Below are 72,089 nucleotides of genomic sequence, written 5' to 3'. Positions count from 1 at the left end.
CTGAGAGAAAAGCAGAGTATAATATACTTCTATATACACAGCGGCCACATCGTTGGCAAAACTAAAACGTACAGATATGTGTAGCAAATAAAATTACGCACAGCACGAAGGGGAAGATACAGTCAACGCGGTCGTGTTCTTATCACCCCAAGCAAAAAACGTTGGTGAATATTCTTCTTTATTTAGACGTCACAAGCAGCAATTGGAATTTCACAAAAAACGTCAATAAAAGATTAAAAATCTAGAGAACGGCACCGTAAGGGCGCCGTCCACACACCGCAGAACTTGCGTCCAGGTTTTCCGTGTGGAAATTTTGCAGCGTTTTCGCGAGAGAAATGGACGTGCTGCAGATAAAAATTGCTGCACGTGTTTTATTCGCACACTGCGGAGAGAACGCACATAAGATTTGTTCAGATCTCGTCCACTTTGCTGCTACCGTAATACGCTGCGGAATACGGATGAAAATTGTTTACGCGGCGTGTGAACGCACCCTTAATAAATTTCACTAAGTACCTAAACTAGTCTGTCATTAAGGACAAAAAAAATGGGGGACATTTACCAATAGTATCAAAAGACGCATCAATCTACGAGTGTAAATGGCGCAAGTTTATCCGAATTTTAAAATGGTGGATGCGGAATATTACATTGGACGCACATTAGCCACACTTCTCTTCCTTACGCCACCATACACGTATGCCAATATTTCACGACCGACTTTAATACATTTGGCGCAGTTTGAAACTTTTTTCGGCACGCCCCTTCTTGTAGACTTCTAAAATTGTGCAGGTTGGTGTAAAATGCGTCAAAAATCAATAATAGTTTGGTGAAAGTCATAATGTGGCAGAATTATGGCGCATTTTGCTCCCTCTTGGGCCTCATTTATCAAAACCAACAGAAAAACTGGTCTTGTTGCCAACAGCAACCAATCAGAGCTCAGCTTTCATTTCTTGAACGGTGAAAGCAGGACTGATTGGTTGCTATAGGCAACAAGGCCAGTTTTTCTATTAGACAATTTTGATTAATGAGGCTCTCTTTAGGCCCTGTAGAGTTTTTTTTGACGCAGAAACCACGCCAAAAAAAGGCTTCCATTGATTTCAATGGGAGGCGGAGGCATTTTTTTTCCCGCGAGCAACATGACCTATCTTGAGGCGTTTTCCACCTCAAAAACCCCATTGTAATCAATGGGAGACTGGAAAAAGCGCCACAGCATTTTGACGAGTTTTTTGGTTTGTTTTTTCTTAAAAATAAATCGCTCACGGTTTTTTCCTTTGACTGTTGATAGGTAAAACTCGCCTCCCAAGAAAACGCGGTGTGCAAAAAAACAAAACTGGACATGATTTTAGAATTTTCTGCCTGCAAAAGAACTCCGTGTGAACTAGGCCTTAGATTTGGCAGCGTTTGGAAAATTTTGGCAAATTGTACAAATTTGTTCTAAGAATTTTTTTCTTTCCTTTTTTTTTTTTTTTTTTAAATGTGCTTTGTTTGGCAGAAAAATTTAATTTTTGAAAAAAAACAAGATTTTCTTGGCGAATAGTGAAATACAGCACAATTGTCTAGCAAAGAACCTTAAAACAGGTCTAGTAAGATACTTATTGAATAAGACGTGTGTACGTGGAGACCGGGACTGGCTACTATTGTATTAACACTTTCATAGCCCCATAGCTGCCAGAAACCAATCCACAGATATACCCTCATCATCATCGTTATTATCCGATATCTGCCGCAAGCGGAGACACCACCGTGCCCATGGGCTTCAAAACACACATTGCTGGAAGGAATAAAGAAGGTATTGAGGGTTCGTCCAGCAAATAAAGTGTTAAGGACAGGCACACAATGTCGTTGAGAAAGATGGTGGTCGTCTCCAGTTTACGTCTTCCAGAAAAACGGGTTCTGTGCAAGACGCCGCTGAAAGTTCTCGTACCTAAGAGGGGGGAAAAAAAAAAAAAAAGGGTAAATAACGGGGAAGCCAAACAAACACCTAAAAAATCTGCAAAATAAAAAACGAATATAGGATTTTGGGGCCACTACAGGGGGACTGCATGGCGCTTTCTACAGGGGGTCTGCGTGTGGCGCTTTCTACAGGGGGTCTGCGTGTGGCGCTTTCTACAGGGACAGTGGTGTAATGAAGGATTCTTTCATTGATTCCTATAATTGGTGTTTATAACTTGTCTATTTTACTGCTGGACTTGTAATATTATAGTATTTCTTCTCGTATTTAGTCGCTATATTAGCGTTTACTAGCGGGGGTATTTCTTTCGGTCATCAAATTGCCCACCATTGATGGAGACTTGTCCTGCTCCCTGCTCCGCTCAGGTGCTGCCAAAGCTTAGAGGGAACATTGGGGAGAGGTCCTCTTTAAAGGAGATGCTCCAGACTGCCATGATAGGGGGAGCTCCAAACTACAAGCTTAGGCCTCATGCACACGACCGTATTTTTTCACACCCGTAAATACTGGCGTAAATACGGGTCCGGTGTCACACGTATTCCACCCGTTTTGCACCAGTATTTACGAACCCGTGCTCGTAAATATGGGTCCGGTGTCACACGTATTCCACCCGTATTTACGAGCACGTTTTTGGCAGCAAAATTGCACTGCACTAATCGGCAGCCCCTTCTCTCTATCAGTGCAGGATAGAGAGAAGGGACAGCCTTTTCTGTAATAAAAGTTAAAGAAATTCATACTTACCCGGCCGTTGTCTTGGTGACGCGTCCCTCTCTTCACATCCAGCCCGACATCCCTGGATGACGCGGCAGTCCATGTGACCGCTGCAGCCTGTGATTGACCTGTGATTGGCTGCAGCGGTCACATGGCCTGAAACGTCATCCAGGACGTCGGCCCGGATGTCGAGAGGGACGCGTCACCAAGGCAACGGGCGGGAGACCGGACTGGAGAAGAAGGAAGTTGTCGGTAAGTATGAACGTCTTTTATTTTTATTTTTTACAGGATAGGGGATACATGTCTTTTGTTTATGGCAGAGCGGGGAGATACCTCCCCGCTCTGCCATAGTTTTCATTGTAGTCCCGGCGGTAGTTACGCCACTGGGCTGTGGCCTGCAGACCGGGTAGTCCCCTGACCTCGCCTCACCTCGCAACGCTCCCGTAATCACGGGTGAACACACGGAGCCACCCATGATTACGGGAGCCCCATAGACTTCTATGGGATGCCCGTGCCGTTATTACGGCATGAAATAGGGCATGTTCTATCTTTTTTAACGGCACGGGTACCTTCCCGTGAGCAAACGGGAAGGTACCCGTGGCTAACAGAAGCCTATGAGCCCGTTATTGCGGGTCGTAATAACGACCCGCAATAACGGGTGTTTTTACGGTCGTGTGCATGAGGCCTTAGGGGTAGACAAGTAGCTATCTGTCTATAGGCCAAAAAATTATATGGGATTATAAAGCTAAAACCCGCCATGTAACCTGCTGACAATATTCCCAGACCCCTCTCCTCACCATTTGAGGACAACATTGGATGGTATGAAGACTTCTGTTGGGTTGGGGGTCATCTGTGTCTGAGTCACACCAAACGATGACGCAAAATTATAGAAGTTGTCCAGCATTTTCTGGGTGAACTGTAGAGAAAAAAATAATATTTCTATTAGAAAGGAGGAAATCAAGAACTGGATATAAGAGGCAACGTCCCGCCATGTACGGAGCTCCATCAGGCCCGCGCTGGCTATTAGATACACGAGGCTTAACCCCTTCAGGACGGAGCCATTTTTGGATTTTTTTGTTTTTCACTCCCCGCCTTCCAACAGCTATAACTTTTTTATTTTTCCGTCAATAAAGCGGTGTGAGGGCTTATTTGTTCATATTGGTAACATTTAAAGTACCATATAATGTACAGGGAAACGGAAAAAAAATTGTGGGCTGAAATTGGAAAGAACTGCGATTCCTCTTGTTTTTTGGGTTTCGTTTTTACGGCTTTCATCGTGCGGTAAAAACGACAACTTAACTTTATACTGCAGCTCAATACGATTACGGTGACACCAAACTTATATAGCTTTTTTTTTTTATATTTTACTACTTTTAAAGAAATAAAAAAACGTAGTTAAAAAAAAATTAATTGTTTAGTGTCGCCACATTCTGGAAGACATCACTTTTTTTTTTTTTCATAGATTGAGAGGTGACGGCTTATTTTTTGCCGAACGAGCAGTAGTTTAGCGGTTCACCGGGTGTGTTTAATAACGCTATATTGTAATAGTTCAGTCTTTTACTGAAAAAGACTGAACTTCGTTTACTTCTTACATTACCTTAGGGGAAAAGGGAGTTTTTGAACTTTTAAGCCTAGTTTTGGCCTTAAGGCTCAGAGCCCATTTTTCAAATCTGACAGATTTCAATTTATGTGGTAATAACTTCGGAATGCTTATACCTATCCAAGCGATTCTGAGAATGTTTTCTCGTGACACATTGGGCTTTATGTTAGTGGTAAAATTTGGTCGATGTATTCAGTGTTTATTTGTACAAAATAGCAAAATTTTGAGAAAATGTTAAAAAAAATAATAATTTTTTTCTGAATTTAAATGCATCTGCTGGTAAGACAAAGGGTTATAAACACCCAAAATAGTTACTAGTCCACATTTCCCATAGGTCTACTTTATGTTGGCAGCATTCTTTGAACAAGTTGCTTTGAGGGGCCTATGTATTATAGACCCCTATCAAACACCCCATTTTAGAAACGAGACCATTCAAAGTCTTCAAAACACCATTTAGAAAGTTTATTAACCCTTTGGGTGTTTCACAGGAATTTAAAGCAAAATAGAAGTGAAATTTACAAATTTCATTTTTTGTCAGAAAATCCTTTTTGTTCAATTTTTTTTTTGTAAAACAGACGAGTTTACCAGAGAAACAACTCAATATTTATTGCCCAGGTTCTGCAGTTTTAGGAAATATCCCACATGTGGCCCTAGTGCGGTAATGGACTGAAGCACCGGCCTCACAAGCAAAGGAGCACCTAGTGGATTTTGAGGCCTCCTTTTTAATTAGGCACCATGTCCGGTTTGAAGAGGTCTTGTGGTGCCAAAACAGTGGAAACCCCCCAAAAGTGACCCTATTTGGCAAACTACACCCCTCAAGGAACTTATCGAGGGGTATAGTGGGAATTTAGATCCCACAGGTTTTTTGTTTTGTTTTCAAACTATTTTTATTAGTCATCAGGTACAATACAAAAATACAATAAGATATGAAATCATGTAGAATCACACAGATTTTTGTTCTGCATTTTGTGGAATTAGGCTGTGCAATTGAAAATCACATTATTCCCAAAAAATGTACGAGTATTTAATATGGACAAGGAATAAAAGGAGAAAAAGCCCCCCCAAAATTTGTAAAGCAATTTCTCTCGATTACGGCAATATCCCATATGTGGTCATAAACTGCTGGTTGGACACACGGCAGGGCTCAGACAGGCAGGAGCAACATTTGGCATGTAGATTTTGCTGGATTGGTTTCTGGGCACCATGTCGCATTTTCAGAGCTTCTGAGGTACCAGAACAGGGGGAAACCCCTTAAAAGTGACCTTATTTTGGAAACTAGACCCCTTGAGGAATTCATTGTAGTTTTCAAGGGGGGATTTGCAACTTTTTGATCAGTTTTTATTTTATTTTTAAGAGGCGTGGTGACTAAAAAACAGCAATTCTACTATTGTTTTTTATTAAAAAAATTTACAGCGTTCACCGTGCGCTATAAATGACATTCACTTTATTATGCGGGGCGATACCAGATGTTTATCGTTTTTTTATGTCTTATGGTGTTTGCACAATAACATACTTTTGATAAAAAAAATCATTCACTTTTTGTGTTACCTTATTCTAAGAGTCATAACTTTTTATTTTTCCATCAATAAAGCCGTGCGAGGACTTATTTTTTGCGTAATGAACTGTAGTTTCCATCAGGACCATTTTTAGGTACATGCGACTTTTTAATCTCTTTTTATTCCATTTTTTGGGAGGTGAAGTGACCAAACAATTGTGATTCTGGTACGGTTTATTATTATTTTCTTTTATGGCGTTCACCGCGCGGGATAGGTAAAAAAAAATACTTTTGTAGTTCAGGCCGTTACCAATTATGTATCGTTTGTTTATTTATTTTTTATTCATAATAAAGGACTGATCAGGGAAAAAAAGTGAATTTTTACTTTTAAAACTTTTATTTTGACACTTTTTTTTTTACTTTGTCCCACTAGGGGACTTGAGGGCAGGAGGCCCTGATCACTATTCTAATACAATGCACTACATGCGTAGTGCAGTGTATTAGAGTTGTCAGCTACTCACTGACAGCAAGCATAGTGGGTCCTGACTTAGTCAGGACCCACTAGGCTTCCGTAGATGGCATAGCTGGACGCCACTATTAGGCGTCCGGTTGCCATAGCAACCATCACTGCCCGCTATCATGTAGCGGGGCATCGATTGTAGTTTAATCCCTAAGAAGCCGCGATCGCTATTCAACGTGGCTTCTAAGGGGTTAATCAGCAGGGACACAGCGATCGGTCCCGGCTGAAGGAGCTGCGGCAACTGCTGTATGAGACAGCAGCTGTCACAGCTCCTGAATGTGTCGGGAGGACCGCCGAAATGGCCGTTCCTCCTGCGATGTACTATTCCGTCACTGAGCGCGAACGGGTTAATATATATTATTTTTTTCACTACTAAAAACGTAATGTCTTTTTAATTTTTTTTACACAGTTTATTAGCCTCCCTAGGGGACTTGAACTAGCGATCTTCAGATCGCTGGTACAATACACTGCAATACTACCGTCATCACCGCCCCCCTACATGACCGCAACATTTGAGGGGTAAACAGCCAGAAACAGCGCGATAGCTGTCCCAGGTGTCAGCCGTAAAACACAGCGGACCACCGCAGCATATGGAGCGCGCTACAAACATCACCCCCCGCACCGTAATAGCACATCCGGGTGCGCGAAGGGGTTAAAGAGGATCTGTCACTAGTTAATTTCCCTGTCTCCTAACTAATCTAATAGGCGCTACGATGAGAACTGCAAATAATAAAACGTTTTTGAAAAACAACTCACACTGGAAAGTTCTGAGCATTTTTCTAAATATGCTAATTTGGCTCTAATAGCCAAATGGGAGGTGACTTTTCACTCTGGGCGGTGTAATGTTTTCTGTCCAATCAGCATACAGCTTCTCCTCCTTCCCTGACCAGCAACACCACGTGATCATATAGTATACAGCTTCCATTCCCAACTCAACTGGTGATATCTCCGGTTGTGTCACAGCTAGAACTGCGATCCTGCTGCCATATGAAAGATTAGAATCTCCTCTTCCATATGCCAGCAGAACTGCTCTTAGGGCCTTTGTTAGGCCCAGAGCAAGTCCCTTAAAAACATCAGTCTTAGTGATCATCTAATAACCCCCCCACACACACACCCTCGTGATCTATTTATCGCTATTAATTGCAGCAACAGTAAAGTGAGATAGCCGGGATCACAGATGTCGCCAATCCCGTCCGTTGCCACTAGGTGGCAGCTGTCAAGACAAGCCACGCCCTATAGACTATCGCATGGGCACAACTGCAGCGCCCCCAAGTGTCAGATGTACAGCGCATAAATAGTATCAGCACTTTGAATATTAAACAATTGAGAAGGGTCCCAGCACATATAGGCAAAAAGTTGCAGTTGGCGGCATATTGGCAATTTGGACCTCTACAGGGAACAAGCAACAGAGGAGTCAATGTGCGAGTGCTTCATTAACATATAACAAGACGACAGCAAGAATCTGGTCAGGAATTCCTTTTTTCAAACAAGTTTTTCTAAATATCCCCGATATGCCCAACATAGTGAGTCAATCGTCCTCTACTGACCTGGGTGAAGGAGTCCACAGTTGACACAGCCGCATTGGCTACCGGGGTCTGCTGTGCCAACTGCTCCAATAGCTCCACAGAGATTCCTATCTGTGCTACCGAAGGCGTCTGCGGTAAACTCATCGCTCCAAATGGATGCTGCGTCGCTTCTCCTGCAAGCGGAACCAAAGTTATAAATGATAATTATTTCTTGGATATTGTCCAGAATTTAAGCGGAGTAAAAAAAATATGTAAAATCCTTTATTCATTAATACTGCGGCCCACCTGGATATGGCTTATTATATAGTATTTATTTCAAAACACACAGGGAGAAGTATTATAGTAGTTCTATTCTTATATATAGGGGGCAGTATTATAGTAGTTATATTCTTGTACATAGGGGGCAGTATTATAGTAGTTATATTCTTGTATATAGGGAGCAGTATTATAGTAGTTATACTCATATATAGGGGGCAGTATTATAGTAGTTATATTCTTGTATATAGGGGCAGTATTATAGTAGTTATATTCTTGTATATAGGGGATGTATTATAGTAATTATATTCTTGTATATAGGGAGCAGTATTATAGTAGTTATATTTTTGTATATAGGAGCAGTATTATAGTAGCTATATTCTTGTATATAGGAGCAGTATTATAGTAGTTATATTCTTGTACATAGGGGGCAGTATTATAGTAGTTATATTCTTGTATATAGGAGCAGTATTATAGTAGTTACATTCTTGTATATAGGGGGCAGTATTATAGTAGTTATATTCTTGTATATAGGGGCAGTATTATAGTAGTTATATTCTTGTATATAGGGGGCAGTATTATAGTAGTTATATTCTTGTATATAGGAGTAGTATTATAGTAGTTATATTCTTGTACATGGGGGCAGTATTATAGTAGTTATATTCTTGTATATAAGGGGCAGTATTATAGTAGTTATATTCTTGTATATAGGGGGGCAGTATTATAGTAGTTATATTCTTGTATATAGGGGGCAGTATTATAGTAGTTATATTATTGTACATAGGGGCAGTATTATAGTAGTTATATTATTGTACATAGGGCAGTATTATAGTTATATTCTTGTATATAGGGACAGATTTATAGTAATTATATTCTTGTACATAGGGGGCAGTATTATAGTAGTTATATTCTTGTATATAGGGGGCAGTATTATAGTAGTTATATTCTTGTATATAGGAGCAGTATTATAGTAGTTATATTATTGTATATAGGAGCAGTATTATAGTAGTTATATTCTTGTATATAGGGGGCAGTATTATAGTAGTTATATTCTTGTATATAGGAGCAGTATTATAGTAGTTATATTATTGTATATAGGAGCAGTATTATAGTAGTTATATTCTTGTATATAGGAGCAGTATTATAGTAGTTATATTATTGTACATAGGGAGCAGTATTATAGTCATTTTTATCAGTTAAAATCTGGTCAGAGCAATTGTCACTACTCTGTTGGCAGAACATAGTAAATAGTAAATAGTAAACAGTAAACATCAGTATATGGCAGCTTTGAGCACAGGATAAAGCTCCTCTCAGAGTAAAAAGAATATAAAATCTGCGATCCATTTCTGAGGCATGGTCACAGGTATATTTAGAATTAAAGTTAAAACATATTTAAACGCGCTTACTATATGCACAATTGATGTTTATAACGTGAATTGGAAATTTCCGTTTGAGAAGTGCTTTTGTGAGTGTGGTACCAGTGATTAATCGATGACACGGAGCGCTGCCACGTAAAGTCCATTCCACAGAACCACATCATTAAAAGTACTGGAACAACAAGTCTACCCGTCATGTACCTTACTTACCAGACTTCAAGCCGGAGATTTTAAATATGGCACTGGGTTTTTCGTTTGTGATGAATCCGAGTAGCTGCCAGACGGGCATGCCGCTGTGATCAGGGTAAGAGATGTACACAGAACCCCCCATTCTCTCTGGGAAGGGAATCGTTCCGAGCATGAACACAACCACGTGGTTAATGCTGTCGTAGTCAGGCAGGTTAAACACAAACTTATCCTCTGCTATTTGCTGGGCATCTGTCTGCACCTACGGAGACAAGAAAATACACTGAAGGCAACACACCCTATACTGACCTATGGATGGATAGGTGATAGATGTTAGATTGGTGGTCCTAGCCATGGTCATGGGGGTGGGGCGGTAGACCAGGGTCCCCCGTCAGACCCCCACTGATCTAACGCTTATCATAATTTATGAGTAGATAAATGTGTTTGGCTGGGATTCCCCTATAACTCCCCGTACTTGGGGCAGGTCTGCCGAGTGTTACTGTCCACTAGATCAACCACGCATTTTATTGAAAATCTGATTATTAACGCAAGATGAGGAGGGAGCAACGTGGTGTAAATGCAGCCAAGAGGTTTCCCCTTCAATACTCACAGCACAGGGACAATACAGCTTTGAGCTGAACAGTTGAGTCAGACTGGTTGCTAGGATACACTGACCACAGCTACAGACTTTTCATTGGGGTTGTCCAGCAGCATGTCCCTAGCAACCAGTCTCAAGTTACTCAGCTCTTCCGCTTAAGACAGAATTGATACCAAGCAAAGAGGAAACATATAGCAGCGAGAATCCTTAACCCCACACTGGTCTCTTACGCTAAAGCTGGATTCACACGAGCGTGTGCTTTTTGCGCACGCAAAAAACACGCCGTTTTGCCTGCGCAAAAGGCACTTAACAGATCTGTGTGTCAGCCCCGTATGATGCGCGGCTGTGTGCTTTTCGCACAGCCGCCATCATTATGACACTCCATTTTGATGTTCGTAAACAGAAAAACACGTGGTGCTTTTCTGTTGTCATTAATCCTTTTCACAGCTGTTTTGCGCAAATCATGATGGTCGGACGGAAGTGCTTCCGTGTGGCATGCGTGGTTTTCACGGACCCATTGACTTCAATGGGTGCGTGAAAAACGCAGAAAGAACGCACATGTCGTGACTTTTTCTCCGCGGACTTACACGGCGTAAAAATCACGCACATGTCTGCACGGCCCCATAGACTAATATAGGTCCCGTTCGTCTGAATAAGCCCTTAAGGTCTTAGCGCTGTATTAATCAGATTTCCATGCACACATTTAGTCAGAGAACCCGTCTAACTTATATTAAAGGGGTTTTATGATCTTATATAAATAAACCTTAAAGGGGTTTTCCATTCCCAGAAAACTGATGACTTATCCTCAGGATGGGCCATCAATATGTGATCGTTCGGGGTCCGACTCCCGGGACCCCCGCCGATCAGCTGTTTTAAATGGGGTGCATCACTCATACGAGCGCTGCTTCCCCTTCATTTCTTCCTGCTCACTGTGAATTGTCGACATGTAGCGGCGATTCATTGGTATTTCAGCCTTTTCCAATTGGAGTGAATGGGAAAAAAGGCTGTAATACTTTGAATCGCCACTAAATATGTGTCACGATTCACTGCGAGCAAGAAGGCCCCTTCAAAACAGCTGATCGGCAGGGGTTCCGGGAGTTGGACCCCGACCGATCAGCTATTGACGGCCTATAGTGAGGAAAGACCATCATTTTTTAGGAACTGGAAAACCGCTTTAAATCGCTGTATAATGAAACTTCTCCAACTTGGGGATATACATTAAGTGGACCTCACTTTTCACAACTATCCGTGAAACTTGCAACCAATCAGTGAAGCTTTTCATTTTTAAGCTGCTCTGAGAAAATTAAAGCTGCACTGTGATTGGTTGCAAGGGCAAGGAGGTTTTGGAACAATCCTTTAAATTTATAACAGAATAAATATAAGACTATGTTCACATGACGGAATCAGAGGCAGAAAAATCAGACATATTAGTTGCAGATTTCCAGTATGGCACACGCAGGCGGATTAGCCTCATTCAATGGGAGGCGGTTTGTGAGCGGATTACTGTGCGGAATTCGCATGAACAAGATCTCATGTGAATAAACCCCAACAGGCTACTTATATATGATATAAGATAAAGTGTAAATAAATGAGGCATGATTAACCCCTTAACCTATTTAGACCTTCAGGATGTCGACATTTTTTGGGGTATTTGCCTAACCGCACTTCCAGAGCTATCATTTTTATTTATTTTTCTATTGACGTTGCTTTATCATGTAAATTTTTTACTTTTGCGGGACAATTTTTGAATGGCACCATTCTGGAGTAGATATCATTTACAGCTTTTTCTCCAATTTTTTTTTTTTTAAGGGCAATTGTTAATATTTTACGATTATGAAGATCGTTTTTTCAATTTTCAGACAGTAAATGGATATTTATTTTTTTGATACTTCGAGGCTCGGTCACCACATTAGAAGTGCCCTACCTCCTAAATAAGGAGATGGGCGCTATAATGTAGGTGACAGCAGTGCTTTTTATTTCGAAAAACGATCAATTTGTACCACTTTATGAGCGATTTTTTGCTTTATGCTAATTAGTTTCTTAATACCCAAGTGGGCGTGTTTTACTTTTTGGCCAAGTGGGCGTTGTACAGAGGAGTGCATGACGCTGACCAATCAGCATCATACACTTCTATTCATTTACACTGCACTAGAGTTATAGCTATATCGCTATGTGCAGCCACATAAACACACTATAACATTACTGCAGTGTCCTGACAATGAATATACATTACCTCCAGCCTGGACGTGATGTGTATTCAGAATCCTGACCACTTCTCTGCCATTTACAGCGAGATCTCGCTGTGCTGTGCTGTGCTGTAGTCTTACACAGACGCTACAGAAGTGGTAAGGATTCTGAATACAAATCCCGTCCTGGCTGGAGGTAATGTATATTCCCTGTCAGGACACTGCATCCTTATGTAGGAGATAGGGCACTTATAATGTGGTGACAGAGCTTCTAAACCAAGTTTTTTGCAGCACCAACCCTGTGCTGTGAATGTACGGGACAGTGTTATTGCACTAGGGCCTGTTTCGGACATCTACAGCGCGATGCAGGACGAGGTTAAAGAGCGTGTCTGATGTCAATATTTAGTAGTAAGTAGCCGCGCCTGAAGCTGGGGGCTAGTGCCGTACGCCGCTAGCATTTTGCCAGAAAAGAATAGCACGCTCCAGCCACATAATATTCCCAAGTGTATTACTATTATTTATCTAGATTGTACTTGGCCAAGTCTGTCTGGTCTTGAACTCCTTTCCCGCTGTAAGTGTAAGGCGCTGGCAGCCAAGTATTAACACATCTAAACATTTTATCGTGCGGGCACAGCAGTTGTGCTCATGCCATCCCCTGTATATGGAGGAGCGCGGTTGTGATTGACAGCCGTCACCCCAAAACTACAGCCAGGATCTGAGAAAACGGAAATCCCAGCCATTTGACCCTTGTGGTGCTGCGATCAATCATAATCACAGCATCAAAAAGTGAGGGAAGCTCCTTTTGTCCCCCAATAGCGATCTTCCAGCTGGCTGTTTTTAGGGACAGCCCTGTGCCTAACACAAGTATAGCCTAAGGCCCCATGCACACAACCGTGCCTGTAATCACGGGCATGGCTGACCGTTGACAGCCACCCGTATTTGCGGCCCGTGCTACTATTTTACATGCATAGGCAATGAAAGATTGGAATTTACTCCAATAAATTCAGGGGAAAAAAAAAAGTCCCTATGAGGGACAATAAAATGTAAACGAAATTCAATAAAACAAAACGGTAAAAATATGAAGTCAAAACATAAAAACACATTAAATAAATCGCCTTATTTTTTCACAACCCATACAATGAAGCTCTGACCCCCTAGAAACCTTGCCGATCATGGGAATGAAAGGGTCGCAGATCTGATTTAGCGCTGTGGTCCCTTCTTGATTTCTCCCAGCACAGCAGCGCCCCCTGGCCACCGACTGCGCAGGATACTGCAGCAAAGCCCCATGCAAGCAAATAGAGCCAGATGCAGTTCCCTGCACAGTGGGGGTGGACAAGGGTGCTGCGCTAAATCAGTGCTGCAGCCCCTTCATTGTCAGTATTAGTGGGAGTCCCAAAGTTCAGACCACCACCGATCATAAAGTGATGCCAAATCCTAGCGATATTCCATCACTTTATAAGAAAGGAAATACACTTTAAGGCTTTGTTCACATCTGCGTTGGGGTCCCGTTCTGACGTTCCGTCAGAGCTTTCTGACAAAACGGGACCCTGAACAGACACAAACTGACACGAACGGAAACCAGAGGTTTCCGTTTCCATCACCATTGATTTCAATGGTGACTGATCCGATGCCCATGGTTTCCGTTTGTGTCTGTTGTGCACTGGACCCGTCATCTTGCCGGAAGCAATAGCATAGTCGACTAAGCTATTGCTTCCGGCAAAACGACGGGTCCGGTACACAATAGCATAGTCGACTACGCTGCTTCCGGCAAAACGACGAGCCCGGTGCACAACAGACACAAACGGAAACCATGGGCACCAGATCCGTCAGTCAAAAACAGAAAAATATGCTGCGTCCTGAAGGTAAAATATAGCCTCTAATAATGGGTTAAAACTAGCTCTCCAGACCAATCTGATCTATTGTGTTCTGTCTAGTGCAGGGCTTGAGGGGGCGGAGCATGACACCAGGATTATCTCTGGTGTTTTTAAAAACCTGTGTCATGCTCCGCCCCCTCAGGCTCTGCACTAGGCAGAACACAGTGGATCAGTTTTGCCCTTTAATACTCTTACCGGCTAAGAATAAGGCAATATATTTATCAATGAAAACCGCCTGTGTCCTTTGTAACGCTTCATCTATGTGATGTCATGTCGCCGCGTCCTCACGGGCGCCACGTGATGTCAAATAGATAAAGCGTCAGGGTGACTGACAACCTTTACAAAAGGTGAATATATTGTGATCTTCATCCCATGTCCTCGTCACTGCCCCGTAAAATAAGATCCGGCTGACATTCTAATGTGTATGGGGGGGGGTCCGAAAACATCTGGCATCGGGGAAAGCAGGACCAGGCATCTTGGATTTACACGTGACGGATCCTTCTTTACTCCCTCCCTGAGATAAGTGATGCTCAGGGAGTCTGGCAGCCGCTTATCTACCTCTCCTATTGGCAAACATGGGGGCACGGCCGATCACAGATACATATTTATGGGGGAATTCGGAAAGACAGAAGTCCAACAGCTCCAGTTTCTTATGTACATTATAGCTACATTCTATCGTGTGCCTTCAGTGTAACCAAATACGTCCCCCTTACCAAAAACGCGGTCTAAAGGCGATGGAATAGAGACCAACAGGGAAGGCAAAAGAGGCAAATGCCCATCAGGTGCCGCCGTATACAAGATGATTCTATAGCGTCTACAGGCTTGGAAACCCAGGGCGTGGCTACTACATATTATTTGGGCAATATAGTGCCAACCTGTGGCAGTATTATCTAGGCATCATAGATCAGTGTTTTTGGGCACTGTAAGGCCCCATGCACACGAACGTGTTTTTGCGTCCGCAATTCCCCCGAAAATCCACGGGAGAATTGCGGACCCATTCATTTCTATGGGCCCATAAACACTATCCGTGTTTTCACGGGTTACCGCATGTCCGCAAATCCGTGCCGCACAAACTCAGGACATGTCTTATTACGGCCCGCAAATTCGATGTGGACATGCCCATAGAAGTCAATGGGCCTGTGGAAAATGCGGGTACACCTCCGTGTGTCAACCGCAGTTTGCGGATTTGCAGAAGTGTTGCTAGGCGACAACCGGGAATGAGTTCTGTCGTCATCCTGTTTTACCAAGGCTTTTTTTTTTATCCGCATTTTGCGGATTAAATACGGATGAACTGCGGAGGACATTTCACGGAACACGGTCCTGGAATTTGCGGACCGGAAAAACACTACGGTCGTGTGCATGAGGCCTTACAGAAGCGGTTGCATCGAGAAATATTTAGGAGGCAGTTTTTTCTATTTTTCCTTGAGCAGGGGCATAACTATAGGGCGTGCGGAGGTTGCCCTGGTACCTGAGGCCCAAAATGTCTCCTTCCCCATATAGAGAGACCAGCACTATAAATGATGTGTAATATTGGGGGGCTTGGTAAAGATTCTGCATTGGGGCTTCGGGTCGCATGGAAGAAAAAAAATCATGTGTCGCTTTTCGTCGCACTCCATGGGCCTTTTTTACTACGTTTCTCCAGCACCTTTCACTTTATAATGGGGGAAAATAACTCCAGGCAATGTTTTCGAACGTGCGCCATGTCAAGGAATATGGCACGTGCCACGCTACTTTGACAGACAGCCACGGTATAAAAACCAGTGCCACGGTATTAAAAAAATGTCCGCCGGTGTTATTTCTAGGGCCTCTCCCCCGAAGGGACCAATAAGAATCAATGTAATTTGCATAATACATGTAACTACTATAACCCAGCGCTGTAGTAGAAGGATAAGTATGTGCCCCCCCATGCCTTGTGGTAACTTTTTTTGCTTTTCTACGAGAGATGGGATTTCAGCCCCTGTATTGCTAGGACTACAACTCTCACGACGTCTTGGTAGTGCCAGTGCATTCTGGGGCTTGTAGTTCCCAACCCGCACAGTCAGGGTTACAATGTATCTCCACAGTGACAGCAGCTTGTTACAATGTATCGCTGTGGGACACGTGACTCACCAGCCTCCCCGCCACCAGGCAGCCGAACATGTCTGCAGGCCGGCGCTGTCCGTAGCCTCCCGGGGCTCAGTGCGTACCAGCTCCGGGCCTCTACACCCGCACACTCCCCGCTCCTGGCCAGAAACTTCCAGAAAGCCTGGGATAAGGTGGCGTGAGAGCTCCAAAAACAATACGCGCCCATTCCCCCGCCCTTCCGAGGCGCAAGACGCCATATTGGAGACTGGAAAACTACTGAATGTGTGTCTTGTCTTCCATAAGATCAGCAGTGCGAAATGCGTGATCACATGACCCAGATAGAGTCAGCCATGTTGGAAAAGGGCAGAATTGGCTGTCAAATGTGAAAACGTAAGACCAAACAAAAGAAAATGCAGCGTCTGCTTTTATTACTGCAGGGTCAGGCCGAAGTGTCCAGAAAGTGATTGTAAGCTCTTGGGGACACAACACTTTTCATTTTTTTGTTTCTTTTCTTTTTTTAGAAGTGACCCCAGAACCTGGAGAAAATTGGAAAAATAATTATCTGTCTCCCCTAAACCCAACTCCGCGACCTCCACCTTTTGGCATAACAGTAGTCCTATGACCCCTATACTGCAAGCTGGGACCGCAAGCTGGGATTCACCCTTTCGTGTTCCATATAGATGGCGTCAGATCCTCTCGATTTCGGATGTGAGTCACAGTGTGTTTCATCAGTTCGCGCATGCGCCAAACTCACTGACAATACTTGGCGCCATTTTGGGAAAGGGCAATACCACCTCATACGTTATAAGTCCATGTTGTCCTCTCATACGTCTGCAAATGTATATGCATATATATATAGTCCAATGGTAGATGAACACAGCACTCCAATGGTTTCCAAAAAATCAGGCCATGTGCTCGTTACCTGGGGGTGAATCAATTCCCCAACATCCAAATAGAAAGAAGCATAGAACACAGCAACGGCACCAGGACTTCAGAGTAGATGAAAGCAAAAGTGGATTTATTCACCTCAGTTTAAGCAACGTTTCGGTTCAACAGGAACCTGGCTTGAGAAAGGTTCCTGTTGAACCGAAACGTTGCTTAAACTGAGGTGAATAAATCCACTTTTGCTTTCATCTACTCTGAAGTCCTGGTGCCGTTGCTGTGTTCTATGCTTCTTTCTATTTGCATATATATATAGATATGATTAGCCATATAAACAGCGATATATAGTGTATAGAACACCTCTATCATTTGAGAAGAGATTAGTAATAAATATTATGTCCCTATGAAGATGTACAGTAAATAATAAATCCAAATATCCCATAAATATAGAAATAGGGATATTGAAATATACAATCATAGTACATAAATGCAAAACAACTGCATCACCAGAAAGATGGTATTAATTTAGAGGTAAATCATGGACAAATGTAACATATGAATAAAGTATTTAGAATAGGGTACATGTAATAAAGCATAGGAGCAGTGTATATGTATATACATATAGTATATACATATAGCTTCAACCGATCCTTGAGGCAGAACTTTGAGAAAAATATCTGAAAAAAAGAAAAAGGAAATATATTAAGTATTTTTCAAAATATTCATGGTATATCTAGACCAAAATATAAATAAATAATATTTATATTTATAATATTTACTGTACATCTTCATAGGGACATAATATTTATTTCTAATCTCTTCTCAAATGATAGAGGTGTTCTATACACTATATATCGCTGTTTATATGGCTAATTATATCTATATATATATATGCATATACATTTGCAGACGTATGAGAGGACAACATGGACTTATAACGTATGAGGTGGTATTGCCCTTTCCCAAAATGGCGCCGAGTATTGTCAGTGAGTTTCGCGCATGCGCGAACTGATGAAACACACTGCGACTCATATCCGAAATCGAGAGGATCTGACGCCATCTATATGGAACACGAAAGGGTGAATAGCCCTCTTCTAAAATGGCGATTTACGCTATGAGTGGGCTATGCGCATGCGCGATATGACGCGTTGTGCGATGACTCACACCAACAGGTGATAGGATTACATAACGTTTAGATCTGCGTAGTAGAGAGTGTAAAATGCCATCAGCCGATCCAGCGAGGGTACGATGTTTTTAACTTGAATTTTAGAACATTCACCTGTCTTTGGACATTGTTCACGTTACCACACACATGTAGCCCATCCGATTGATTGGCCTTATTATAATAAACACACTATTTATATTAAACACATTCAATGTTTCACATATATTTCCCTATATATGTATTGTCATATCTATAGGGGATTCCATTGATATAATGTTATGCATATTTGATGTATCATTTTCTCACGATTTTATAATGTATATGTAATTGGCTTTGTGATTTTGTACTACATATATATATGTGTTTTGAGTGTCACACTGTTCTGCCTGAGAAAGGCTCGCACTGAGCTGAAGCGTTGCACACACGTGGAATAAAAGGATCTTTATTTTTGAATATTTTGGAGTGCTGTCTCAATTTCTTCCTATTCTGACTGAGGGGTCACTCTTGGACTGTGACCTAGGAGACGTGCACCCACTTGAGAGAAATTATTGTCCTGTGCTGCTGATTTCTCAATTGAATTCTATGGGAGTTACGGAAACAGCTGAGCGCGGCGGCTGCGGCAACTTTGGTCACCCCACAAAAAAATGATTGGTATTTGTCTACAACTTGCTGTCGTGCTACATTTTTGGAATGCAATTTGGTTGTGAGTCCCATGCGATATGGGGTTTGCGACATTCAAAAGACACCCAAGAAAATAAATCTCTGACATGTTGCGAATGAATCTCAGTCTATGCTGGAAAAGTCACCTGCAACTTGCGTTTAAAAAAAATCCAGCACATGTGGATTTGTAACGTCGAAACGCTCCCACGTTCAAGATGATTGCTTGTGATGTCACATTGTGATCTTTATGATGCGTGACCAAAATCGCCATGTAGTCCCAGCTTTAGTCCTCGCCTGGATGCAGCCACCTTGGCTTGAAATCCTCTTCCTTTTTTCATTAGGCAATAAGGATGCAGTTAAGGGGGAATCCCCACTCATAACTTCTATTAACCCCTGTTGGAGAGCTACTTTTTGCAGATCCCACCACCATCCTTTAAAGGGTAACTAAACGTTCAACAAACTTCTGAGCAGCCGTGTCAGAAGTTTTGATGGGTGGGGGTCCGAGCACTGAGACCCCCACCAATCACTAAAACAAAGCTGCAGAAGGTCTCGTGTGAGCGCTGAACCGCTTCGTTTCTCTTTGGCTTGTTCAAGAAAGCCGATGTATTGGAGTACGGGCTCGTAGACTTTGTATTGAGCCTGTACTCCGATACATCGATTTCCGGAAAAAGCCGAACGGATACGAAGCGACTGAGCGATCACACGAGCGCTTCTGCAGCTTTGTTTTAGTGATTGGTGGGGGTCTCAGTGCTCGGACCCCCACCGATCAAAACTTCTGATATGTCACTATGACTTGTCAGAAGTTTGTTGAACGTTTAGCTGCACTTTTAGCTTTAACCCTTTTCCTTCACAGCCATTTTTTGGATTTTCGGTTTAATTTTTTTCTCCCCACATTCCAAAAACCATAATTTTTTATTTTTCCGTCGATAAAGCCGTATAAGGGCTTGTTTTTTGCAGAACGAGTTGTAGATTTGCACGGCACCATTTATTGTACCATATAATGTATTGGGAAACTGAAAAAACATTCTTTGTGGGTGGAATAGAAAAGAAATAGCAATTCCTCACATTTTTGAGGGGTTTCGTTTTTAGCATATTAACTTTATTCTACCGGTCTATAGGATTATGGTGACACCAGATTTATATAGTGTTTTTAATTATCACTACTTTTACAAGGAAGAAACAAATTGTTACAAATTTAATTTGTGTTTTGTCGCCACATTGTGAGAGCCAGAACTTCTTTATTTTTCCTGCGATTGACCGGTATGAGGGCTTATTTTTTACGGGCCGAGCTGTAGTTTCTGTTGGTACCATTTTTGGTTACATGAGACTTTTTGATCACTTTTTATTTTATGGTTTGTGGGATATGAACTGACCAAAATAACATGATAGCATTTTAATGTTTTATTTTTTAGGACGTTCACCGTGCGGCATAAATGATGGTATATTGTAATAGTTCGGACTTTTACGGACATGGCGATACCAATATTGTTTATTTTTTTTACATTACTTTAACTGGTTGCCGACACAGGACGAGTATGAGCGGCGAGCACTTCGCGCATTAGGACGAGCATACTCGTCCTGTGTGACAGCCGTCCCTGCGCGCGCGATCGAGAGCGGGGCAACGGCTGTAATACACAGCCACGGCCCCGCTCTGACAGCGGAGAGGAGAGAAACATCTTCTCTCCGCTGTTAACCCTTTGAACGCCGCGATGAAAGCTGATCGCGGCGTTCAAAGAGAGGGGGCTGCACATTGATCGTGTCACAGAAAATAACTGTGACGCGATCAAAGCCCACAACTCGTATGGCCAGACAGCCCAGGGTCCAGTGAAGGACCCCAGGGCTGTCTGAACATATTTCCTGTTGTTAGGGCATACTGAGGTATGCCCTAACAACTGCCTGTGTACGATCAGTAACAGGCTAATGTACTGGCATATAGATCTATGCCAGTACATTACAGGTACAAAATAAAAATCAAAATGATAAATCCCTTTATGGGATTAAAAAAAAAAGTTAAATGAATGTAAAAAAAAAAATAATGGTTAATAAATAAATAAAAAGTAAATAAAATACACAGAAATACACATTTTTTACAATAAATCAACTTTTTAAAATATAAGTCCCAAAACATGAAATAATATAGACATATTTGGTATCGCCACGACCGTAACAGCCTGTACAACAAATGTATGACATTTATTATGATCGGTGTATGGTGTAAAAAAAATAAAATATTAAAACTGCTGCGCAACTGCTTTTTTTCTGCATTTTAATCTAATTAAAAATTTATAGAAATTCAACGATAATGTATTTGTACCAAAAAATGGTGCGTACATAAAGTACAACTCGTCCCGCAAAAAACAAAGTCTCATACAACTACGTTGTACAATAAATAAAAGCGTTATGAGCGTCGGGATGCAAAGAGGGAAATGTAAAAAAAATTGCTCTGTCCTCAAGGCCAAAATTGGCCGTGTCCTTAAGGGGTTAAAGGGAAAATGGGAAAGGGTTTCTTTTTAAACTTTTAATATAGTTAGATCGCTGGTACAATACACTGCAACATTGCAGTATATTGTCATTCTTACAGGCTCCTGTTAAGCCCTGCCAGAGGAGATGAAGAAAAGCAATCCTGGGAGCCTTCATTAGGCACATGTGCTGCCATACCAACCATCGGCACCCCGCGATCCGGTCACTGAGGGGCATTGAGCTGTCGGAGGGGGGAACCCCCTCTTGCTAACATCTTAGATGCTGCGATCATGATTGATCACAACATTAAAGGGGTTAAACTGCTCCTGGCAGTTAGTCCCAGGCGTCACCTGTAACATACAGCGGATACACGCAGCGTACGGCGCGGCTGAACCCGCTTCATACATCACCCCCCTCACCCAGGGCCGCACCGTCCATGGGGCGGCGGCGCTACTGAAACCATCCGCCGCCACCCCCTCCTGCACTATAAATGTACCTGCGCCTATAGGACAGATACAATTACATGCATAAGCACTGAATGGCGGGACACGTTCCGTGCCCCGCTATTCAGCGCCTTTCACTGACGTAAGCGGCGCGATGTAGTCTTCGCACTGCTTGCGTCGTTGTATGACAGGGCAAGGCAGCCTGCCAATCAGCGCCTTTCAACTACACAACAATTACATTTTTGCCTCAGGCAGCAAAAAAGCTAGAATCGTCCCTGCCTGGACCACGACGTGCTATTACATCATGGTGCGAGAACATGGGGCAATAATCGGGAGAACGAGCGTTCGTATGAACACTTGGTCCCAATTATTACCTGTGTAAACAGGGCAGCGATTAGCTGATGAACGAGCAGACACTTTCATTGGACCTTTTATACCCGCATAAAAATTGACGCTAGTTGGCAGCACATCTCCCTGTGTGAAAAAAGGGTATTTGCTGACAAGATGCAAATGTATGGGGACAAATAATTGTAGTAACGATCATTCCTCCCCATACTTTCAATCATTGCGCCACTTGAAATCGAGCAAACCAGCGTCAATCAACAAGCTGTAGTCGATCGGTGCTTATTAATAGGTGATAAACACGGAAAAATATCCACCCCGTGTAAAACTACCTTTAGTCCTTCACTCTTCTATCGGGGTGCAATGCAGAGAGAGATACAGGTCATAGGATTAGTACTCATTCAAAATTGAATACCTTCTATAGTCTTCTATATGTGCTCAGCAGGTATAGATTTTACCTATGTCTACATAAATATCAGACCAATCTCGGATAGCGGTAGGGACCCTCCCCACTGCTCGGACTACAATAGGGGGTCTAAGCTTTTAACCAGGATCACAGGTTTGATGCAGTGAAGTGGATCCAAAAGTATAAAGCAAATACTGATGCATCTGTCTTACGTCCACTTCTGTATTTAGCTTAAAAAACAGCCACAAACTGCACCAAAACTGTGTGTGTGATCCCGGCCTTACACCAAGCACAACCGCAGAATTAAAGGGAGCAGGAGAATACTAAAGATTTCTTGTAAATATTCAGGGTCCTGGAAATCTTGCAGAAAGATTTAAAGATGGGAATATTTTTTACCCATTTTTTTAATTTTTCGATCGTGTCCGTTTAAAGAGGATGTCCCAGTATTGAAATGTTACAGCAATATAATTCAGCATTAAGGTAAATTACAAAACTAATATATTTTTATGTTACAAAAACGCTCCAGTTGCAAGATATTCCCAATACTTGATTATAACGGCGCCCCCTGGTGTTCAATCTGTATAGTAATGTGCACATTCTCCTACTGAGCTGAATGAGGGATGACGTATATTCTCAGTTCCACTCTTCAACTGCCACCAGCCAATAAAATGTCTTCTCCGCTTGTCAGTAAAGAAGCAGCTTGTATTCAGAAACACAACTTGTAGTGTGGATGTAGACTCACACAGTAAGAAACACACAGGAGAGCCAGCAGTTTGCGGAAATGGAGAGCCTGCATACAGCACTGCTTACATACAGCGTTGAGCTCTCCCCTCTCCTGCTCATCCTCGCACTGTGTGTAAGCTGCAGGCTTCCTCTTCTTCAGTCATGCAGGGCTGGGCTCTCCCCTCTTCTTCAGTCATGCAGGGCTGGGCTCTCCCCTCTTCTTCAGTCATGCAGGGCTGGGCTCTCCCCTCTTCTTCAGTCATGCAGGGCTGGGCTCTCCCCTCTTCTTCAGTCATGCAGGGCTGGGCTCTCCCCTCTTCTTCAGTCATGCAGGGCTGGGCTCTCCCCTCTTCTTCAGTCATGCAGGGCTGGGCTCTCCCCTCTTCTTCAGTCATGCAGGGCTGGGCTCTCCCCTCTTCTTCAGTCATGCAGGGCTGGGCTCTCCCCTCTTCTTCAGTCATGCAGGGCTGGGCTCTCCCCTCTTCTTCAGTCATGCAGGGCTGGGCTCTCCCCTCTTCTTCAGTCATGCAGGGCTGGGCTCTCCCCTCTTCTTCAGTCATGCAGGGCTGGGCTCTCCCCTCTTCTTCAGTCATGTAGGGCTGGGCTCTCCCCTCTTCTTCAGTCATGTAGGGCTGGGCTCTCCCCTCTTCTTCAGTCATGTAGGGCTGGGCTCTCCCCTCTTCTTCAGTCATGCAGGGCTGGGCTCTCCCCTCTTCTTCAGTCATGCAGGGCTGGGCTCTCCCCTCTTCTTCAGTCATGCAGGGCTGGGCTCTCCCCTCTTCTTCAGTCATGCAGGGCTGGGCTCTCCCCTCTTCTTCAGTCATGCAGGGCTGGGCTCTCCCCTCTTCTTCAGTCATGCAGGGCTGGGCTCTCCCCTCTTCTTCAGTCATGCAGGGCTGGGCTCTCCCCTCTTCTTCAGTCATGCAGGGCTGGGCTCTCCCCTCTTCTTCAGTCATGCAGGGCTGGGCTCTCCCCTCTTCTTCAGTCATGCAGGGCTGGGCTCTCCCCTCTTCTTCAGTCATGCAGGGCTGGGCTCTCCCCTCTTCTTCAGTCATGCAGGGCTGGGCTCTCCCCTCTTCTTCAGTCATGCAGGGCTGGGCTCTCCCCTCTTCTTCAGTCATGTAGGGCTGGGCTCTCCCCTCTTCTTCAGTCATGTAGGGCTGGGCTCTCCCCTCTTCTTCAGTCATGTAGGGCTGGGCTCTCCCCTCCTCTTCAGTCATGTAGGGCTGGGCTCTCCCCTCTTCTTCAGTCATGTAGGGCTGGGCTCTCCCCCCTTCAGTAATGTAGGGCTGGGCTCTCCCTCTAAAGAGACATGTAATGGAGGGGGGGGGGGGGGGGGCATTTGTAAAGCATCCCCTAGAAAGGCAGAAAAATCGACCAATACAAACTATGACAGGAAAGGGGAGAAGCTGCAGAAGGAAGGACATGCTCCTGAGCTGCCAGCCTGAATATCTAGCAGAGCAATTGGAGCAATGAATGCGGAGACCTCTGGATCCACGTAAGAGACAGGGTTGGTTCTAGATTTGTTAGAAAGAGACTGTCATGCACTAGATTATGTCCGACTTTTTTTTTTATTTAATTCTGGGATGACCCCGCTAAATAATAGAAAAAAAGTTTTTCTTTAAATACCCTATACAGTACAAGTGTCTGTACTGAGTGACAAAATGTAACAGTCGGGTTTTCATTGTTAATTTCACTTTATTGTTTCTCCATTACATGACGCATGGTGATATTTACACTCAGCCTCTTGCGAGCAATAAAAAAAAAAAAAAAAGTTTCTTTTTTTGGATTTAGTCCATTTTGAATGTTACGGTCCGTAACCATCAAAACAAGAAATTCTTAAATTAACAACTACTTTAAAAAGGCTACAAACAAGATATTTACAAAAAGCGGAACATAACTGTTCCGTCTTCCCAATGAGTCTGTGTCTAACAATCATACAACCGGCATATACAGACAGTAAATACATTAAAATCCGTAAAAACATTACAGACGTTACAGAAAGCTGTACAAAAATAAATTTTTATTAAAAGCAGCTGAATTGTAGCAAGAAAACAGCACAGAGAAGAACAGGGTCACTAAATTCAGCTTCGGCTGACAAGCCTCCTACAAACACTAGTCGCCAGACAAAGCGCGTCAGCACCACATTGGTCTGTCATCAAAATCAGCAGGAGGGTGGTTCACCGGAGCCGATCCCACCGCCAGATGGTGGCGTCATCGCAGACCGCTATGAGGATGCTGCTATCTCTGCTGAAGCTTGTCTGTCGGATTGCGGACACGCATTTGGGATGAGTGAGAGTTGTGCACCTGCAAACATAGAATATAGACGGCAATTAACCCCTTCCCACTGCAGCCATTTTTTGCATATTCATTTCCTATTTTTCCCACCTTCCAAAAGCTAATATTTTTGTTATTTTCTCACCCTCGATTAAAAACGTATAAGGGCTTGTTTTTTGCGGCACGAATTGTAGTTTTTCATGACACCATGTACTGGGAAATTGGAAAAAAATTCTTTGTGGGGTGGAATGGGAGAAAAACAGAAAAAACGCAGCACGGTAAACACGTTAAACTTTATTCTACGGCTTAATACGATTAGGACGATACCAAATATATATAGTTTTTTTTTATGTTTTACTAATTTTATAAGGAAAAAACTAATAGTTAAATAAAATTTGTTTTCTGTCCCATATTCTGGGAGCCGTAACTATTTTTCCACCGATTGAGCGGTATGAGGGCTTATTTTTAGCAGGGTCGAGCTGAAGTGTTTACTGGTACGATGGGGTACGAGACTTTTCGATCACTTTTTATTCCATTTTTTTGTGGGAGATGGTGGCCAAAAAAAAAAACCAATATTTTTGGGCGTTTTCTTCTTTTTTTTTTTTCGGCGTTCACCACGCGGCTTAAATAATATCATATTGTGATAGTTTGGACTTTTATGAAAGTGGCTGTACCAGTTACGTTTTTGGGGGAAATGGAAGTTTGTTTTTTTTTTTAAACTTTTACATTTTTTGTATATATATATATGAAAAAAATTTGATTGGTACAACTTTCAATTTTTTTTATTAAAAATGATTGTTACTGTATTCTGTATACAGAGCAGCTGTATCTTGCGAGGAGACCTGAATCCGTCAGGTTAGCGGGACTGACTGGTTTAGAGACAGCGGGTCCTGCATGTCAGATACTCCTGTAATCTATCAGATCTGCGTTACGTACTTAGATGTGATTGATAGCAGCTCGATCCGGTGTGTCAGAGACTCAGGGGGCGATAGCAAGTCATTCAAACGGCTTAGATGCCGCGATCGCTGTTGACCTCCGCATCTAAAGGCTTAAACAAGCGCGCTCCATACTCCCCTACATGACCTCCGCTGTATGGATCTGCAATATTACTGGTCTAAGCCGGCAGGTTTTAAAATGAAAGATGCTGCAACATTGCAATTGACTACAGCTCCCATGCAGACCCATGTGTCTCTATGGTAACAGACTACAAACTGTATTCTGATGCTGCCGTCATAAGCTCCTCCATCAGTCCCCTATTTCTTTATGACCTACTGAATGTATATAGGAGACAGAAAGGAAGCATGACAGAAGGATCAGACCTCTGTTTGTAGACTGTTACCATAGAGACGCATAGGTATGCATAGGAGCTGCAAAAACCAATTGCAAAGTGGCTTCATTTTAGATGCATTATAATAAAATAAAAAAAATTGGTGGCAACAGTGGATTTGGCCTTCTTAAAAGGAGTTTTCTGTATTGGGCAACTGCTATTGACATGAAGGGTGCCCCTAACAGGAGAAATGACGCATTACATTGAAATCAAAGAGTCCGTGCAATGCGCAGACAGTGTCCCTTCCCCAGAGAGGACGTTTGTAGTGGCCCAAAGCTCCGGCTAATAAATGGGGGTCCTAAACCGGGGACATCCCCACCCCTATTAAATTTATATGTCAAACCCATATACAAAATGAGGTGGGTGTAAAGCACACAACACCCTGTTACTATAGCAAAATTCTAAATGGTAAGGAATGGCCACTGTCCCAGCATGCTGCCAAACGCGGCATTATAATCCCTGCACGAGCAGGAAGGTGTCAGGACACTTCGAGGCTCAAACCCCCTGTACACCGCTCACATTATTACTGGAAATCTTTATGATGAGATTTCCCATGACACCAATGTCTAGGACTCTCAGTAAAATGACTGGAGTTCTGGCTAGACTATAGAAGTAGTAATTACGTTCGATGCTTTGCTCTCATTTGGTGAATTCATGTATAAAGATCTATGATCAGTAATCTCAGGAGGGCAGAACTTACTTGGCTTTGTGTGGATCCTCCACCTCCAGGTCCCAGACATAAAGCTTCCCTACCTGGTTTCCGAGTGCGAGCATCTGCGTAGAGACAGACATTAGTTTATCATTACATTACTGTGAAGCGGCAGCTACGGACCGGTCTCTACAGGAAACACAATAGTTGTAGGGTACGCGGCACTTCCATAAATAAAACACTGATGGTGGAGTCCTTATTAAGACGACTCATGGAGTGATGGGGTATAACATTTCCCACTACCGATTGACATTAAAAGGGGGACGATTTTTCTAAATCGCCCCGACAACCCCTTTACGTTAGTGGGTGCAATAGCGCCCTCTAGTGCAGTTATTATTAGGCTTCTGTAACCGCCCTTTTAGACGGGTCAACAATCGTGCTAGTTCCGGATCAGTGCCCTGTGTAAACAAGGAAAGGATCAGCCGATAAACGTGCAAACGCTCTTCGACGGCTGATCACATCTCTTATGCTCCCAAAAAAACCGGTCGCAAGTCATCGGCACATCTCCATGTGTAAACAAGCGAAGTGCTGACGACACGATGCAAATGCATGGGCATGAACCATCATAGTAACGATCACTCGTCCCCATACAAAACAATTTCTCCGCTTTAATGGAGCAAACGAGTGCCGATTGACAAGCTGAATCGTCTATTTGCGCACGTTATAAAAAGGTGGTAAACATGGGCGATATCTGCCCGTATAACACCACCATAAGATGTAATAGGCTCCATTAAAGGGGAGTCTCACTTTAGAGAGGATTTCAAGGCTGATTAGCTGCATTTATAGGGGTTGAAGACATATAATCACCTGAAATCCTCTCTAAAGTGAGACTCCCCTAACCCCCGGCGGTCATCTCCCCTAACCCCCGGCGGTCATCTCCCCTAACCCCCGGCGGTCATCTCCCTAACCCCCGGCGGTCATCTCCCCTAACCCCCGGCGGTCATCTCCCCTAACCCCCGGCGGTCATCTCCCCTAACCCCCGGCGGTCATCTCCCCTAACCCCCGGCGGTCATCTCCCCTAACCCCCGGCGGTCATCTCCCCTAACCCCCGGCGGTCATCTCCCCTAACCCCCGGCGGTCATCTCCCCTAACCCCCGGCGGTCATCTCCCCTAACCCCCGGCGGTCATCTCCCCTAACCCCCGGCGGTCATCTCCCCTAACCCCCGGCGGTCATCTCCCCTAACCCCCGGCGGTCATCTCCCCTAACCCCCGGCGATCATCTCCCCTAACCCCCGGCGATCATCTCCCCTAACCCCCGGCGATCATCTCCCCTAACCCCCGGCGATCATCTCCCCTAACCCCCGGCGATCATCTCCCCTAACCCCCGGCGATCATCTCCCCTAACCCCCGGCGATCATCTCCCCTAACCCCCGGCGATCATCTCCCCTAACCCCCGGCGATCATCTCCCCTAACCCCCGGCGATCATCTCCCCTAACCCCCGGCGATCATCTCCCCTAACCCCCGGCGATCATCTCCCCTAACCCCCGGCGATCATCTCCCCTAACCCCCGGCGATCATCTCCCCTAACCCCCGGCGATCATCTCCCCTAACCCCCGGCGATCATCTCCCCTAACCCCCGGCGATCATCTCCCCTAACCCCCGGCGATCATCTCCCCTAACCCCCGGCGATCATCTCCCCTAACCCCCGGCGATCATCTCCCCTAACCCCCGGCGATCATCTCCCCTAACACCCGGCGATCATCTCCTCTAACACCCGGCGATCATCTCCTCTAACCCCCGGCGATCATCTCCTCTAACCCCCGGCGATCATCTCCTCTAACCCCCGGCGATCATCTCCTCTAACCCCCGGCGATCATCTCCTCTAACCCCCGGCGATCATCTCCTCTAACCCCCGGCGATCATCTCCTCTAACCCCCGGCGATCATCTCCTCTAACCCCCGGCGATCATCTCCTCTAACCCCCGGCGATCATCTCCTCTAACCCCCGGCGATCATCTCCTCTAACCCCCGGCGATCATCTCCTCTAACCCCCGGCGATCATCTCCTCTAACCCCCGGCGATCATCTCCTCTAACACCCGGCGATCATCTCCTCTAACACCCGGCGATCATCTCCTCTAACACCCGGCGATCATCTCCTCTAACACCCGGCGATCATCTCCTCTAACACCCGGCGATCATCTCCTCTAACACCCGGCGATCATCTCCTCTAACACCCGGCGATCATCTCCTCTAACACCCGGCGATCATCTCCTCTAACACCCGGCGATCATCTCCTCTAACACCCGGCGATCATCTCCTCTAACACCCGGCGATCATCTCCTCTAACACCCGGCGATCATCTCCTCTAACCCCCGGCGATCAGCTGTTATTGCAGGGGGAAGTCTTTCCTGGCCATACACTTCTCCTGCAGTAGTCGCTGCTGGGGACAAGTGACATTACAAGCAGGCCACCTAAATGAATGGCCTTCTATGGAATTCATGAATGTGCCAGGAGCCACTCTGACAAAGCGACTTCTCTCTGCCCTGGCTCATAGAGGGGTCCCGAGCTGCCAATATGCACAGTGGTGGTTGTTGAGAGACCATCCCTTTAAGCCCAGACACCTATTCTCCTTGGAGCTAAAAAGTGGCAGCGCAATCCTGGCGGTAGTCATGGCTACGCATGGATGAAATACCTCGGACGGGAGGCTGAAACGTGACGGGGACAACGCCTGACACCAGTCACTGTGCACTTGTATAACACTTGATAAAGGCAGACAGTACAGCAAACCTTTTGCCAGAAGTCCATGGAGAATCTCATGTACCAGATATCGCACTGGCTGTAATCAAACCTCCCCAGGATGGTCACGTTAGACTCGCTCGGCTTGATCTTGTCAATGTCGTCCTCCATTTTACCCGGTTTCCAGCACACAATGGCATTTTCACAGGACTGAAAGACAAAGTCATTCCTGAAAACAATCTTCAAGGTGTAATGTATCAGTACAATGGGACACAGGTCAGGGTCTACTACTATATATATAGGAGAAATACCGACATATACCCGTCTGACGGATATCAAAAGGACACTTTTGGCCTCTGTCGGGGCTACTGAAGAACTATGGATACGTTTAGCGTACATGTCGGAAGCTTTCCTGGTGTACAAGCCAAACGTAGGGCAAAAACGTGGTGTGACTAGAGCCTTATATATTTGGAAAGCTACGGAACGTATGTAGATTAATTCTGTATATAAACAGTAACATGCTGTTCTGAGGAGGACACAATCACTTTTTGTATACAGGTCAGACTTCTCACGCAGTCACACATACACTCACCTTAGACAATATCAAGTCTCCGAGCCACCTCACACAGTCAACGTAATTTCTGTGAATGTCTCTTGTGGAAAAGTCTGGGAAATGAATCTTCTGTGAAATAAAAGGTCTGTGGAAAACAAGTTAAGAAAGCAGCTATAATGCAAGTAAATAGGTCACCCCCAAAACACAAATGGTCACAGGAACGCAAACACGCAACGTAACATGAAGGGTATAAATCTCACGAAGCTGCAGGGCTGAGGATCAACGTGCGTGTCCCATCCACACAACCACTAATGCCTCCTCTAACACAGATCAGTACTCGTCACATTTAAAGAGGTATTCCCAGAATATAAAATCATCACCTATACCCTCTAAGGGCCCCACAGCTAGGACCCAGATCATAAGGACAGGCTGCCTGAACCCCCAGATTCCCCTCACTGCTTGACCGCAATGATGAGGACATTGAACGGAGCGACGGTCGAGCATGAGCGATGCCACTACATTCGTGGGAATGACTGAAACAGCCAAGTACTGCGCTCAGCTGTTTTTCGTCATTCTCATGGACATTGAATAGAGCAGTGGGCGCATGCTCAGCCACAAGTAAGAGCAGGAAGAAAAACCCCAGCCTGTTAGGCGGAGTTCACACAGGGCAAATACGCTGCGCAGAAGCACGTAGCGTATACACCCTGTGCACCGCAGGAAATCCTGGGCGGAAAAACGCACCAAACTAGTGGTCATTTTTCACCCAGAATGTCCGCTGTGAAAAACTGCAGCACTTAGCCGGCCAGCTGGCATCCTCATGGGATGACGGTTCAGCCTGTGATTGGCTGCAGCGGTGGTCACATGGTATGAAGTGTCATCCCAGGATGCGGGCCCTCTGATGTCATCCAGGCCGGCCTCCTGGGATGAGGTTTCATTCCTTGTGACCACCGCTGCAGCCAATCACAGGCTGAAACGTCATCCCAGGAGGCTGCACTGGAGGGAGGAACACAAACTTCTGGGTAAGTATGAAGTTTTTTTTCTGAGTTGCATTTTTGCTGCAGAATCTGAACCTGCCGCAAAAAACACAACTGCTATTTGTTGCAGGTTTTACCTCCCGATTGAACACAATGATGAAAACCCGCAACAAATAAGCAGCGTTTACGCAAATACAATTGACATGCTGCGGAATAAAATTCTGCACCGCAGGTTAAGTTCAGTGGTATTTCTGCAGCATGTGGATGAGATTGGTTTTAGCTCATCCACTTTACGGCTACATTTTTTTGCCACGGATTTTCCGCAACAAATTCCGTCGCGGAAAATCAGCAGTATTTACACAATGTGTGAACTGACCCTTACTGTTATTTCTCCCCTGTACAACCTCCAGTGACCCCAGGAGTCTGAACTTTTCTTTATTTTATCACCTCTCTTACCAATGGAAAAAGAATGGTCACATATAGGGGGAGGGGGTGTTCTTTTTTTGTTTTTTTCTACTAGAGGGGTGAGAAGATGACCTGTCAACGTCCTATTACACAGCCCGATACAGGCCGTGAAAAAAGCGTGGGTCAACAAGGCAGCTCGTTGATCGGCGCTCGTTTGCTCTTTTCACAAGGAGCAATGATTGGTTATGTACCAATACCTCCATACCTCGTCTCCATACCTTTCCAACATGTCGGCAGCACATCTTCCTCTTTACACAGGGAGAGGCGCTGCCGGCAACAATAATATTTATTGCTGCATAAACGAGCAGATCAGCCGGTGAAAAAGCGTTTGCTCCTTCATTGGCTTATCGTTGCCCTTATTACACAGAGCAATGATCGGGGACGAGTGTTCATATGAACGTTCGTGATCATTGGCCGGTGTTCCAGAGCCTTCACACATGCTCAGCACGGCAGATTTTTGGTGTCTTCAGCTCTGGTGATTACGTAACGATACGCGCATGAAGATATAGGGATAAGTGACATCTCTGAACATCTTATACTTTTGTTAGGAGGGTCAAACTTAACTGCAAACCTGACTTATTATGCATTTTTTTTTTTATACATTGTTATTAGGGCTGGGCAATTAATCGGAAAATAACCGAAACTCAGTGCAATTAATCAACGTCATCTTTTCAGTTTCTTCAATTATTTTTATTTATTTTGTATTTTTCCTGGGCATTATACTGTGAGGAGGACAGCTATAGGGGGCGTTATACTGTGTGGAGGGCAGCTATAGGGGGCATTATACTGTGTGGAGGACAGCTATAGAGGGCATTATACTGTGTGGAGGACAGCTACAGGGGGCGTTATACTGTGTGGAGGACAGCTACAGGGGGCGTTATACTGTGTGGAGGACAGCTACAGGGGGCGTTATACTGTGTGGAGGACAGCTACAGGGGGCGTTATACTGTGTGGAGGACAGCTACAGGGGGCGTTATACTGTGTGGAGGACAGCTACAGGGGGCGTTATACTGTGTGGAGGACAGCTACAGGGGGCGTTATACTGTGTGGAGGACAGCTACAGGGGGCGTTATACTGTGTGGAGGACAGCTACAGGGGGCGTTATACTGTGTGGAGGACAGCTACAGGGGGCGTTATACTGTGTGGAGGACAGCTATAGGGGGCGTTATACTGTGTGGAGGACAGCTATAGGGGGCGTTATACTGTGTGGAGGACAGCTATAGGGGGCGTTATACTGTGTGGAGGACAGCTATAGGGGGCGTTATACTGTGTGGAGGACAGCTATAGGGGGCGTTATACTGTGTGGAGGGCAGCTATAGGGGGCGTTATACTGTGTGGAGGGCAGCTATAGAGGGCATTATACTGTGTGGAGGACAGCTACAGGGGGCGTTATACTGTGTGGAGGACAGCTACAGGGGGCGTTATACTGTGTGGAGGACAGCTACAGGGGGCGTTATACTGTGTGGAGGACAGCTACAGGGGGCGTTATACTGTGTGGAGGACAGCTACAGGGGGCGTTATACTGTGTGGAGGACAGCTACAGGGGGCGTTATACTGTGTGGAGGACAGCTACAGGGGGCGTTATACTGTGTGGAGGACAGCTACAGGGGGCGTTATACTGTGTGGAGGACAGCTACAGGGGGCGTTATACTGTGTGGAGGACAGCTATAGGGGGCGTTATACTGTGTGGAGGACAGCTATAGGGGGCGTTATACTGTGTGGAGGACAGCTATAGGGGGCGTTATACTGTGTGGAGGACAGCTATAGGGGGCGTTATACTGTGTGGAGGACAGCTATAGGGGGCGTTATACTGTGTGGAGGACAGCTATAGGGGGCGTTATACTGTGTGGAGGACAGCTATAGGGGGCGTTATACTGTGTGGAGGACAGCTATAGGGGGCGTTATACTGTGTGGAGGACAGCTATAGGGGGCGTTATACTGTGTGGAGGACAGCTATAGGGGGCATTATACTGTGTGGAGGGCAGCTATAGGGGGCATTATACTGTGTGGAGGACAGCTATTGGGGGCATTATACTGTGTGGAGGACAGCTATAGGGGGCATTATACTGTGTGGAGGACAGCTATAGGGGGCATTATACTGTGTGGAGGACAGCTATAGGGAGCATTATACTGTGTGGAGGACAGCTATAGGGAGCATTATACTGTGTGGGGGCAGCTATGGGGACATTATACTGTGTGGAGGCAGCTATAGGGGGCATTATACTGTGTGGAGGGCAGCTATAAGGGAGCATTATACTGTGTGGAGGACAGCTATAGGGAGCATTATACTGTGTGGGGGCAGCTATGGGGACATTATACTGTGTGGAGGCAGCTATAGGGGGCATTATACGGTGTGGAGGACAGCTATAAAGAGCATTATACTGTGTGGAGGACAGCTATAGGGAGCATTATACTATGTGGAGGCAGCTATAGGGGACATTATACTGTGTGGAGGCAGCTATAGGGGGCATTATACGGTGTGGAGGACAGCTATAGGGGGAATTATACGTGTGGAGGACAGCTATAAAGAGCATTATACTGTGTGGAGGACAGCTATAGGGGGCATTATACTGTGTGGAGGACAGCTATAGGGCATTATACTGTGTGGAGGACAGCTATAGGGGGCATTATACTGTGTGGAGGGCAGCTATAGGGGGCATTATACTGTGTGGAGGGCAGCTATAGGGGGCATTATACTGTGTGGAGGACAACTATAGGGGGCATTATACTGTGTGGAGGACAGCTATAGGGGGCATTATACTGTGTGGAGGGCAGCTATAGGGGGCATTATACTGTGTGGAGGACAGCTATAGGGGGCATTATACTGTGTGGAGGACAGCTATAGGGAGCATTATACTGTGAGGAGGACAGCTATAGGGGGCATTATGCTGTGTGGAGGACAGCTATAGGGCATTATACTGTGTGGAGGGCAGCTATAGGGGGCATTATACTGTGTGGAGGGCAGCTATAGGGGGCATTCTACTGTGTGGAGGGCAGCTATAGGGGGCATTCTACTGTGTGGAGGACAGCTATAGGGGGCATTATATTTTGTGGAGGACAGCTATAGGGGGCATTATACTGTGTGGAGGACAGCTATAGGGAGCATTATACTGTGTGGAGGGCAGCTATAGGGGGAATTATACTGTGTGGAGGGCAGCTATAGCGGGCATTATACTGTGTGGAGGGCAGCTATAGGGGGGCATTATACTGTGTGGAGGGCAGCTATAGGGGGCATTATACTGTGTGGAGGACAGCTATAGGGGGCATTATACTGTGTGGAGGGCAGTTATAGGGGCATTATACTGTGAGGAGGGCAGCTATAGGGGGCATTATACTGTGTGGAGGACAGCTATAGGGAGCATTATACTGTGTGGAGGGCAGCTATAGGGGGAATTATACTGTGTGGAGGGCAGCTATAGCGGGCATTATACTGTGTGGAGGGCAGCTATAGGGGGGCATTATACTGTGTGGAGGGCAGCTATAGGGGGCATTATACTGTGTGGAGGACAGCTATAGGGGGCATTATACTGTGTGGAGGGCAGTTATAGGGGCATTATACTGTGAGGAGGGCAGCTATAGGGGGCATTATACTGTGTGGAGGGCAGCTATAGGGGGCATTATACTGCGTGGAGGGCAGTTATAGGGGCATTATACTGCGTGGAAGGCAGCTATAGGGGGCATTATACTGCGTGGAGGGCAGCTATAGGGAGCATTATACTGCGTGGAGGGCAGCTATAGGGAGCATTATACTGCGTGGAGGACAGCTATAGGGGGCATTATACGGTGTGGAGGACAGCTATAGGGGGCATTATACGGTGTGGAGGGCAGCTATTGGGGGCATTATACTGTGAGGAGGGCAGCTATTGGGGGCATTATACTGTGTGGAGGACAGCTATAGGGAGAATTATACTGTGTGGAGGGAAGCTATAGGGGGAATTATACTATGTGGAGGGCAGCTATAGGGGGAATTATACTGTGTGGAGGGCAGCTATAGGGGGCATTATACTGTGTGGAGGGCAGCTATAGGGGGCATTATACTGTGTGGAGGGCAGCTATAGGGGGCATTATACTGTGTGGAGGGCAGCTATAGGGGGCATTATACTGTGTGGAGGGCAGCTATAGGGGGCATTATACTTTGTGGAGGACAGCTATAGGGGGCATTATACTGTGTGGAGGACAGCTATAGGGGGCATTATACTGTGTGGAGGACAGCTATAGGGGGCATTATACTGTGTGGAGGACAGCTATAGGGGGCATTATACTGTGTGGAGGGCAGCTATAGGGGGCATTATACTGTGTGGAGGGCAGCTATAGGGGGCATTATACTGCGTGGAGGGCAGCTATAGGGGGCATTATACTGTGTGGAGGGCAGCTATAGGGGGCATTATACTGTGTGGAGGACAGCTATAGGGGGCATTATACTGTGTGGAGGGCAGCTATAGGGCATTATACTGTGTGGAGGACAGCTATAGGGGGCATTATACTGTGTGGAGGACAGCTATAGGGGGCATTATACTGTGTGGAGGACAGCTATAGGGGGCATTATACTGTGTGGAGGACAGCTATAGGGGGCATTATACTGTGTGGAGGACAGCTATAGGGCATTATACTGTGTGGAGGACAGCTATAGGGGGCATTATACTGTGTGGAGGACAGCTATAGGGGGAATTATACTGTGTGGAGGGCAGCTATAGGGGGCATTATACTGTGTGGAGGGCAGCTATTGGGGGCATTATACTGTGTGGAGGGCAGCTATTGGGGGCATTATACTGTGTGGAGGACAGCTATAGGGGGCATTATACTGTGTGGAGGACAGCTATAGGGGGCATTATACTGTGTGGAGGACAGCTATAGGGGGCATTATACTGTGTGGAGGACAGGTGTAGGGCATTATACTGTGTGGAGGACAGCTATAGGGGGCATTATACTGTGTGGAGGGCAGCTATAGGGGGCATTATACTGTGTGGAGGGCAGCTATAGGGGGGCATTATACTGTGTGGAGGAGAGCTACAGGGGGCATTATACTGTGTGGAGGACAGCTATAGGGGGCATTATACTGTGTGGGGGCAGCTATGGGGACATTATACTGTGTGGAGGCAGCTATAGGGGGCATTATACTGTGTGGAGGACAGCTATAGGGGGCATTATACTGTGTGGAGGACAGCTATAGGGGGCATTATACTGTGTGGAGGACAGCTATAGGGGGCATTATACTGTGTGGAGGACAGCTATAGGGCATTATACTGTGTGGAGGGCAGCTATAGGGAGCATTATACTGTGTGGAGGGCAGCTATAGGGAGCATTATACTGTGTGGAGGGCAGCTATAGGGGGCATTATACTGTGTGGAGGGCAGCTATAGGGCATTATACTGTGTGGAGGACAGATATAGGGGGCATTATACTGTGTGGAGGGCAGCTATAGGGGGCATTATACTGTGTGGAGGGCAGCTATAGGGGGCATTATACTGTGTGGAGGACAGCTATGGGGACATTATACTGTGTGGAGGCAGCTATAGGGGGCATTATACTGTGTGGAGGACAGCTATATGGGCATTATACTGTGTGGAGGACAGCTATAGGGGCATTATAATGTGAGAACTATGGGGGCAGTGTCAGGGGGTAAATTATATACTAGTAGTATACAGCAGGCTCAGGCGATAAATATTAATTTCAATGGCATAGCATGAAAATAGGGGGCGTGGTATGCAAAAGGGGTGTGGCCTAAATGGTTTTTAAAGGAACAGTGTCATCACAAATTAATTTTTTATATGTTAAAGATGTTAGTGCTTTATTAAAAACGTTTATATTCATTTGTGTGTTTGTGTTTTACTTTTTCTTATTTTTACACTTTTTCTTCCCTATGGGGGCTGCCATTTTTTGTTCCATTTCTGTGTGTGTCGATTAACGACACACACAGACATGGAATACGGCAGCCACAGTCCCATAGGGACTGCGAACGGCTCCCGTCCCATTGACTGCAGTGTACGGCGTCTGTGTGGGAACTGCGCATGCGCCGCTCCCACACAGTCCTATTCGAAATTGGCGCCGTCCGGCGCCATTTTCCTGTGGACCGGAAGTCGCGGCCGGACAGTAATATTACTACTTCCGGTCGCGGCTTCCGGATTTATGCACTTGCACCAGCGACAGCAAACGGAGCGGACGGGCCGGAGGGAGCCGCGGCGGCAGGAGCAGGTAAGCGATTTCAATGTATGTTCGTGTTTTTGTGTGTTTACTACTGTATGTAAACCTACTACACTGTGGGTTAGCTCAAAAAATGGCGACACACAGTGTAGGAGGTTCAAACCCCTCGTTTATCCCGGCACTAGCCAGGATAAAGGAGGGGGGGATGCCGAGAGCTCACTAGAGCGAGGGCTTTTAACCCAATGTTGCAATGCTGCAATTTTGGGAACAGCTCCATCTAGTGACCAAAAATGGGTAGTATTATAAATTAGAAATAATTTATAATATTTCCTGGCTCGTGCAAAAAAAAATATAATAATTTGAACTATGTTTAATCACCCACACACTAAATGTTAAATTTTTAAAAAAAAAACATGTTTTTCTGGCAACACATTCCCTTTAAATCGTAATCGAGGTTACATGTTCAATTAATCGTGATTTTGATTTAGGTCATAATCACCCAGCCCTAATGGTTATACTTTGATGCAAAATTGCAGGAAGGCGTCCATGAGTATAAAGTGCTGGGTGACATTCTTACAGTCTGCCAGGTGTCTACTTGAATAAAATATATGTAGTTAGAATATGATTTTCTTATGATTTAAGTTTGGTGTATTATGGAAAGTTATCACAGCAGTGAGGGGGTTAAAGGAGTTGTATGAGAAGAGAAAAGATCTGACCCCCCCACCCCCAAGAAACAGCGCCACCCGTCCATAGGCTGTGACCATATTATTTGCTTGAATCAGGCCAGAATGGCGCGGTTTCTGGGAGGTCAGACCCTTTTTCTAATTTCAACTGCTTGAGTCGGCCAATGCGAGAATTGCTGATTATTTGCCATCATCTCCAGCTCAGAGGCCATATAGACCAGAGCGGTCTGTGACAGGCATCAGTCCGTTTTCCACAATTACCTGTTTGTTTTGCTGGGATTGTATTCATAAGATTCCCTTATGGCGATTTTCATTCTTTTAGAGTTGAGTCGCCACAGTTTGAGGGAATGATCCATTCCACAGGACATGATCTTCTCCCCTAAAAGATCATAATCCTAAATAGAAATAAAAAAATGAATGACATTACTGGTATAGGGACGGTCAGTGTGCCGTGGTAACCGGACATCACGTAAAGCGGGGGACACTGGTTGGAGCCGAATCAAAAACTCTACTAGAATTTTTTGGGGGTCATTATATTGTTATAACACGGATAATCCCCTTAAGAAAGTGATATATACTTTAACCCCTTCCCAGCATTTGACGTAACTGTAGATCATGGTCGAGAAGGGAAACATGGAGCAGATTCACCAAGGTGGTAAAAATGACATTACCCTGCAATACATAGATAATGGTGTATTTAACCAGCTACTAAACAATTGTTTGTTCAAGTCCACTAAGGGTACAAAAAAACAAAACAAAAAACTCTAACGTTTAACCCCTTCAGGACTCAGCCTGTTTTTGCCTTGTGGCACAGCTGATTTTTTTCAAATCTGACATGTGTCCCTTTATGTGGTAATAATTTGGGAACGCTTTTACCTATCCAAGCGATTCTGAGATTGTTTTCTCGTGACATATTGTACTTTATGATGGTGGAAAAATTTGGTTGATAAATTCAATATTTATTAGTGAAAAACACCAAAATGTAGAGAAAATTTGCAAAAATGTGCATTTTTCTAAATTTAAATGTATCTGCTTGTAAAACAGGCAGTTATACCACACAAAATAGTTACTAGTTACCATCCCCCATATATCTACTTTATGTTTGCATAGTTTTTTGAACATCCTTTTATTTTTCTATGACCTCACAAGGCTTAGAACTTTAGCAGCAATTTCTCACATTTTCAAGAAAATTTCAAAAGGCTATTTTTACAGGGGCCAGTTCAGTTGGGAAGCGGCTTTGAGGGCCTTATATATTATAATACCCCAATAAATTACCCCATTTTAAAAACTTCACCCCTCAAAGTATTCAAAACAGCATTCAGAAAGTTTCTTAACCCTTTAGGCGTTTCACAGGAAATAAAGCAAAGTAGAGGTGAAATTTACAAATTTCTCCTTTTTTTGCCAAAATTCATTTGTAATAAAAAAAAATTGTGTAACACAAAAGTTTTTACCAGAGAAATACAACTCAATATTTATTGCCCAGGTCCTGCAGTTTTTAGGAAATATCCCACATGTGGCTCTAGTGTCCTAATGGACTGAAGCACCGGCCTCAGAAGCAAAGGAGCACCTAGTGGATTTTGGGGCCTGCTTATTTTTAGAATATATTTTAGGCACCATGTCAGGTTTGAAGAGGTCTTGTGGTGCCAAAATAGTGGAAACCCCCCAAAAGTGACCACATTTTGGAAACTAGACCCCTCAAGGAATTTATCTAGGGGTATAGTTAGCACTTTGACCCCACAGGTATTTTGCTATATTGATTGGAGTTAGTCTGTGAAAATGAAAATCTACTTTTTTTCTGAAATAACAGACATTTTAAATATTTACAAGGACTAAAGAAGAAAATTCACCCCAACATTTGTAAAGCATCTTCTCCCGATTACGGAAATACCCCATATGTGGTAATAAACTGCTGTTTGGGCCCACGGCAGCGCTCAGAAGGGAAGGAGCGCCATTTGGATTTTGGAGCGCAGATTTTGCTGGATTGGTTTTTAGTGCCATGCCGCGATTGCAACCCCCTGGGAGGGAACAAAATAGTGGAAACACCCCAAAAGTGACACCATTTTGGAAACTACACCCCTCAAGGAATTTTTCTAGGGGTTTAGTAAGCATTTATACCACACAGGTCTTTTGCAGAATTTAGTAGAATTAGGCCGTGAAAATGAATATAAACATTTTTGTCCACTAAAATGTTGCATTTTTTCATTTTCACAAGGGATAAAAGAGAAAAAGTCACCCTAAATTTGTAACGCAATCTCTCCCGAGTATGACAATATCCCACATGTGGTAATGATTTATTTTTTTAATAGAAATTAATTAACCTTTGCAGGACTGATCCTTTTTTGCTTTTCCATTTTAGTTTTTCACTCCCCGCCTTCCAAACGCCATTACTTTTTTATTTTCCCATGAATTGAGCGGTGTGAGGGCTTATTTTTGGCAGGACGAGCTGTAGTTTTTATTGGTACCATTTTTTGGTAGATGAAAATTTTTGATCACTTTTTATTACATTTTATTTAGGGCTTTGGTGGGCAAAAACAGTGATTTTGGCGTTTTAAATTCTTTATTTCTTACGGCGTTCATAATGCCATATGTATATAGGTTTTTTTATGTTTTGCAGCGTTTGCCTATTAAAATCACTACTTTATAAAATAATTTATTTTCTGTGTCACCGTATTCTGAGAGCCATAACTTTTATTTTTCAGTCAAAAAAGCGGTGTAAGGCCTTGTTTTTTGCGGGACGGGTTGTAGTTTTCATTGGTACTATTTTCGGGTACATGTGACTTTATCACTTTTTATTCTATATTTTGGGAGTGGTGGTGACCAAAAAAATAGTGATTCTGGCATTGTTTTTAATTTGTTTTTTTTTGCGGCGTTCACTATACGGTAAAAACAACATTATAGTTTTATAGTTTGGTTCGTTACGAACGCGGTGATACCAAATATGTGTACTGTTTTTGAACGGTTTCATTTTTTTCCTATAATAAGACTTATTATAGAAAAAAATCTTTTATTTTTACACTTTTGTAAAACATTTTTATTAACTTTTTTTTATTTTTTATTTACTTTTTACACTTTCTTTTTTTGACCTGCAGCTTTGATCGCTGCTAGAATACATTACACTACCTAGGTAGTGTAATGTATTCCAACTGTCAGTGTGACGTCACAGTCACTGACAGTAAGTCTACAAGAACCAGCCAGAGGCTGATCCTCATAGGCTGACATACATGGCAGACCTGGGCGCCGTTGTCTGGCCCCCGGGTGCCATCACAAGCATCAGCAGCCCCCACAATTGCATGGGGGCTGCTGATGTGCTACAAACCCTGTACATGCGGAGATCGCAATCGAGCCCCGCATGTAACGGGTTAATTGCCGAAATCAGCGGCAATGAGCCGCTGATCGGCAACTAGTGGAGTGTCAGCTGTCAGGGACAGCTGACCTCCCGGTTCCCGATGCACAGTGTTGCCGACACCGTCACAGACACTGTCATCGACAGTGTGCATCGCGAACGGCAGTGACGTCCTGTCACTCTGACAGGAAGTCTATCAGGAGGCTGATCCTGATAGGCTTCCGTACATGGCAGAAACGGAGGCCATTACTTGGCCTCCGATAGCCATGCTAGCCATCTGCAAACCTCACGATTTATCGAGAGGTCTGCCGATGAGCTAGAAACTCCTGAATGTGGTTATGGCAATCACCGCAATCAAGGGGTTAATTGCCAATATCAGCGAAAATAAGCCGCTGATCGGCATACAGTGGAGTGTCAGCTGTCAGGGACAGCTGGCCTCCCGGTGCACACTGCCGCCGACAGTGTGCACCGGGAACCACTCAGTAGCTGTACGTCCCTGTGCGCTAAGACACTGGCTGCATGGACGTACAATTGCGTCCTCGTGCGCCTAGGGGTTAAACCAATGTACAAAAACAAACAAAAAATTAAAGAAAAAAGTTACAAACAAAAAAAACAAAAAACGTGTCAGGAGTGCAGACAAATCTTCTAAGGAAATCTACTACAAAAACCAAAAAAACAACTTCTATACTGGGATATAATTTTACAGGCCCAAAGCCCGAGGTTACATTACTGAGACAATGACGACAAGTCTCCTTGATGATTTCTGTGAGGCCTGAGATCTTGAATGGCTCCAAATCACCATCCACATCAATATTTATGGGGCGCATGCGCGCAGCTGAACATGGTGGACGCGTTCTAACCAGGCTCCGCACCTCGTGAAGGCATTCCAGCATATATATCGCTAACAGCAGACATCGAGACCCATAAAAGAAAGGAGAGGTACCTTAGAGGTTCGGGCATCCACCTATGGCCAGAGGGAGTGGAAGAAGGGGTAAGCAAACCCAGGCTCAGAGGTCCGTGGCAGATATGCTGATGGCGGCGCCGAACATGGCGGAGCAAGGCCTGCTGCAGCAGCAGCAGGGGACACAGATAGAATCCAGTTCGGCGGTGTTATCACAGGATTATCCTGTGCTCCTGCGGGAAAATAGCAGCACATCACTATTGCAGGCACAGGAGGATTTACAAGGAGAGGGCCCGATCCCAGACCTGGGACTGCCGCAATTAGCGCCCGTTCACGTCTCACAGCACTCGCCCATGCAGCCGGCCATTACTTCCGGGTTGACAGAGGACGCCATCTTTTCCTGCATATCAAGAGCCATGCAAGCTCAGATGGGGGAAATAAGCTCCAAGATAGCCGCGGTACATCAAGATTTACACAAAGTGGGGGCGCATATGCAGGCTATTGAGACCAAAATGACCTCAGTCACTGCAAGAGTTAACCAGAATACTAGATTTATGGAGGATCTGCAGGAGCAATTGGAGGAAGCGAACACCAGAATTGAGGACCTGGAAAATCGTTCTCGACGCTATAACTTCAGGATCAGAGGGGTCCCGGAATCTCAGACGGAGGTACCGGGGGTGGTTCGCCTGCTACTCACTACATTGATACCTGATATATCGGAATCACATATGGAAATTGACCGGGCCCATAGAGCTTTGACGGCCATGAGGAGGGATGGACTTCCCAGAGATATTATAGTGAAACTCCACTATTATTCGATTAAGGAGAAGGTGATGGAAAGAGCTAGGAAGCTTCCGGTGATCACCATTTATAATACAGCGGTTCAGATATATGCTGATTTGGCTCCCCAAACCATTCAAAAAAGGCGGATGCTTCGCCCTATTCTGCAGACCCTCAAACACCATGCTATCCCATACCGGTGGGCATTCCCATTTCGTCTCCTCTTCATGCGCAATAATAGGCAATATGGCTTCTCTACGCTACAGGAGGGAGAGGACCTGCTGAGGGACTTACATATTCTACCACCCCAGGATAAAGCTAGCTCCTCCCGACTCCCCATACGGGATCCCCCGTTGTCACCAATATGGCGTACCCAAGGAGGCCGTCCAGAGTTTCCTCGGGAACAGAGGGTGGAATCTCGTCGGCAACAATTGAATCCGACATGATGGAAAGGAGGTCGATTATAGAAGCAGATTGTTTCTTTCTTTCTCTTTCTTTATTCTTCATATCGGCCGGAGATGTCTTCAAGCAGCACGGATGCTGAATTTCAGCCGGATACCGCCATTTGCAGTTCTCAGCGGACTGGGAGTTGGGGATCCATACGTTGGGGGGGATGTGGGGATTTCTTTTGCTGCTCTGGACTCCCACTTATAGTAATGGAAATTTGTTTATAAGCTGACCCGAAAAAGGCGAGGAAGGGTCTGGATGGGTCAAGTTCGCAGTGAGTTGGTACTATGGCTATAGATATGTTTGTTTTTTCTTTTTAAAAAAAATAAAAAAAAAAAATATGAAAGTTTGCTTTACCTTATATTTAACATGGGAATGCCTATTATGCTCAGGGTTGATATGGGTTAAGGGGTTGAATGTCTGGATATATATTTTCGGAAATGCTGTGCCTTCACGACGGTCTGCTGTCCCCCTGTTAGCAGTCTTTTCTTGACTGCCTAGTCGGTAGACTATGTTCGGTACTATTGATACCTTGTGTATGTCTTATTTTATTTCTGTCTTTTACCCCCTTCCCTTTCCTTCCTATTTCTGACCTTTGTCTCTATGGCGGGATCCTAATACGCACATGGTTCTACCTCCTGCTCTATGATGGCGGCCATGGAATCTGCTAAAACCTTTAGCTTACTCACACATAATGTGCAGGGCCTTAATTCCCCGATCAAGCGTCGAAAAGCTTTCTTGTATTATAAATCCTCTCATGTTGATATACTATTTTTACAGGAAACGCATTTTTCTACCTCCTCTGCTCCATCGTACTTTCATAAACACTACTCACAAAAATTTTTGGCTAATGCCTCTACTAAGCACAGGGGAGTGGGCATATGGTTGTCTCGGTCGGTCCCGTTTACACCTCACAACACGATCTCTGACCCGGATGGCAGGTACATCCTGGTCTCGGGTCTGTTACATGAATCTCCAATAACCTTTATTAACTACTATGCCCCGAACTCCAATCAACCGGCGTTCTTCCAGGGTATGTGGCGCAAGATCCATTCATCGATAGAGGGCCCGATAATCATGGGTGGGGATTCTAATATCGCCTTGGACGCGTCCATGGATAAATCCCACGCATTCAGGGTGCGACTTATACCTCCTACGTCAACCAGCATACAAGTAGCACGTTTCTTCCATTCGGTGGACGTCATAGATGTCTGGCGGGATTTTAACCCCACAGCGAGGGATTATACTTATTTCTCCTCAGCCCATAATATGCACACCCGTATTGATCATGTTATGATGTCAACTAGCTTACTCCCTAAGGTCACGGATGCTAGGATTTTAGCTACACCCTGGTCTGATCATGACCCGATTGTGGTTCGGTTGTCAGATTTATGTGGGAGACCGCCTATCTCCTCTTGGAGATTGAATGAGTCATTACTATCGGATCAGGAGATAGTTAAAGAAATCCAAAGGGAATTGGACACATATTTCCTACTTAATAAGGCACTAGACACCTCAATTATGTCCAACTGGGCGGCTCACAAAGCAGTGATTAGGGGGAAATTCATCCAGATAGCCTCGCGTAATAAGAAACGGTTGAAGGAGGTTCTGGCGTTAAAGGAGAGGAAGTTTGCGGATCTGTCTAAGAAATTTAAAACAGACCCCTCAGCAGTTATTAAAGCAAAATTAGCAGAAGCTAGAACAGAATTAAATTTATGTCTGACAAGTTGGGCGGAAAAAAGTCTGCGTTGGTCACAACATAAGTTTTTTACACAAGGGGATAAACCGGGAACATTACTCTCTAGACGCCTCACGCCCCGATTTAACACCTCAACACCACCGAAACTGCGATTGGCGGATGGATCTTTATCACAGAATCCCACAAAAGTTGTAAAGGCCTTTCAGGATTTTTATTCAGCGTTGTACTCAGCACCACCTCAGTTTGATAAAAATAAGGCTAGGGTCTTGTTGGAAAAAACATTCCCTACTAAACTTTCCCAAGGGGATAGAGAAACACTGGATGCTGAATTTAGATTGGAGGAGGTATTGGATGTTATTAAAAATCTGAAGGCTCACAAAGCCCCGGGGCCAGATGGGTTTTCCTCAGGTTATTACAAACACTTTAGGGAGGTCCTGGCCCCGCACATGGTTGAATTGTTCAATGCTTATCGGGAGGGTAACAATTTGCCCCCTTTTTCGAATCTAGCCTATATACATCTTATCCCCAAGCCTCATAAGGATCATACAGATCAGGCCAACTATCGCCCGATATCCCTTCTTGATGTGGATCTTAAGATTATGACAAAAATTCTGGCGGTTAGATTGAATTCATTCCTAGCCACATATATACATAAGGATCAGGCGGGATTTATACCCCTCCGCCAGGCGGAAGACCAGACGAGACGGGCGGTGGACATTATCTCAGCAGTCCGTTCGGGGTGGGATGGTACTTCCGGACGACAAAGTATGTTATTAAGCCTTGACCTTCAGAAAGCCTTTGACTCGCTATCCTGGGACTATTTGTTTTATGTCCTTGAGAGAATGGGCTTCGGTACGGGTTTTTTGTCTATTCTTAAGATCTTATATTGTCTTCCTACAGCAAAAATAAATTCTAGGGGATTTATGTCGGGAGCTTTTCCAATATGCAGAGGAACGCGACAGGGGTGCCCGCTATCGCCTTCCCTGTTTGCGCTGGCTATTGAGCCATTGGCCAACCTCATACGAGATTCTCCCGACATTAGGGGGGTGAAGGTGGGAGGAGTAGAACATAAATGTGCCTTGTTTGCGGATGACATACTGCTTTTCATATCGACACCTCTCACATCATTGCCGAATCTCTTTCATATTCTTGATCAGTTTGGCAAGCTGTCTGGGCTTAAGGTCAATCACTCCAAGTCGGTGGCAATGAATCTTACATTGCCAATAGGGGTAGTGAAGCTCCTAAAAATTAACTTTGATTTTCATTGGGATGCACGTAGATTGACGTATTTAGGTATTAAATTGACGCCCACCATAGAGTCCCTCTACGAGGACAATTTCCCTCCACTTTTTCAACAAATAGCTACGGATCTCACTAGATGGTCCCCTCTTAATCTTTCATGGTTTGGCCGCATTGCCTCCATCAAAATGACGATATTGCCCAGATTGCTATATTATTTTCGCACGCTCCCTATTGTGGTCCCTCAGAAGGCGCTTAGACAAATCCAAGGGCTCATCATGGGGTTTATTTGGGGTTCTAAAAGACCGAGAATACAGAGACAAACTTTATTCACCCCTAAAACGGCGGGGGGTCTGGGGGTTCCCAATATCCAACAATACTATCACGCAGCACGTCTGGCGCAATTTACAGATATGTATGCGAGACCATACTGTCCCCAGTGGACGCAAATTGAGACGGCCGCATGTACCAGTTTCCCGCTGGAAACGCTACTGTGGATGGAGTCCTCGGACAGGCCTCCGGTTCTCTCCCCTGTGCTTTCTCAGATGTTACAGCTGTGGGACTCGCTTAGAAAGAGATTCCATATTAAATCACTCCATAATCCGCTCATGACCATCACGGGTAATTCTGCCTTTCCTCCGGGTCTGCGTAGAATGGAATTCCGGTGGTGGCTCAATAAGGGGTTTTACAGGATTAAGGACTTTTTTGTAGGGGGGGACATCAGAACTCTGGATTACTTTAAGGACTCACACTCGATGCCCCCATCGGAGCATTTTAGATATATCCAGATACACCACTTCTTGTTGAACTGGAAATCCAGGAGGGGGGACATCAGCACATTGACCACTTTTGAACGGCTGTGTTGGCTTTCTGGCTTACGACATAAAATTTCCACGATATATTCCGATCTGGTTACTCCGGAAGGTAAACTCCCTTACATGACCCGATGGGAACACGATTTAGGTACGGGAGTGGAATTGGAGCAGTGGCGGGAGATGGCATGTACGACCTCAAAACTATCTATCAATACATCCTTGGTGGAAGCGGGTTATAAAGTATTAATGAGATGGTATATGGTCCCTACTCGTATAGCTCGCTTTAACCCATTGGTGGATAAGCACTGCTTTAGACAATGTGGTGCGGAGGGTACACTAATGCATATTCTATGGGAGTGTCCAGTGGTTGCCACATTTTGGAACCAGGTATACCAGCTTATTAACACAGTGATCCAAGTCAAACCCCCCAGGGATGTGATTACGGCTCTGCTATGCGGTCCTATTCCCGAGGTTCGGGCCCCCGCATGTAAATTTCTCCGATATGTGTTTCTGGCAGCTAAGATAACTATTGCTAGGGCCTGGCGAACATCCACGTTGTCTATGGATATGTTGATCGCTAAGATCTCATGGATAATGGTTAATGACCGCCTAACACATCTGCTGGCGGGTACATTAGACAAATTTGATGCCATTTGGGACCCATGGAGGAACCACACATTTTCGTGAATACATAGAGATGGTTAGGAGACCCTTCTACCCTACACCTTTCCTTCCCCCCCTCCTTATCCTTCTTTTGTTTATTGTGTGTGTTTTGTTTTTCTCTCTTATATTTTTTCCTTAGAGGCCATGTTAAGGTACTCTATAAAGCAATGTGATGTCAAGATTGGTTACCTATGTTAGTAATGAAGACATTTATATACTATATATTTGGCAGGAGTGTTGACATCATGAATGATATATAATGTGAGATTTATTGGAGACCATGTTGGTCTAATACTTTGTTTAATTGTATTATTGATATGCAAAAGTTGAGACTCTGCGAGTCTGTGTTATTATTATATTACAAAAAACTGTTTAATAAAAAACTATTGAAAACCACATCAATATTTATATCCAACCCAATTTTTAAAAAACGAGCATTTTTGGCCAAGTTATGGCCATTTTTGTATTTATGCAAATGAGGCTTGCAAAAGTACAACTGGGCGTGTTGAAAAGTAAAAGTCCAAGTGGGCGTGTATTATGTGCGTACATCGGGGCGTGTTTACTACTTTTACTAGCTGGGCGTTCTGATGAGAAGTATCATCCACTTCTCTTCACAACGCCCAGCTTCTGGCAGTGCAGACACAGCGTGTTCTCCAGAGATCACGCTGTGTCGTCACTCACAGGTCCTGCATCGTGTCGGCCACATCGGCACCAGAGGCTTCAGTTGATTCTGCAGCAGCATCAGCGTTTGCAGGTAAGTAGCTACATCGACTTACCTGCCGATGCTGCTGCAGAATCAACTGTAGCCTCTGGTGCCGATGTGTCCTCGCTCGTCTGACCAACCTTCGATGTGAACGGCAGTTTTTCACGTCCATGGTGCACCCGTGCGGGACGCGTTATCACGTATGCCCCATAGACTAGAATCTATGGAGGGATGCGTGAAGCACAAAAAAAAAAAAAAAAGATAGGACATGTTTTATTTTTTCATGTACACTTCACACGCTCCATTGAAACATCGGCCATGCGAACAGCCCCATTGAAATACAGGAGTCCGTGAAACGGCCGTTGTTTTAATGGCCGTCACACGGAAGTGATACACGATCGTCTGAATGAGCCCTAAGGAGGGGACATTGATGTGGGTGGTGATTGAAATCAACAGAAGTTGTTTTTGTGACAACACTAAACCTGACAAAACAGAAAAGGACATGACATCATCAGAAAGTCTCAGTAGTGCAGCCTCAGGCTCCGGACCTGTAACAATCTCAGCATAGGAGATACATTACACACTATATATATATATATATATATATATTATAAAAAAAAAAAAAAAAGATTCCTAGATGAAAACTAAAGAACGCCCTCTAATTATTTTAAATGTTAAGGCTCACAATGTTACTATTTAGATGACAATTGTTGGACCAGGAGCAGCCTTCTCTCGGGAGTTCAAAAAACAAACAAACAAAACTAAAAACAAGAAAATAAGAATTTATTAGCGACTTACCGCACTCAACACTTCATCTCTGTGACCTTCCACACCACCAAATATAGCCACAAGTGTATCGGTCTGAATATTCCATAGTCTTAGTGCATGATCTGCAGAAGCAAAACGCGTCAGATGGCAATAACGAAGGGATCAAAAACATTTCTGAGCGATAGATCGATTAAATGGGGGAGGAATCCTCCAGTTTACCGATCCCATGTCCGAGCCCGGACAGCGCACGGATCCTCGTGGCGGCACACGATGAAGATCAAAGCAGAAAGAGAGAAACTTGATCCAGCGCTGGATTTAAAAGCAAGTAATCCAACTTTATTCCAAATATATTAAAAAGTCCATATACATAGGGGTGGATGCATCAGATAGCAGGCCTACGCGTTTGACAAATCACATGCAACACGCCATGAGTAAGGACAAGTGATTTGTCTGAAACGCGTAGGCCTGCTATCCGACGCATCCAACCCTATGTATATGGACTTTTTAATATATTTAGAATAAAGTCGAATTCCTTCCTTTTAAACCCAGCACAAGATCAAGTTTCTCTTTTTCTGCTTCAATAAATCAATTATTATATTCTATATATATATATATATATATATATATATTCCTGTAGAATTATGGTTTTATAGAATGTCGTATTCATTGTTTTGTCCCTTCCATATCCTGCCAACCCACAGACACCCCAAAAACTGACAGCTGCCACGCCAACTTCTCACAGCACTTTATGGGGTACTGATGCGGTGACTTTGGTTAGTTTCATAAGAGCGTAATAAAGACACATTTCTGCAATCCATTACGGCCGCGCATCCTATGACCCAAACTAATAGCATCAAAGGGAATTCCTCCCAGTTTAAGACTTTAGCTTGCAGTTAATGAATGGAAACATTGGGGCAGATTTAAGAAAGCAAAGAGCGTGCAGTCTGAAGATGCACTAAATTTACCACCGTGACGCACCCTGTATGATAAACTTGCCGCATTTTGTTAGACACTTTTCCGTATACTCACTATTGGTTGGCGGAGTTTTCGTTTGGCGGATTTAAAGCCACGCCCCTTCCCTAATAAGCCACGCCCCCTTTTCTGGACATAGTGAGGTGCAAACATCTGTTGTCAAATTAGTCTAAAATGAAATACGCCAACATTTGGCATATCATTTTGATCTATTCTAGACACTGACACGGTAGTTAATCTGCCACATCGGCATCGGTTTATATTCAGAAGCTGAAAATGGTCCCGATCATGTCCTGCTCACACAGCTGCAAGGCTTGTAAACAGGGGGCGCCCTGAATACTGAAAGCACCTATAGGACACAACATGGTTTTTATCTTCTAGATGTAAAGAGAAACGTTTCCATTCTATGACAGCAAGCAAGAGATCTTGAGAACTTAGGAATTAATATATAAAGTAAAAAAGGAAGTTGCAGAACAGTCCCATGTACAATAGGCTTTATTTTTCATTCTTGCCCTGTCTAGGTAACACAAGATCCTGGAACGCTTGTCCGATCAGGACCAAAGGTTCCCATGTACGCCCAAACTCCTCACTGCACTACCCCCCTGTTCCTCTATCATATAGTAAAGCACATTACCTTTGCTGACAGATAACAGTAGGCTTGGATCACGTGGATGAAACTTGAGTTCATTTATTGCATTGCCATGGCCGACATAGTGCTGCACGGAGGGAAAAAACATGTATATTTAGGAAGTGTTTCTACATTTTTTCCCAACTAAGAATATACAAAAGTAATACCACTCTTTCTGGCCATTATAGGACTTGTATTCTGCATTACTTAGCAGCTTTCCCCTCTGCAGGCTCTCTCACTAATTTTCAGTTTTCTCTGAACTAGTGGGTGGAGCTTAATGACTATCATGTCTTCTATACACAGCACACAGAGATAGGGGATCAAGATTCTCCTTTACGATCTCTAACACACAAATAAAAGCAGCAGCATGAAGAATATACAGCAGTAATGAGCAGTGTAGATGAGAATCCGGCACTGGGGTCAGACAGAAGTCTTACCAGCAGTCTGCATCTCCTCCCTGCTGCTCCCCCCCCCCTCCATTTTAAATAGTTTTATGACAGCAGAATCTGTGTCTCCTCTCTATGCTCCTGTCCCCCCCTACCCTCTCCATAGACTTGTGTCTTCTCTCTCTGCTCCGCTTTCCATAGGCTTCTATGGGCAGTCTCTCCCTCTCTGCTCCCTCCTCGTAATCCAACCTCCCTTCTTGATGGACGTGTATGGGCAGGTAGTGAAGTGACACTCCCCGCCCACTTCCTGCAGTCCGTCAATTCTGCTCTGTAACTAAAAATGGATTCTGCTCGACAACAGGGGGTGGACAGCGGATTACAAGAAAGACACCTAGTGGCAGCAACTTCACACAGAATTTGCATGAATAAAACGAATTTTTTCAGTAAGCAAAACACAAAGGTGATCTATATCAGCTATACTATTAGATTAGAATAAGTGGTTTGAAAAGTGCCCATAAGGCTGGGTTTAGACTATACATATTTGTTGCATCGGGGAGTTTAATAATCAAACAAAAATGCTAAAAACACAACAAAAACACACAGCGAACCCAGCCTGAAGCAGTCACTTGTATAGGATGAAACCACCTCAGATAGAATAATATAAATACGGATCAGCCATAACATTACAACCAGTAACAGGTGAAGTGAATAACATTGACGGTTCTATTTTTTCATTTTACGGGCCGTGCTGCTATACTTTATAATGGGAGCACGGCTCGCAAAAGCGGCCGGCTTCCCGTGGCCGGCCGTGCTCGTAATTACGAGTCGTAATTACGAGCACGGTCGTGTGCATGAGGCCTAAGAGTGTAACTTATTTTTCTTACAGTTACTATTGCCTGTACTGTCACGATCCCAATGCTTGGACTACACGGTCTCACCACTGCAGTACACACTAACGTAATACACACATGACACACCTTGATACACTGCATAGTGATAGGATTTATAATCCGGATAATCCCCCTGGAACCGGCCACTGCAAGGAGAGGGTGACTCGTGTTGCTGTCATAAGTCCACGCGCAGGTGTAAAAGTTCTCATCAGCCTAAACCTTACACTTAAGGAGTTAAACGTCCTAAGAGTTGACATCATGCAGGGACAAAAATAAATCAGTGCAGACTGCGGAATCAAGACACTTCCCTCCCACTACTGAAGGAGACGTATCACTTAGGCCCCATGCACACAACCGTATTTTCATCCATCCGTACATACGGTCAGTAAATACGGTCCTGTATTCATCCCCAACTGATCCGCATATACGGCACGGTATCCGCAAACAAGGTCCATAGGGCATCCGTGTAAACGGATCCGCAAAAAGCAGAAAACCACAAATGATGGGCAACATCTGCAAACCTGGTGTCGCCTATCAACGCTTCCGTAATTACGGCTGGCTACACACATGTAGCCAAACGTAATTACGGAAGTGCCCAGAGACTTCTATGGGGAGTCCGTGCCGTAATTACGGACAAGAATAGGACACGTTGTCGATTTTATGCATAATTTCTACGGAACGGGCGCCCATCCGTAAAAATGGTGTCCATAGCCCATAGAAATGAATGGGTCCGTAATTACGAATGAAAAATACTGTCGTGTGCATGGGGCCTTACGGTGATCTAGGTTTGGTTATGTAGAACGGTGCGGAGTTACAACCTAATGAGGGTTCTTATAAATGCTCGTTTCCAATCATTGCCCGGTGTAATAAGGGCAACGATCAGTCAATGAAGGAGCAAACGCTTGATCATCGGTCGATCTCATTGATTAGGCAGAACAAAATATTATTGTTGTCAGCAGCAGCGCAGCACGGAGACGGGCCGCCGAAATTCTGGAAATGTATGGGGACGAACGTTGGCTCATCCCCACACATAACCAATCATTGCTCCTTGTTGATCGGCGCTCGTCTTCATGCCCCATATAAAATGACCCTTAATATGAATGTAACACAAATAAAAAATACATTATATATATATATATATATGCGGTTTCTGTGTCGCTAGTCACCATGTTCCCCATCCCCTGACATCGTTGGACAATGTGCCATACAGCATTGTGCCCGTTTACATGATTGCAGCTGCCGTTCGCTGGCTGCCTCGATGACGTCATCCATAGATAAGTGACTGCCAAATTTTAAAAGTATATTCAAAATATAGTTGTCACGATACCAGAATTTGGACTTCGATACCGATACTTCGTGTAGAATTGCGATTTTTGATACCAAAACGATACTTTGCCAACAGTAATAAAAAAATAAAAGTTCCTCCATTTTCGGATGTGAGGCGCGAGGTGTGATGAATTTTGAATGTGCCTGACATTAAGGCTGGGTTCACACGAGCATGTTACGTCCGTAATGGACGGAACGTATTTCGGCCGGAAGACCCGGACCGAACACAGTGCAGGGAGCCGGGCTCCTAGAATCATAGTTATGTACAACGCTAGGAGTCCCTGCCTCTCGGTGGAACTACTGTCCCGTACTGAAAACATGATTACAGTACGGGACAGTTGTCCCGCAGCGAGGCAGGGACTCCTAGCATCGTACATAACTATGATGCTAGGAGCCCGGCTCCCTGCAGTGTGTTCGGTCTGGGACTTGCGGCCGAAATACGTTCCGTACATTACGGACGTAACATGGTCGTGTGAACCCAGCCTAATGGTAATTAACCCCATCCAGACAACATTGGGTTAATATGTAAGGTACATGATGGGGTTAATGAATATTAATGTGAGGCACATGGAGGTTAAATTCATCATCGCACCTCGCATTAATAAGTGACAGAAAGCAGCTTTTTTTTTTTTTTTTTTTTTACAGCGTACACATCATAAATGACGCAAAAAAAAAATTTGTTGTGCAGGTTATTACGGCCGCGCCGATACCGAATATGTGTATATTTTATGTATTGTGACTTATTTTAATGTTTATTGTAAAAAATGAGTATGTGGAATTTTTTTATTTAACATTACTTTATTTTTAAAGTTTATTGTACTGGCATATATCTATATACTGATAGTACACAGGCAGCTGTTAGGACATACCTCAGTATGCCCTAACAGGAAATATGGTCAGACAGCCCTGGGGTCCTTTAATGGATTCTGTGCTGTCTGCCCATATATGGTATGTCCCTCAATAGCGTCACAGGGAATCCCTGTGACGCAATCCAAGGGGCATACCCCCCTTGTCATTTTCCCCTTGAATGCTGCCATCAGCTTTGATCACAGCTTACAGGGGAATAGCGGCGGAGATGAGGTTTCTGACAAGTGTGCGCGCGGTCAGCATGAGGTGAAGCGGCTGGCGCTGCACTAATGAACGCAGGCACTGAAGACAGAACATGGGGGTGTTTTGCAGTGCGCCCGCCATGTTCTGTCTTCAGTGCCGCCGCTCATCAGTGCAGCGCTGGTCGCATCACCACATGCTGACGGCGCGCACTTGTCAGGACTCCGGATTGGGGCAATAGCTGTATCACACAGCCGCAGCCCCGCTCTCATACATTCATGTGTTACAATACGGAGCTGTGCGGCGGCGCAACTTAGTATCGAAAAGCATGAAATAACGGTATCGAACCATTTGAGGGTGCGCGGCATCGAAACAGTATCGAAGCTTCGATGCATCGTACATCCCTAACTCAAGTTTTTATTTTTTATATTGCGAGTCAAAATGTCATGGCATGGTCAGCGTTTACACAGGGCGCAGCATTTGGACACAACTAATACAGGCAGAGACCCCCACCTTAAGGCCCTGTGCACAAAGTGCAGATTTTGTTGCAGAAATTTCTGCCACTGAAGTTCCCTTTCATCTGGATGGGGTTCTTTCTGCAGGAAGGATAAAATCTGCAGTGTGTGTAGTTGGCCCTTTGTCTATCCACACAAGTACAGGGTTTGTTACAGTTTCCACAGCACAATCGGCACTGGTCATGTGCAGACTTTGCTACGCATTTCACCTCTCCTATAATCAAAAAGGGCGAAATGCGCTGTGAACATCCAGAACAGAAGAAGTATGCTGCGTATTTAAAAATCGGATTGCATGCGGAAAATTTTCTGCAGCACGTGGATAAGATGGAAAACCGCTACGTGTGCAGGAGACCTAAAAAGACTACATTTCACTAGCGGTGACCTTCGGAAGCTAAAACATTACAAATCACATGTCAAGGATACATCAGCGTCCACGTACGACTGCAGCAATCGGATTTCTCCTTGTGAATGACATTCGTACAGTGTGACCTGCAAGGAAGAGGAGACTGTGAGAGGCTCAATCAGTCAATTCTGAGGTCACCGGCGCTCACCAGCAATCTAATCAGAGACGACAGGCAAACTACAAGTCCCCCATCACTTACCCGGTTACTGCCGACAGTCGCAAACACCAAAGGATCGCCCTCCTTACTGTGCCAGTTGAATTGCACTCCAAACAGCGGCTGGCTGTGGTCTTCCTGCAGAAGAAACAGATATTAGTAAAGGTAAACCATCAGGACTCCCAAGAGCTCCCCCAAACAAGTAGCAGGATATACTATTAAAGTGGGTGGTCTGGTTTATAAAACCCATTTATAAATACACTATTATAGTGTCTAAGGTGAAAAACTAATTGATATACATTATACAAGGTATGGGTTAATATGGAATATTCCCAGAGGGCTATGGTGCTTTAGTGGTTAGAACATCCATGTACTGTAATATTATATGGTTTAGGATATTACAGGGGTTAGTGGTGGTCTCGGGCATTCAAGTGGATCTAGAATATCATTTGATTTAATAAATAGGTCCAGAATTATTATAAAGGTCGGGGCTCTTTAATTTAAAAAAATATTTTTTTATACATAAAAAGCTCCAAATTCTCCTCACACCTCCATAGTGCAACATGAAAAATATTCCATCTTCCTGCAGCTGCCACTAGGGGGAGCTCACTGCATAGAGAGTCTTACAGCTTCCATTAAAATCAATAATAAGCAGTGATCTCCCCCTAGTGGTGGCAGAAAGGGTCTGCAATGTGAGGACAACTCTTCAACATTTCCCTTGTAGATGATGATCTCTTATGTACACATTTGCAGGGAATTTTTGTAATTATTTTTTTAAATAATCAGCTTAGTCAGTGCGTTTGGTGTAACTATAGGTTTTTAAAAAAAAATTGTTTTACTTTTTGAGATACAGCTGCTCTGTATTCTCTACACAGAGCAGCTGTGTTGTTCGCTTTTACCTGAATACAATGTAATCACACACATCTAAATAACCCAGGACCCGCTGAAACTGAACTCGTCAGGTCCGCGGGACAGACTGATTCAGGTAATAACGAACTATACAGCTGCTCTGTATAGAGAATACAGAGCAGCTGTATCTCAACAAGTAATACTATTTTTTAATAAAAGCTACTAAGGCTCTGTTCACACCTACGTTGTGCTGCTCCGTCAGAGAAGCAGAACAAGGGAATAAGGGCACAACGGACACCGCCGGTTGCTGACGGAACCCATTGACCTTAATAGGTTTTGTTGGCTTTCCATCGGGGTGTCCGTGACTTTACCAGACAACAGCGCAGCATGCTGCACTATTGTCTCCGGAAAACCCTGCCGGATCTGCGACGGAGGCCCCTAACTGAGCCTGTAAGGAGCCTTATAAAGTTATACCAAACACAATGACTGACCTACTAAAAAATAAAACATTTTTTTTTTTTTAAATGCCCTGTAGAGGTATACATAGTCTTTAAAGGGTAACTAAATCTTCAACAAAATTGACATGTCATAGTAGCATGTCAGAAGTCTTGATTGGTGGGGGTCCGAGCACTGAGCCCAACACCAATCGCTAGAACGAAGCGGCAGAAGCGCTTGGGTGAGCTGAGCCGCTTTGTTTCTGATCAGCTTTATGTAGCGGTGTTCGGATGCATAGGCTTTTGATTGAGTCCGTACACCGTTACATCGGCTGTCCAAGAAAAGCCGATCAGAAATCAAGCAGCTCAGCGCTCACACGGGAGCTTCTGCCGCTGCGTTCTAGCGATCTATGGGGGTCTCCGTGCTCCGACCCCCACCAATCCAAACTTCTGACATGTCACTAGGACATGTCAGAAGTTTTTGGAAAGTTTAGTTACCCTTTATAAGCAGCGATCTGTAGTAAATCAGTTTGGTAGAGGACGACCCATCACCCCCACATATTGATACTCATGAGACCCCTCAGTATTCCAGCACTCACCTTTAAGCTGTTCACACATTTGAACGAGTATTTACACTTCTTCGATCTCCATTTCCCTTTGCCCCAACTCTTCCTCCCTGGGGCATTTGCAGTATTAGTGGGTGTATCTGGCCGTTCTGTGTTGGTGCCGCTTTCTATACTGACGGTGTCATCCTGCAGGTAGAGAAACAGCTCAAAACACGGCGTCTGTAACGCACAAGTGACGAGGCTGCGCGACAAGCGGGTTTATCACGAGGACCAGCAGATGTCGGTGTAGGAAGGCGAAGAAATGTCATTCCCCACAGGGACAATCCTGGTGTCTATCTGATCGTATACTGTATGGACAAAAGTATTGGGACACCTACACATCACAACTGCTGGAGCTTTTACCACGTCCCGTTCCAAATCCATCGGCATTAATGTGGAGTTGGTTCCCCCTTTGCAGTAAAACATCTTCCACTCTTCTGGGAAGAATTTCTACAAGATTTTGGGGTGTCTGTGTAGACTTATTGCATCCATGTAACAGATACGTCCTGAAAAGCTATTAAACGCTCTGACGCATAGGCTTAGGGTATGTTCACACTGAGTTTTTTGCAGGCAGAAAATTCTGCCTGGAAAAATGAGCTCCGGTTTTTTTAAAGTGGTTTTGCACCACACGCGTTTTCTGCCGCGATCTTTGTCGCTTTTTAAGCTATCTCAACAGAAAGATGGAATAACCGCAAGCAATTTTTGCTGGAAAACGAGGCAAAAATCACGCTTATTTCCGTCTCCCATTGATTTTAATGGGGGTTCTGAGGCGGAAAACGCCTTAAGATAGGGCATGTCGCTTCTTTTTACCGCAAGCGTAAAAATAAAACGCCTCCACCTCCCATTGAAATATATTTCAGCCATTTTTTGCAGCAAAAAAACTCAGTGTGAACAGGGCCTTAAAGGCTGACGGACGTATGAGCCCAATCTTTTTGTATTTGTCTACACAGCCATGCAGGACGAGTGTTTTGCAGGACGAGTTGTATTCTTTAATGGCACCATTTAATGTAACACAATGTACTATAAGGTCATGTTCACACGCTTAAAAAAAAACAAACGGCTGAAAATACGGAGCGGCTTTCAAGGGAAAACAGCCCCTGATTTTCAGCAGTTTTTGACGCAACTCATGTTTTTGGAGCGGTTTTTCTATAGAGTCAATGAAAAAGCGGCTCCAAGAACGGCCCAAGAAGTGACATGCACTTTTTACGTGGCCGTTAATAATAAGGGGCGTATAAAAAACGCCCCGTGGGAACGGAACGTCATTTTTCCCATTGAAATCAATGGGCAGATGTTTGTAGGCGATCAACCACCGCATTTTTTGCAGTTTTTTCAGGGGGGTTTATGGCCTGAAAAACGGCCGAAAATAGGGTCGTGTGAACAAACCCCGAGACTTTTACACCCTTCATCTCGCAGTAAAAATGAAAGGTTAACACTATACGGCGGGTCAGCACGCTGACGGAGAGACCCAATCTAAATCTTATGTTTTGCTATTTTTGCAAAATAAAGACAATTTGTTTCTAAAAGAAAAAACGGTGTTGCGTCACCATAACATAAATATGCGCGCGCGTGTGTGCACGCACACACTGTAACATACGCACACACACACACACACACACACTGTAACATACGCACACACACACTGTAACATACGCACACACACACACTGTAACATACGCACACACACACTGTAACATACGCACGCACACACTGTAACATACGCACGCACACACTGTAACATACGCACGCACACACTGTAACATACGCACACACACACACTGTAACATACGCACACACACACACTGTAACATACGCACACACACACTGTAACATACGCACACACACACTGTAACATACGCACACACACACTGTAACATACGCACCCACGCGCACGCACCACCGGAAATGCAGGCGAACGAGATATTTTATCCCACCATACACACACACACAAGAAAAAAAAACATTTTAGTTATTGCCACAAATTTCCTTCATTGAATTACAAGAGGTCTAACTCATGTCCAGAGCCCTAGACCAATCCATGGCAGAAATTCAAGTTTTAGTCGCCTGTAGAAAATCAGTGCAAACGTGGCCTTCTTAGGCTGAATTCACACATGCGGTTTTTGATGCCATTTTTTAAGCCAAACACAAGGGAACAGGAAAGACCAATACTGCTCTTTAAGGTATCCACGGCTGGAAAAAAAAAAAAGTTTTCGGTTCACACAAAGGCGACCATCAGTCTTCTCTTTACAGCTCTCCTCCTTTTGGATCCAGTTCTGACTTTGGTTTTAATAATAGAGAAAAACTGCAAGTGTGAATGCGGCTTACGGTCACTTACGTGAATTGAAGACGGGAAAGACAGCGGCGCTAACAATTCTCATGTGTACGACCGACTTCATGCACACAAATACTAAGTCTCCGTGCCAGTTATACAGCGGTTTTTCATACGTTCATCAGCACGAAGAAATAAGATTTAGGCCGGATTCACACGAGCGTGTGCGTTTTGGGCACGCAAAAGGCACTTAACAGCTGCGTGTGTCAGCCCCGTATGATGCCATCATTATGACACTCCGTTTGGATGTTTGTAAACAGAAAAGCACGTGGTGTTTTCATTCATCCTTTTCACAGCTATTGCGCGAATCACGCTGGTCCCACGGAAGTGCTTCCGTGTGGCATGTGTGCTTTTCACGCACCCATTGACTTCAATGGGTGCGTGAAGCGCGAAATACGCCCAAAGAACGGATATGTCGTGACTTTTTCGCAGCGGACTCACGCAGCGTAAAAATCACGCAACTGTCTGCACGGCCCCATAGACTAACATAGGTCCGTGCGACGCGCGTGAAAATCACGTGCGTTGCACGGACGTATATCCCGTTCGTCTGAATAAGCCCTTAAAAGGAATTGCTGAAGGATTATTTGGTGCCCCAATTTCTCTACAGCTTGAGATCCATCCACCATCTGCAAACACCCAACACGTCCAGCCAGGATCATAAACCAGGTCACCAGTGTTAGGCCGGATTCACACGAGCGTGTGCGTCTTGCGCGCGCAAAAGGTCCGTGTGTCATCAGCATATGATGTGTGGCTGTGTGATTTTCGCGCAGCCGCCATCATTATGACGCTCTGTTTTTAGGTTTACAAACAGAAAAGCACGTGGTACTTTTCTGTTTTCATTCATAGTTTTTACTACTGTAGCGCGTGGCACCCGGGAGCACAAAGTTGTATCCACCCTGGACCCTGCAGGGAATACCGGCTGAAAAATCCTAACAAATTTGTTAGAAAAAATAAAAAATACCTCATACTTACCTGTAGTTATGGCGAGCCGTCCCTTTGACACCCTCCAGCCTGTGATTGGCTGCAGTGGTCACATGGGATGAAACGTTATCCCAGGAGTTTGGGCTGCAGGATGTCAGAGGGATGCGTCGCCATGACTACAGGTAAGTATATACTTTTTTTCTTTCCGAGTTGCGATACTTGCGGCAGAATCACAGCTTTTCTGCCGCAAAAATCACACCATTTGCAAAGCAGTGATTCCGCAACATAAATTGACATGCGGCGGATTAAAAAAAAAAAAAAAGACGCACCGCAGGTCAATTTATGGACGTTTTTTCTGCTCATCATTAAGGGTACGTTCACACGGCTTATTTTTGGTCGTTTTTCGAGCCATAAACGGCCGAAAAAGTTTGGAAGAATAACGCCTCTAAACATCTGCCCATTGGGAAAAACGGCGTTCTGTTCTGATGGGCCATTTTTTTACGCGGCAGTTTTGAAAAACCGTTGTTAAAAAACGCCCTTCCTGAGCCGTTTTTGGAGCGGTGTTTCATCGACGATGGAAAAACAGCTCCAAAAACGGCCGCAAAAAAGTGAAAACCGCGAGTTGCCAAAAAACGGCTGAAAATCAGCGGTTATCTCTTGAAAACTGCTCCGTATTGTCAGACTTTTTTTAGTAAACGTGTGAACACACCCCAACGCAGCGTGCGGAGGAGATTTGTTCAAATCTCATCCACTTTGCTGATGTGATGCGGCGAATTCTCCCTTGCGAAAAACCCACCCGAATACTAACACACAAAAAATGTTAAAGGGGTTCTCGGAGATCTGATAGTTTTTTACATTTATTTTCAGCCTCCATTATTCCAACTCCATAAAACCCCCAAATAGATATTTTTTTACTTTTCAAGTAATTTCTGTCATAAAAACATAATTTGGCGTCATCCCGCACCGTATTGACATCGCTCCGTTACGTCTAGGACGGCTTCTGGTTCCACTCCCAGCATGCACTTGTTCTCTCAGAGAATGCTGTGCGCCAGGATGGAGGCTCACTGTACGGGGCATGCGTGGTTCAAAGAGGGATTCTTTGCTGGGATAACGCACCGGACAGGCGTCTTTGATGACGCGCCGTTCAGCGAACCGGTCAGGAGGGGCATTCGTCCGGAAGAACGGTAGAGCGCTGAGCGGTCGGGAAGTCATCGGAAGCCCAGACGTAGTAATACTTAATAGAAAGCGGAAAACCCCTTTATCTCCATGTTCTGATGACTATCTACGCACATGTGCCCCCCCCGCACGTCTTCACTGACCCTGAAACTTGTACATCAGCTCAAGACTTCAATGGAAGAAGAAAAGCGAGTCTCATCATAAGGAAACCACATGTCCCTGCCCCGTGAATTCCCCTCCCCTCCCCCACATCATACCACTCCAGAATAACGTACATTTGTCCTGGTGACATCTTCATACACGAGTAATGACACTAGTCATCTCCTAAACCTGTAAAACGTACGATTATAAGAAGAACCCGTGTCCACGTCACGGAACAACGACAAACGTCACTTTCCAAATTACAAAACTACAAGAACAAAAAAACCTACAAAATTCCTGTGAGCAAAAACCTTATAAAATGTAACAAAAACGACTTTATAAGTACAAGATTCTCTGTTATGTCTCTCAACCAATCCACAGCAACAGGAGGGGTCACATGACTGGATCTATAAATGTCCACCCTTCAGAGAGTCATCTGACCATAGCCTAGACCAGGTGGGGGGCCCCAACCAAGACATCGGGGGGGGGGGCACCAGTCATGGCTGCACCAATAACCAACACTCTGCAGATGGATACAAACGAAAGGACTGGATACAACGGTAGCGAAATCTCAGCTGAGAAACATCAGGGCAGTACAACTTTTTCAACCTTTGAATGTTTCCATTTACTGAGAGCAATCAGAGCTCTTGAAACCGGTAAGGAACTGAAACGACTTAGTATCAGAAAGTTGCAAAACTTTTCATTATAAAAAATATTGAGATAACCCATTCTGATAGGACAGCCGCCCCGGGGATCAGGAGGGTCCGGCACTGTAACCCCCGGCAACAGCCGCAGCGCAGCCCGGCCATACATCAGATGTAGCATTATAGGCGGCCATTAAAATAAATGAGCGACACAGGCGGGTGAGGTGGGGGTAATACATGACATTAGATGTCCTCATAGGGTCTATTGATTGTTATCGGAGACGACCCATTTAAAGGGACTTTTCCCACAATTCACAGCAGTTTGTTTATATGACAAGTGTCAAGACTCCCATCATGGGGCCCGTGTCCAGAGTCACTCTTCATTCAGCTGCAACTTTTTAATTTTCTCTACATTCCAGATATTCAGTATCTCTGCTTGCTGTCAGTTTACAGAATCATTCTTCTTTGCATGCCTAGAACCTTTATAATACACATGATAAATCTTCCAGAGATTCAGCCTGCAATGGTTCAGACAGTAAAACATGAGACTTGTAGTTCTACAAAGTCACGAGGAACTACAAGTCGCAGAAGGCCCGAGCGCGCCCGGTGGATGAAGGGCTAGAACGAGGCATGCTGGGACTTGTAGTTCCCCCTGGAAGCTGCTGTGAGACGATAGCGGGCAGCATCTTCTGCAGCGATAGGACCCCCAACAGCCATGATCAGCTGCCCGCTTCCCCCTAAGTATGACCCTCTCTCACTCCGCCCGCCTTTCTCACATTTTCATCACCAGACAGCTCCGGGTTACTGTTCTCATCGCTGCTCAGCTTCTGCTTCTTGGCCGGCATCTCGTTTCCCGCCGCACGACCGGAAGCGTCAGACATCTTCCAGCGCCCCGGCGTGACGTCACCCACATGCGCCGGCGCTGTGAGCATGTGACTGAGCTTATCCGCAGCCTTTGCGCATGCGTAACTTAGAACCCCCCCCCGTTTACCAGTGTGAAGGGTAACCTATTTTCTTGGACGAGTCCATTACACCTATATATAGAACATGGGTAATCTAAGCTCCCGGAGGTGTTGTGATACAGCTTTCCCAGGCTCCTAGAGGGCAAACCTGCAATTACCATTTTAGGGTACATGTAACATGTTGACGCATTTAAAACATTTTTTAAGGGTGTGTTCACACTGCGGGGACATAACAAAAAGAATGAAGAAAAAGAATAAACAATATTAGTAATGGGCGAAAATACAAAAAAAAAAAAGATATAATGTTTCGAAAACATGGAATGAACAGATTTTCTTTGTAGTTAATGAGAAAATAAAAACAAATTCCATAGCAACAGATGTGTAAAAATGTTTCCTGTGCTTCATAGACCTGGAATGATCAGGGTATATGTGCAGTTTATAGTGGAATGAACACGTATTCCATAGAAACAGATGTGTAATCATTTTCCTGTGCTTGATAGACCTGGACTAACTATTATATATGTAGAGTTATTTGGAATGAACACATAGTTCTAATAAACAGGAGCCACTGGATCCGTGAACTTAGTTTTGGTCTGATAGTTCTTTATTGATATACACTGTCACCATATTTATGGTCTTAGCTTTGTTCTTTTTTCCATCTAATTATCTTATCTCAGTGCACATCCCAATGTTCTATGCTGGCCTTTGGTACAGAATGTGCAGATTATAAGTGCCCTATCTCCTACATAGTCTGATCACGCTCTGCTGTAAATCCCACAGAAACTTTACCTAAGTGTCGGGATTGTGAATAGACATCGCATCCTGGCTGGAGGTGATGTCTATTCACTCTCAAGACACTGCAGTAAAGTTACTGTGGGAGTAAGTGACAGCACAACGTGATCTTGCAAGATCATGCTGTGCAGTGAAAAGCTGGGCTGGAATGAAGAGAAGTGTGTGACGCTGATTGGTCACTGATTGGTCACTGATTGGTCAGCCTCATACACTTCTCTTTACAACGCCCACTTGGTCAAAATTAAAAACACCGGTTGACTATTAAGAAAGTAATTAGCATAAATCCAAAATTGCTCATAACTTGCTAAAAAATGACAGTTTTTCAAAATAAAAACCATTGTTGTTATCTACATTACAGCGCCAATCACATTATGTAGGAGACAGGGCGCTTATAATCTGCACATTCTGTACCAAAGGCCAGCATAGAACATTGGGATGTGCACTGAGATAAGATAGTTAGATGAGAAAACTTTTTTTCACAAAAGAACAAAGCTAAGACCATAAATATGGTGACAGTGTATATCAATAAAGAACTATCAGACCAAAACTAAGTTCACGGATCCAGTGGCTCCTGTTTATTAGAACTATGTGTTCATTCCAAATAACTCTACATATATAATAGTTAGTCCAGGTCTATCAAGCACAGGAAAATGATTACACAGTAGAAGAAAGGATGATCCAGCGCTCATAGTAGTTTAAAAGGGAAAAGCAAGTCCCATGTTTATTGAAAAAATCGTTAAAATCGAAAGGGAGACGCAGTCCCAAGGCAGGAGTAGTCAGGGTATATACCCAAGCCTACGCGTTTCGAACGCAGTCTGCGTTCTTAGTCATGGCAAAAGAGGAACTAAGAACGCAGACTGCGTTCGAAACGCGTAGGCTTGGGTATATACCCTGACTACTCCTGCCTTGGGACTGCGTCTCCCTTTCGATTTTAACGATTTTTTCAATAAACATGGGACTTGCTTTTCCCTTTTAAACTACTATGAGCGCTGGATCATCCTTTCTTCTACTTTGCCATTTACACCGCGGGCCGTCGCGGGGATCCGAGCGATACTGTTGGAGGCGCAGACCGGTGAGCTGGAGGTTTCCTCCCTTTTTCTATATGGAAAATGATTACACATCTATTTCTATGGAATACGTGTTCATTCCACTATAAACTGCACATAGACCCTGATCATTCCAGGTCTATGAAGCACAGGATTTTCCAAAGGTGTCTGTTAATATGGAATTTGCGTTTATTTCCTCATTAACTACAAAGAAAATCTGTTCATGTTCATGTTTTTTTATGGTGAACTTTTAAAAAAAATATATATATTTTTATGAAAAAAAGGGTTAATTTCTTTTTTGGGGGATTTTTTTTTTTTAAATTAAACTTAATTTAGCTTTTTCTTTGTCCCACCAGGGGATTTGAAGCTGCGATTATGTGATCGCTTCTATAATGCTTTAATATGGAGATTGCCCATAGCAACCAATCAGAGCACACCTTTCATATCTCTGTTAGTGCTCTTGAAAAATGAAAGCTCAACTGTGATTGGTTGCCATGGACAGCAGTTTTTCTGTTAGACCGTTTTGATAAATGAGGCCCAGAGGGGGAGATTTGTAAAAACTGGTGCAATTGAAAAGTGGAGTAGTTGCCCATAGCAACCAATTAGATTGCTTCTTTTATTTTCAAAAGCGCCTCTGAAAAATGAGAACTCGAACCTGATTGGTTGCTACGGAAAACGACTCCACTGTTCCTTTGCAGTATTGTAAAGCATTATTTGTCTTTCAGGGCCTAATAGGCAGATGCTTGTGGCAGATCTGTGAGCCTTTGTTAGGCCCCTGGCTGCCATGTTAAAGTGGTATTCCCAACTGATAGAGCTGGGACCCGCACCTATATCAAGAGCAGTGGTCACCTGACCTCCCTTTTGCCTGGTTGCCCAGATTGTAGTTGGCGACTAGTGGAGAGAGGGCCACTGCGTTCAGCTTTCTCCATTCTGTTCAGTGGGAATTACGGAAATAGTCTAGTAAGCGCTGTTCTGCATTTTCCGTAACTTTCATATAACAGAATAGAGAGATCCGGCCCCTCCTCCACTAGTCCCCGCCTGGAATAGTCAGCTCGCAGCCGCCATACCGGTGCAAACGGGTGACCATTGTTCTTGATATAGGTGCAATTCCCAAAGCTGGGACCCGCATCTATCAGACATTTACGGCATATCTTGTGGATATGCTATAAATGTCTAAGTTGGGAATAACCCTCTAACCCATCGGTGCCGTGCGATCAGGGCTGTGTATAACAGCCGCGTTCCTGCCGCTGAAACAATGAAAGATCTATCCGGCACAGAACCATGACCAGCACTCGTCCGTAACGCATTTATATATGTGTTAAAGGCCCAACTGCAAGGCAAATGCGCCAATCTTAGGCTTGTGTGAAACAGGCCATAGCCGGCCACTGGAATCAGAAGAGCCGGTGTCCATATAAATACTTAAATACCCAATTTCAATGAGCATGGAGATCCAGCGTTGTCATCCTCTGCCTGCGACCTCGGTTGCTAAGCAATAGCCTGAATATAGTCAAACAAAATGTGTGGGGAAGAGAGGATCGTCGGTATAACATTAGAATCAAATATAACCTTTATTGGGTATGTATATAAAAGAGTACATAGGGAAAAATGGGTAACCCTGGGAAGTGTAGGTTGGGTATCCCCTGTCAGAGTAATAAATCTAATACCTGTTAGATTTATTTGTATTAATATTATCAAAATTACTTCATTATATTGTTTGAGATATGTATTAGATATGTTTTTAATCTTCTCTTAAATGAATGTATTGCCTCTCATCTAAGATAGGGTAAAGATGACATCATCTGGCATTCCAAACTAAGTCATTACCTTATATGGAAGTATATTTGGGTGTATGCCTATATGTACTTGGCATCATCTGATTGGTTAATGTGTATTAAGTGAAAGCATGAACCTATAAATAAAGGCTCCGTCCACAGCCAAGTTAGATTTCTGTACATCAAACCATTGTATGTGCAATCACTACCGATTGGTCATTTTTGTGAATATGAATGAATCCTGGACAAATTCTGTTATGGAGAAAAGGAACTCAAGAGTGATGGAGTTTAATCTCACACCCCTATTTTTTAGCCAACCTAAAAAGTGAATAATTGAGATCAGACCACTTCTGGTAAACGTTGCCCTAATGTGATTCACTTAGGTCAGTCAGTTGAGATGGGGGGGGGACGGGACGGGACGGGACATAAGGGCAGGAAGTGTGAGATCTGTTGATGTGAAATTAGCCCGGCTGTAAAGGTATATTATACCATGGAGGGATTGGGTGAGCGGTCCCATAAGGTCACCCTATATATTAAGATACAACCCACTGGATAACTGGAGTTCCAATATTGGAAGAAACTATATTTGAAATTAGTCGAGTGGGATTTGAGGGATATAGACAGACATAATTAAGCACTCAATGGTGTGACGTATCCTGAGTAAAACTGCAGGTCCGGTCACTGTGTTCAGTGAACCGAGTGGAGAAGACGCTGACAGGAGGTGAATAGTCCAATGTAAGCGGCTGGTGTAGATGCCGCTCCGCTGGGCTGCACTGTCAGTCCGGTCACTGAAAGCATCCCTCAATGGAAACTGTCCCTACCTAATGCCTGGGCTCGACCAGACACGCGTTTCGCCGAATGTATCCGCTTCTTCTAGGGGCGGGGACGCCGTGTAAACAGACGTCTTTTATTGGCCATCTATGATTGACATTTGTAATGGCCTATAACAGAGCTTTTAGGTAGATTGGCAGATCGAATAGCCAATCAGATGCCAGAAGCTCTGTGTGAGTAAGGATAGAGCATAGGCAATTGAATGGCATGTGCCCTGTCCACTCATCCATCGATTTAAGGATACAGAGGTAATATACACACTGATAAAGTATTCCGTTCCGTAAATTAACAATTTTACTGCCTGAAGATAGAACGATTAAAATTAATTTTATTAAGTTGTTTCATTAAAATGAGCCATCTTAGCCCCAAGTAACAATATAAACAGGCTCAGATAAGGTGGTCAGTAATAAGGAGAGGTGTGCTGATGTGATAGTATAGTTGCAAACACCAGACACCACCTCACCCCTCACGATATATTCTACTGACACACCTCACTGACTGACAGACAATCCAACGCGTTTCAGTGCCACATAAATAAGTGACACATCATCAGGGATTATCGATTCAATTCGGTATTGTGTTTGATTTCACTGTTAATTCAGCCGGCTAGCACGATTGTGTGCTTATTCAAAACCTCCCGGCGCGTGTACGACACTAATGCCTTGGCCGCACACGCGCCGGTGAAGTTCCGATCTATTTGACAGGTCCAGGCCCACCCACTGTGCTGACGTAGCTTAGGCCCCGCACCAACCCGCAGTGACCACGTCAAGGGAATGACGTTGCAGGGTGAATGCCGAGCCTCCTTACTGGCCACCAATCAGCTCTGTTACGGACGCCACAGCGTCCTGTGTTGCCATGGAGATCTAGAGGCGGATACACTCTACCATAAACGATCCAATACCGCAAAACACATGCGTCTCAGCACAAAAACAAACAACCACATAAACACACCAACTGCATCCTGAACATAGTCAGATATTGATTATCTATATTTGATGGAATACCTTTGTGATAAAAGATCCTTGCGATCCAAGTACAAAACAATCTGTTAACGCAAAACGGGGTCAAACGGAGAACCCGGACCAGCCCATAAAGCACGAACTGTAGCTATTCCATGCCCGAGACATTCAGTGTCCGGTACCAAACCGCAATAACAGTGGCAAAATTGCAGAGCCTACCAACCAGCCATCAGTCAGAGTATGACCAACATACCAGCAAACGGCATTGAATAGAAAGCGGATACAGCCATACACGGGAGTAGGTCTTCTAGATGTAAATTCTACAGGAAACACGCATAGGAGATCTGCTCATTTAGACCTTGGGGACAGATGGTCTGTAGACGGTGGATCCATTGCGCTTCTTTTTGCATGATCCTCCTATCTAAATCACCGCCTCTCATTGTCTGTCTAATGCATTCCACCCCTTGAAATTTGAGACACGAGGAGTCACCTTTATGATGCTCCCAGACATGGCGGGACACTGAGGTATCCACTTGTCGCCTAATGTCGCCAATATGCTCCCTGATCCTCCTTCTGAATTCTCGTATTGTTTTCCCTACATATTGCATTTTACAATCGCAGGTGATCAGGTACACCAAACCCATTGTTTTGCAATTAATGTAGGACCAATTTTCAAAGCTCTTCCCAGTGGTGGTGCTGGTAAATTTACTGCTACAAAATATTGACGCACAAGCCTTACAGGACCCGCATCTGTAGCTACCCTTTAAACTCTGATTTAACCAAGTACCAACTGGTTCCTGAGTATTTAGATGGCTGTGCACTAGCCGATCTTTCACATTCCGTCCACGTCTATAAGTAATCAGGGAGAACTGTCCCACAAGGTCACCAATATCGGGATCCGCTTGCAGAATACCCCAATAACGTTGTAGAATACACCGAACCTCCACATTGGCCGAGTCAAAAGTGCCAATGAATCTAGCTGTTTCCTCCTCCACTTTCTTTGGTTTCGGGTTGAGTAAATCATCCCGATTTCTGCCTAGTGCGTTCTGATACGCCTCCTTTAAAACCTGTCTTGGATATCCTCGACGCCGAAACCTATTTTCAAGTTCACATGCCGAGATCTTAAAATCGGATATAGTTGAACAGTTGCGGCGTACCCTCAGATATTGGCCCTTTGGAATACCACGTTTCAGGTTTAAAGGGTGACAGCTTTCCCATCTCAATAGACTGTTTGTGGCAGTAGATTTTCTATACATATTGGTCTGTATAGCTCCTGAAGGTGTCTTTTGGATTAACACATCGAGAAATGTAATCTTATTCTCATTAATCTCGTGTGTGAAAAAAAGGCCTAAATTGTTCACATTCAGGACTTCCACAAACTCAACGAACTCGGCCTTAGTTCCCTTCCACAATATCAAAATATCGTCTATGAAACGAATCCATAGGAGGATACAAGAGGTCCATTTTTCCATTATTTCCGTGAAGACACACTCTTTTTCCCACCAACCCAGATATAGGTTGGCATATGTGGGAGCACAAGGACTCCCCATAGCAACCCCTTTGAGCTGGTGGTAGATCTTTTGATCGAATAAAAAGAAATTGTGCTCCAAAATGAATCTCAATAAAAAGATCACAAATTCATTGTGGGCCTTAAAGTGTGTACCCTTTCCTCTCAAAAAATATTCTATGGCACAACATCCGAGCTCATGGGGAATCGAGCTGTACAATG

At 44.5% G+C, this 72,089-nt stretch overlaps 2 protein-coding genes across 3 annotated transcripts in view; both read right to left on the bottom strand.

Annotated features, from left to right (window-relative positions):
- Positions 1-16,585, bottom strand: part of HIKESHI (heat shock protein nuclear import factor hikeshi) — a 16,769-nt gene extending 184 nt beyond the window's left edge. The window contains exons 1-5 of the mRNA XM_075851424.1: positions 16,382-16,585; positions 9,639-9,876; positions 7,819-7,970; positions 3,454-3,572; positions 1-1,921 (exon numbers count right to left, since the gene is read on the bottom strand). The exon at positions 1-1,921 is cut by the window's left edge and continues 184 nt beyond it. Coding sequence (XP_075707539.1) covers positions 1,867-1,921; positions 3,454-3,572; positions 7,819-7,970; positions 9,639-9,876; positions 16,382-16,411 — 594 coding nt within the window. The 5' untranslated portion in view covers positions 16,412-16,585 and the 3' untranslated portion in view covers positions 1-1,866. The remainder of the gene's footprint in view (positions 1,922-3,453; positions 3,573-7,818; positions 7,971-9,638; positions 9,877-16,381) is intronic.
- An 8,838-nt stretch (positions 16,586-25,423) lies between these two features.
- On the bottom strand, positions 25,424-64,919 carry EED (embryonic ectoderm development). Of its 2 annotated transcripts, XM_075851422.1 has the most exons (12): positions 64,775-64,919; positions 58,785-58,937; positions 56,948-57,040; positions 56,769-56,834; positions 53,545-53,670; positions 52,188-52,269; positions 50,612-50,703; positions 39,485-39,618; positions 31,000-31,105; positions 30,459-30,617; positions 27,722-27,795; positions 25,424-25,724 (listed from the first exon to the last, which is right to left on the bottom strand). In XM_075851422.1, the coding sequence occupies exons 1-12, from the start codon at positions 64,877-64,879 to the stop codon at positions 25,598-25,600; spliced, it is 1,317 nt and encodes a 438-aa protein (XP_075707537.1). In that variant the 5' UTR covers positions 64,880-64,919; the 3' UTR covers positions 25,424-25,597. The 2 variants fall into 2 exon arrangements, with proteins under 2 accessions (XP_075707537.1, XP_075707538.1); XM_075851423.1 differs by lacking the exon at positions 25,424-25,724 and having other exon boundaries at positions 27,720-27,795; positions 30,493-30,617.
- Between the last annotated feature and the right edge of the window lie 7,170 nt (positions 64,920-72,089).

The sequence above is a fragment of the Rhinoderma darwinii genome, chromosome 2, assembly GCF_050947455.1.
Source record: "Rhinoderma darwinii isolate aRhiDar2 chromosome 2, aRhiDar2.hap1, whole genome shotgun sequence".
Taxonomy (NCBI): Eukaryota; Metazoa; Chordata; class Amphibia; order Anura; family Rhinodermatidae; genus Rhinoderma; species Rhinoderma darwinii.
The sequence above is the reverse complement of the archived record's forward strand: the minus strand, read 5'-3'. Positions and strand labels throughout refer to the sequence as shown.

What these genes read in the sequence shown, in the direction of transcription:
- EED (XM_075851422.1), bottom strand. Translation starts at nt 64,879, where the DNA reads ATGTCTGACGCTTCCGGTCGTGCGGCGGGAAACGAGATGCCGGCCAAG. An exon ending in GAGATGAAGTGTTGAGTGCG is followed by an intron (nt 39,619 to 50,611) that starts GTAAGTCGCTAA and finishes ATTTCTATTTAG; the next exon opens with GATTATGATCTTTTAGGGGA. An exon ending in CCATGGACTTCTGGCAAAAG is followed by an intron (nt 27,796 to 30,458) that starts GTTTGCTGTACT and finishes GTCTCTACGCAG; the next exon opens with ATGCTCGCACTCGGAAACCA.